This window comes from Stylophora pistillata, chromosome 1 (genome assembly GCF_964205215.1).
Source record: "Stylophora pistillata chromosome 1, jaStyPist1.2, whole genome shotgun sequence".
In the NCBI taxonomy this organism is placed as follows: Eukaryota; Metazoa; Cnidaria; class Anthozoa; order Scleractinia; family Pocilloporidae; genus Stylophora; species Stylophora pistillata.
In genome coordinates, this window is record NC_142519.1 from 2,889,667 (window position 1) to 2,961,755 (window position 72,089).

A 72,089-nucleotide genomic window follows, 5' to 3' on the forward strand; every position below is an offset into this window, starting at 1 on the left:
TTTATTTGAACAGCTCCCAGTTTAGGGCTCTTCCGCCGTCAATGCTAACAACTAATTACATGAATATATCATAATATGCTAAAAATAAAAATTACAGATTTAAAAATAATTATTGACTTTAGCCTTACTTTTTTACGTCAGAGGTTTTCTTAATCTCGTTTGGAAGGTTATTATACAGCTTTGCACCCCGAAAAGCAAATGATCGTTCCCTCTTTTTAATCTACAAATTGGGAGATCTCATTCACCACTGTATCTAGTGTTTCTGTCGTGAATCTTCGAACGCTGAATAAATTTTCCAGTAAGGTAGCTGGGTATCTGGTCATGAATACACTTATGGACCATTAATAAGTCGTTTGTAAGCAGTCTATCGTTCACATTGAGCCAATTTAGAGATTTAAGGCCTTCCGTGACATGGTCGTATTTCATAAGGCCTAAAACAATTCTACATGCGAAATTTTGGATTAATTGAAGTTTTTTGATGTTTTCTTTTGTCGTGTTGCTCCAAACCGTGGAGCAATAATATAACATACTAAATAATATAAAAGTGTTCATCAAGAAAACAAGAGTTTTACTGTCCAGGAGATGTTTTATCCTATTAACGCGGTTTAACATGTATGCACAGGTTGAAGCAGTTTTCGCAATGTGTTTTTTATAGTTAAGGTGACAATCGATGTGTACACCCAAGTCTTGGTAACAGAGGAAGGCTTTACTTCCTTCCCTAGCAACATTACAGGTGGTAAAGTTCATATACTTCTTGTAGGTTGCGGAACGCCAACAAAAATTGATTTTGTCTTGTCGGGGTTGATTAGCAGAGAGTGGGCACAGCACCAACTGGATATATCCCTAAGGTGTTGGTTTACAGCAGCCACAGCTTCCGAAAGCTGACTAGAAGGAAGTGCCATAAAAACTTTGGTGTCATCCACGTAACCCAGTGCTCTACAGTGTTTAGGGACCTGGAGAAGATCGTTCACGTAAAGAGTAAATAGCACGAGGCCTAAGATGGATCCCTGGGGGACCCCTGCCTTCAACGGAAGTGGCTCAAATAGGGAATCCTCTATCTTGACAACTTGTGTTCGCTGCGATAAGTAGATTAGGAACCAAGAACACGTAGCAAATGAAACACCTAATTTATGGAGTTTGTTAATTAACAGATCATGACGGATGCTGAAGCGGTGTTGAAGTCATTTGGCCTCGCTCTTTCGAATTCCGCTGTGTCTTCGATCGCCAATTCCTTCACGATGTTTTTGAAATAGCCCCTTTCATCCCTTCTTCTGATCCGTTGCCTTGTCTTTCCTCTTGGGGGTTTTTATCCTCATCATTCAAAACTTCGGAAGCTGCAAAAACCGCTGATAACGAGCGAACTTTGTTGCAAACATATGCGCGATCCATTGCCGGTTTCATTTCAAAATGGCGCCCTTGCATGTGTCTCAGGCGTGCAAAGAGCTAGGGCCTGAAACTAATTACCAGGCCACTTGCTAAGCTTTTTTGAATGAAATGTTGAAACCGTTTGCCCATCCCACCGTTCAACATCATTCAAGAACCCTTCAACAGCGTTTAACAAAATCGAGTGGATGTTAAAGCCGTTTGCTAGGGCCTTAAGGAAAAGGAGATATTATGATGAGTTTTTTGAAAATAAGATGTGCAATATAAAAAAAAAATCCGGCGAGGAATCACTGAACTTTTACATCGACGGAAAAAAAATTTAAAAGCCATATATGCATTAAAGGATTTCAACAATCGCAACAAAATTGTTAAGGAAGGCTCGTGGATGCCTATTATTATTAATGAACACTTTGCAACAGTCGGAACAGACTTGCTAATAACCTGACCACTCTATGAAAACATCACCTAGTCAGACTATGTTGATAATTGCAAATCTCCAACTTCATCCTTCTTTTCTCAACCTGTTTTACCCGGAGAATTACTGTCAGAAATATTACTTGTACGAGTGATAAATCTTATGGTTTGTAACCCCCCCCCCCCCCCCCACACCACCCAAATTATTCAAATGTTAGAATACCGTCTAGCTCCTATCCTTTCAGAGATACTTAATAAATCAATCAGATTAGGGACTTATCCATCAAAGCTCAAAATTGCTAAAATTACACCAGTATTTAAGAGTGAATAAAGGCTGATAGTTTCTAAAGAAACTGTTTGGCGCTGCGTCGGTGGGGGTAACAAAATAATTTGAATATATCAACAAAGTTGAAATGGTAAATTGGCCACCGTTACGGTTATAAAAGCTGACGTTTCGAGCGTTAGCCCTTCGTCGTAGCGATTGTGTGTGCGTGCTTTTAAAGGCAGAAAGTGGAGCTACGTGATTTACGTATTTAAGAGTGAAGATGATACTGACGCAAACAACTACAGACCTATCTCTTTTACTTTCAAACTTTAACAGAGTATTCGAGAAAATAACTTACAATAGATTGACTAGCTACATAAAGAAACACGAACTTTTGTATCCCTCGCAATACGGCTTTCGTAATGGGCATTCAACCCAACACACAATATTGGACATTGATAATGATGTACAAGCCACCATGAATCAACGATTGCTATCTTGTGGAATATTCATTGATCTCAAAAAGCCTTCGACACCGTCGATCACGACATTTAGCTCGATAAACTCAATCACTATGGCTTTCGTGGATTAATTAATGATTGGTTCTCCTCATATCTTACAAATCGCGCGCAAACAACGCAAATAAGCCATCGTATTTCAGATAAAGCTGTCGTTGGATGTAATGTTCCTCAAGGATCAATTCTTGGACCATTACTTTTTTTGCCATATGTCACTGATATCCAAAAATGCTCGAATAAACTTAAGTTTTGCCTCTTTGCAGACGACACTAACACTTTTTATGCGGACAAAAATCTGAAAGACTTTTGAAACAATAGTCAACAACAAGTTACAAAACCTTTATAACTGGTTGACAGCCAACAAACAAACTCTTGAAACAGAAAAATCCAACTTCGTAATTTTTCATCCTGACCAAAAGAGACTGGCTTACCAACCAAACTCTGCACTTTTGATAACGAAAAGAATAATCATGTTCGTCTCCAGTTTACATAAAATATCTGGGCGTTCTCATTGATCAGAATCTCTCTTGGAAATACCACATTGATTCTATTGCTACAAAAATTATTAGAAATGTTGGGCTACTTGCAAAGCTACGCCACTCTGTACCTTGACAAATGCTATCGAATATCTAGAAGTCATTAATCCACCCTTATTTAACCTATGGTCTTGCTGCCTGGGGTCAGGCATGCAAGACTTGTCTTGAAAAAATCCTTATTCTTCAGAAAAGAGCCCTTCATCTGCTACATTTCGCAGAGAGGAATGACCATGCAATTCCTTTATTTCTTAAAGCAAACGCGCTTCCGATAACTTTTCTTTATCACGAGTACGTATCAACCCTAATGCAAGATATCAATAATGATAAAGCCCCAGCAAACATACTAAATCTATTCCAGAAAGGTCTAATTTTGATTCATACCATACACGATCGTTTACTTGTGGAAAATAGTAGGTCAAAAGTTCGAGACTAGAAATACAAGACAATTCCTTCTCTCTGATCGGAATAAAGCTGTGGAATAACATACCAAGCTGTATAACGGATCTTCCAAAGAAAGCTTTCAAAAAATTCCTTGGCAAATTGCTATTTGACATCTTAGAAAAAGAATATAACTATATTCGAACCCCATGATCATTAAAAAAGCAGGTACATAGGTACACCTTCTAAGTTTCAATGTATCCTTATCCTTTTCTGTGTGACTGTGACCTTGTGACTGTGTAAATAACGACTCCTTGTCCTTAGATACAAGACGATTTATTTTATTCGGCTACTTGTCTTGCCCTGCCACAATTCGCCTTCTACCTACTTGCAGGGCAAACTATCCCACTATTATTTTATGTAGAAACAACAAAGAATAATTTTTTTTGAATAAAAATATATATATATAGAAACACCATTGCTTTATTTGCCGTACGTGATGATCTTTGAGGAGATTAGGATAACTTACTGTTTCCCAAATCCAAATTCCAATGATTTTTAAAGCTATACGCAATTATTTCAAAGGGATGTTGCACTTTCTTGTTAACGCACATTACTACTATCACAGCATAAAAAAGGACATTTACAGAAAATTAAAGTTGCGTAAATCTGCGTGAAGTTCGTTAAGTAACTTTACGCTAGTTTTATAATGCTCGTAAAGACGCGTAAAGGTAGATTAACGTAATCGGACGTAAAGCTTTCTTAAGGGTAACTTAAATCTGAAGAGCCAGATTTACGTTCAATGTAAAGTTTACGTTTAAGTTAAACTTTACTAGACCGAAGTTTGAGTTGTGGTGAAGCTAGCAAAAATGTGTCTAGACATATTAATGCTGATTTACATTTTATCTAAAGGTTGTGATAAGCAACACATTTAGCAAAACACACAAAGCTCACGTTAAATAAGCGCAAATGACGTATGGCTTATGGGATCAATCGCTTTTTACGAGCTATCAGATCAAAGATGTGGGCCGAGGATAAACCCGGAGACATCCAAGGCTCGGAAAAACTGATAAAAATAGTACCGTATCGTAAATATTTCTCTTTCTCAGTAATTCAAATCATTTTTCCATCAAGCCATTGCAGAGTGTGCTCTGTCTTCTATAAGGATACATGTATTTTGCGCTGTAAATTATACGTCAACAGAGCAGATAGAACGGCTATTTTCGATGAAACAAGATTTATTCGGCAAATTTGTAACTACTTTTGCAAATATTCAGGAATTTTCAGGAAGTCATATTGCAATGAGTCTGATAGGAACTTTTACAGTGCATAACAAGACTGAAAGCGATATTATAGAGAACTTTTAATAGTTATATAATTAGATGTTTCAATAAGGATTACGTCAGTAGGAACTGGTTTTCTGTTAAACGATGCAGTAACGTAAACATAAGCAGGCAAGTCGAAAAGAATATGGATAGCCCAATTTTGGGGTCCACGCTGTACAGCCTTCAAATTATTGGTCAATGCTGTTGACTTTATCTCCGAATACGATTTGCTTTTCAAGAGCCTCATCGTCAGAAGAACCAGATGCCCACATTTTTCTACGCGACTCATGATCCTGATCAGCATATGGCTTCGATCCTTTCGCCCTATGTTCTAAACGCCTCGAGTCATTTTTGGTTATCCAGCGTACGCTATGCAAATCGTGATAAGCCTGGTGATGTTTTCAGAAAGCTGCCCTAGATAAATATTCATCACAATGTCCACATAACAGTGCCTTATTTTCGCAAGCGGGACGACAGCTTTGCAGTGTAATAGTTTCTCTTTCTGGCATAGATATATAGATAAATTGAACTCGTTACCAGATTCTCTAATATGTGCCGATTCATTGTCAAAATTTAAAAAGGGCTTAAGAGAACACCTTTTGACTAGTGTGTAATGAATACAAAACTCTTGCGATTGCATATTTAATTAGATGATTACATGATTTTAATAACTCCATTCTGATAGATACGTTTTAGTGATATTTTTTACATTTTTCCTTACAAATACTTTTTATCCGATTTATATTTCCTTTATAGCTTTGTACATATTTTTGGGAGTCATCTTACATGAGGATTCAGTTCCTCTCTGATGGCAGCCTTTTGTATTGATTATTACAATAAAGTTGTTATAAATAAATAAGCGATGTGACAACTTGTTTTAAAGCCTTTGTAATTGATCAAAGCCGCTATTTGCCGCAATCGGCGGTCATCTAGATTTCTTGATTTAGCTGTAGCCCATCACGTACAAGCTCGCAGAAAAAGCCAGTCAGAAACGGCGGTACGCTTTGTCAGTGATTTTTGACGACGTTGGGCGTCTGTTTTCCTATGAACGTTGTATGTGTCGCTGTGTGAAAGTTGGATTTCTGGCTCTGACCTCATCCCTGACCTTTTCTATCAGCAAAATAGACGACCAACATGTTGTTTTGCTTGAAAAGCTGATTACGGAAAATATGCGCTTGAGAGAAGTGATCGAAACGCGAGATAACGAGCAGCGAAAGATGATTTAGGAACTTGCAGCCAAAATGGTGAGTAGGACTTGACAGAGCGAGTAGAAAAAGGACAAGGAGGTTCCCTATCCCCCAGCAGTGCCGGGTATTGTCTTCAGAATGTTTCGTATTCGTCATTTTGAAACAAACGGTTTTTGTACCTGAATCATGATAATATTTGCTTTGCTCCACTAATTTCTTACGGTACATTATATTGTCTTCGTTTTACTTCCACAAGAGCAAAGAAAGGCAAGCAAGAGGCACACAGAAATCTCTGCAGGAAGCATTATTTCAGAAAAATGATTCTTTAACAAAGATATCAAATAATGTCTTAAATGTTATTGCTAAGAAATGATCGAAAGTTAAATTACTCACATGCATGGGAGCATGTTTTCATGACAAATTACAAGATTTTTAACAAAGCAGATTGATTGATTGATTGATTGATTGATTGACTATTCCCATTCTGCACAAACAATTCTTAAATCTAGCCTTAAAAGTGGGCGACTGGTTGATCAGCTTTGCTATTATGTTTCCCTTAATTGATATAAAATAAAGCTCATTTTCTCAAACTGAACAGTCGACATGACTGCTTCTCACAAGAATAAAGTTGACTTTACGTCAAGCGTAAGTTTTGCATAAAGACGTTTATACTCTATATTTACGCGTCTACGTAAACGTGGGTAAATCTCTACTTAACACCACTGAACTTTACGTTTTGTTTTAAGGCCTCTTAAAGAAGTCTCATTACTCTAGCTTTACGACAGTGCGTAAAAACTGCATAAAGCGTATCTTTACGAAATGCAAATGTGACGTAAAGCTTTGTTAAGCTGAACTTTAGAACGCCTTTACGCCAACTTAAATTTGTCTTTTCATGCTGTGTTTATATCTGAATTAAAAGATAAATCACCCAACAGCTCATTGTATCATTTGTAAGGGACTGTGGCTTCTTCTAAATTGGAAAGACCATACATCGGATGGCTCAATGTTCAGTTGAGTTCTTAATAGTCAGTAGTGATACCTAGAGCCAGATGCTTATGTTTCTAAAATATGACTATTCAATTTCCCTTCAAAATGCAGTGTCACGACTTTACACACAACAGTTTTTACCTGACGTCTTCTGAGTGTGGGTATTTTCAAACCAAAAATTCTCTGGCCACTGTTGTTATGGGGGCCGATTCAGTTGTGATAACACACAAGTATCCGCCAAAAAGGCATATCTTTATGATTTTCACAATGAAGGGGAAGTTTACACCACTTACGTTCCCACGATCATTTTACGAGCAAGGTGAAAACTTTATTACAGTAACACTTTTCGACATTCATGTGTTCTTCATTTTCACTGAGATCTTAAATATTCAACCGCACAAAGGAATTTAATAAATCGATTAATATACAGCAGCCTTGTAGAACTTTCCGTTTTTAACTTCCTTCTCCGATTAATTTAAGTGAGATATGATTCTGAAAGAGCGCTTCACTCCTTCACTCCTGAGGTTTCCGTTGCTTATAAAAATCGTGCTATCTCACCACTTATAAACTCCAATTGACTGAACCATTTATATGACGGGAATCCCCCTGGAACTTGAAACTCCTTCCTCGCATCTTTGGGGTCTTACGCCGGAGTCCCAGAGGCAATCTATTGTTTTGCCTCTGTTTTCTTTTCTTCAAGAATTGTATGCATAGTGGAGAATGGGGTTAGACGGAAATCTTGCTGGTGATAAATTTATAAGATACTGGTTTCGTACCGTGAACAGGCTCTATGTCGGCTGTTTTGCGCATCCCATTTGCCAAAGAGTTGCATAGCTATTATCTTCTCTAAAGACCTTGTAAAGACTTCTTCATTATTTAATTCTCAGACTTCCAAGTACACTGCAATAACACGAATTTAACTTAGAAATTATCTGAGAACCTTAGCGAACTTCGCTAAACGCGTACCTCCAAAAAGCCTTATCTTCTGCGCGAACTCCGCGCTCAACAAAACTGTGGCACACAAAAAAAGGGGATAATTAACACGAAGAATTAATATTTCAGGAGAAACGATCATTTTTAATAGTCACGGGCAGCCGAATTTCCCCATAGCACGTGCACCAACGTGGCGCCCTTCAAAATTGAAGTATGCGCAAATAACACAGTAGATGTGATTATCGACGAAAGGGTAATCAAACTTTCTCTACACCCTTAGTTATGGATCCAATACAATTCGACTCGGTTAAAAAAACTGGAGTTGTAACCTTGGCATTGTGAAAAAAAAATTAACACAAAAGCACGTTCAATAACAGAAATAACAGATAAAAATAGAAATGAACCAGTTGTGAAATCATGCAAGTTGCTTAAGACGAGCTCTCGCTATCAAGGTCACATATCCTAATCTTTCATAAAACAGGGATCGCTTCGCTGGCAATTTATTGGTATTAAGTCACTGATTTAATAAATTGAAAATAAAGGGAAATTGGTATGACATCAAGCACTAAGTTCGTACTTTACACCACTGTATTCTTGTTGACTTCCACTTGGTGTGATTTTAGTTTGTCACACTTTTGTTCCATAATACTCAAAACTGATGGATGTGACCTCAACCTTCCGACAATCATCCACAGCTCGTCGTCACTGAATTTCCTGACGTGCATGAATATGGACAAGTAAGGGTAAGGATACTGTCTTTACTTGATGTCCATTTTTCCTTCCGTTACATCTGTTGGTACTTACGTTTGAGACTTAAAACAAAGAGCGCAATGAAAGGGATCATGGATTTTCTTGTTTATCACATTCATTTTCCTCCACCTTCAATTCGGGTCATGCAAATTTTGTCTCACGTACATGTCAAAATAATTTTAGCATTTCCTGGGTCAAGGTCGAACCACGCAGTCTTTGTATATGTTCTCACTGTTCACAAAATTGTGTACGTAGTTAAATCCGTCAGGATCCATTCGTTTGTTTGCTTGGCAGTGACTGGATTGTAAAACGCAATTTGCAATGGCTGGAGTAAAGTTCTGTGGCACACCATAATCGGAAGTATCACTTAGCGAACCTCTTTGACTTCCATCCAAAACGAATGATTCCATTTTATAGCTGATGCAATTGGCTTTTACACCGTCCTTTGCGCATAAACACACTTTTCAAGGAGGAGAAGATGATAGAAGAAATGATATGTTCTATGTGTCTCGGTGGAGCTTGTTGAAGCTAAACGCTACATTTCCGCATCTCATTGATCTTGTCTCATCTGGATCAAATACGCAAGTTGTTAACCGATTTTCAAGGTCAGGCAGGCGTAGTTTGAATAGGGAATGAATCAAAGACGAAGTGATCCGTTACCTATATTTACCGGTGAAATTAAAATTTTTGATCCAAGCTTGTGGAGATATGATTATCAGTGTACTAAACAAATATTAAACAGAGTAAGCCTAGCATTCCCTCGAGGAGTTCAAATTAAATGAATTTTCCAGCAGCTTCACTCTTGCTTTTAGCAATTTAAACTTTACTTTAATTTGAAAGATTAAAAATTAAGCACTTTCATACTAGCCTGAACTTTTAGAAAGGTTGTTCTGGTTCATTTTAAAATATACTTTAATACATCCCAATAGCTTTATACCTGATGTTTGTAACTCTAACTTGGGACCGTAGATAGTTCAGTCTTCCACAGAAATTTAGTCTTTCCTCTTATAGTATAAAAAAAGATACAAAATTTACAATTTGCACATAAAGTAAATGCTTGAATATTGGTATGAAAACAAATCATAACACCTCTGTATGAACCTCCTTACCTCTTTCCTTGACTATCATTGTTTTCATAAAATTTATTCCTACTTAATTTGAAACAAAAGCATTGAAAGCATTTTAATGGTTGTTGTTGCTTTTTTTTAACACTTTAATTTACAATGCGTATATTACTTACAGGCCCTTTAATTACATTTCGTCAGCAAAATACTAAGCAAGACAATTTTAGGTAAAGTTCACAGGTCTGATCTTCATCTCAGTTGTCGTGGGAGCACTGCCATCAGCCCTTTTGGAATGTAGTTTTGCCCAATAGATCTCGCCCCCTCTACCAAGCTGATAGACACCGTTGAGATTTGAGTGCAGAGGTTTTCCACAATTTTTCCGGCTGTACCACCAACCTCCACCTTTTTTTACCACACACCCAGGACCAGCGGGATCTCTATCCCAAGTACCAAATGAGAGGCCTTTGTGATGCCTGAGACCATCACGTTCAACATTGTAATCTGCGGGATAACGAGACGTCGCAAAAAAATTACAAATACATCATTATAAGCCCAGCACCAAGAGAAATCTCTTGCCTGTTACATTATTTAACAATTATTCGCCCAAAGCGAGGTGAATATCGTCGAATAATCCCCGAGACCAACTCTCGGGGATTATTCGACAATATTCACCGAACCTGAGGCGAAAAATTGTTTTAGTATAATTTCAGAGCTGAACAACAGAGAAATTTCTAAAATCATAACATTTTAGTAACATTTATTAACATTTTATATAAACGCGTGGAGCGGTTTATATGGCGTCATATAAGGGATCGCTCGACCAATCAGATTGCTGGAAGCTCTTTGCTCAGCTCTGAAATTATACTAAAATGCATTATAAAGGACCAGATAGAGAGTTTTCGAGAATATTTAACCAATCAGATTGACTTACTTAAAAGATTTCCGAGGCTCAGCGTGTAGTTACTATTCTTATCCCCAATGCCAATCGACGCGTACTCAGCGTAAACAGCTTTCATACTGCTTACCCCTAGATCTACTCGAAGCTTGTTTTCTGTCTCATTCTGCGTCAGACGGTTAATCTTGTTAAGTCCGAGCCAAAATTCAACAGTGAGGAAATTCCCGAAGCCTTTTTTGTAGTCATTCCAGGTGCGGTTGAAATCAACAGAGCCATTCTGTCTCTTTTGGATGACTATCCAGCCTCCACCAGCTGTTGTCTGGTCACAATAGACATTAAAGGCACCTTTACCGTCAGGGTCGATTGTATAAATGCCACTTATGGTTTGATCCCTTGAGTACAGTTCAGCACAGTTCTTAGCTGTTGAGGGATAAAAAATGAAATCGTTACGAGTATCTGGTAAAGAGAATGTACGAGGAAAAGAATTCAAAGAAATAATATAAAATCAAGCAAAGGAAATAATTCGACGAATAAATGATCGATAGCTAATTTTTTGACAGTTCTGAACTCATGGAGAACGCTAGAGTACAAGTAAAATTGTTCTCCGCAAGGAATTGCGGGATTCCAACGCCAACCTAGAGAAATGTATGCCATAAAATTAGCTTCCCAATAGTATAAATAGTAGTTGCTCCGCTATCTATTAAAAACCGTGCTTCCCTGATAAGTTAATACAAAGTTCAGTGGTTAAAATGCATTCACTTTATAACTGCTACAACGCAAGCCATTGCAGATCTCAAGCCAGAGAAAGATGTTCCATCCCATCATGTCTGCTTTACAAAGTTCTACTTCTCTGCTCAGTATGGCACTTTGACTACGATTCAATTTTCGTCTTTCACCTGTACAGCCCCGACAAAGCAGAAAAATAGCATAAAAGGTGTCAAAGACGGATATCATCCTTCAAGGAAACAGAAACTACAAGACAGGAACGATTCTGAGCTTTTATATATTCTGGCAACCTTCAGATTCTAGTTGTTTCTTTCTGAAAGAGGACCCCACTTAAAAAAAAACAAAACGCTTCAACATTATGTTTCCTGAGCTGGAATTGGATTTTTATGATTCATGGGCGAAAGCGAGTTTGCGAGACTCTTCCCCATACATTTGACGTCTTTTCAAGTCATCATTCGTTTCTTACTGATCAACTGATCGGAATTGTTGGTTGAAACATGTAATGCGCTTATCGCTTTTTAAGTCTACCCCATTGATTCTACTTTCCTTAATGTCTTTTTTTCTGTTTTCGTTCTCTTCCTTTGACACTTATGAATGCATGGGGAACATAGAATGATTTAACTCTGCATTAATTCAGTTAAAAAGACAAGAATTTCATGTTTATGTATTCATATCTCTGCCAATTTTCCTCAACAGCTAAGAACTGTGTGCTGAGCTGCAACACAGAGGTCAAACAATCAGTGCTGTTTTTCCGATCGACCCTTATGGCTCAGGTGCATTTGATGTATATTGCGATCAGACAACAGCCCATGGAGGCTGGACAGTATGTCAGGGGAGAATGAATCGATCCGTTAATTTCAACCGCACCTTGGATGACTACAAAAGTTGATTCACCTCATCAGTGAGTTTTGGCCTGGACTTCACAAGATCCTCTGTCTGACACGAAATGAGACAGAAAACAAGCTACGAGGGGACCTAAGAGTGAGAGACATCAAAACTGTTGCGCATACATAGGTTATTTGACCACTCCCCATGGGGCTTTTCAGGGCTATTCTTACAACACTGTGCAGGGGTCTTCACCACACTGCTTGTAACAGTTTACAATGAATAAAAGCAAATCTAATAGATGCCCCCAATTTCCAGCAGGCCAGACCACATCACAGTAATCTCGTGAGTGGGTTCTTTAACGTCCCCTTTCGAACCAAATTAATTCATTAATAGATGCAAGACACGGGACCTACGGTTTATTCGTCCTTATCAGAGAAAACTAGCTAAAATTTCTATCCATTTCTTGATATTGTAGAAAGGTAGCACAATCTCCACAGTTATTTTAATACCTTGAGTGTAGGTCCGGCCGGGGTTCGAACCTTCGACCTCCCGTACAACAGCCCTGCGCTCTAACCAATTGAGCTAACCGGGATGCGTTATGCCTTTACTTTGCATATAGGTGTTGTCCAGACGCCTGTATTGTTTTGCTAGTTCTGTCATTAATGTCGCTGTACCTTGTGCATGAATGTCGCTGTGATGAACTTTACAAATGATCTGATCTGTGTCTTTGTGAGTCCCCGATAGCTAAATAGCAAAGCACCGCCTGGTACACGAGAGTTGGAATCTAAAGCACCCCTGAGCTCTAATATAACTTGATCGAGATCACAAAAGCCTTAGTTCTGCCTGTGGCACAACACTTCGACAGTTTTAATATGAATAAAGAGATAATTGTGATGCAATATCTCTTCTAGTAAGACTGTTGATGGAGACTCTTACGCACCATTATGGCACCAAGTTTGGCACCGCTAATACACGGTGTGGTCTTGTAACTGCAGGAGGCTGGTGGTACAATCGGCAAGTCAAACCTTAAGGGTGCTCATGGGAAAACTGGAAACGGCTAATTCATTGGGGAGGTCTAATGTATTGTAAATAGATTGTTAAATGACCTCAAAGTTGATGAACATTTTACATAGTGACGTGGTGTATCATGTACACATTTGCTTATGTGGTTAAAATTATGAGAAATATTTACTCGATGGTTTTACTATTAATTCTCCATCTCATGGAATTGCTAGTTGTCTCTTTAAAACAGGCTGTTATTTCTTCGAATTTGTTAAATCATTCAATTGGAATAGAAACTTTTAGCTTCTTGTTAATGCTAGCCTTGCTTGTAACAGATTTCAAACAATATTTATCAAGTTTCCTACATGAAATATGTTAGCAGGAAGTTGTTTGTGGGGGGGGGGGGGGAGGGGCATTATATGCTCATGGCGTACAATATATCGTAATTTATAGGAAGCATTCCCCAAGCATGTAAAATTAATAAATTAATTTTGGGCAGTTGTCCAAAATTATATTCGACACAATTGAGTCACGTTCTAACGATTTTAGTCGATACTGAAAAATTGTGTTGCACTGCGTCCATCTCTTCCATCCATTTACGAAGAGGTTTATCAAGAGCTCACATATCCTCGTCTCTCAACTGGAAGTATTTCTGAACTCAAGAAAGTTCTTGAGTTTTGAAAACTAGTTTTAAAATCACGTAAGATGTTTTAGACTCAGGCAATGATCATAAAATGACGAGGTTTGTATGATGCAACGATCTTACAGTCAGTGCTCGAGGACCTTAATCAGGACAAAGAAACCCAGTAGAAGGAAAATGTCCAGAATAAAAGTTCCCTTTAAAATAATTTTATCTTGCTGTTTCTTTAACGTAAATGATCTTGATCACAAGTTTATCCTTTCGTCGATAGCGGAAATATAACGCAGACACGCGAACAGTATCCGTGGTCTTAAGTCATTCGGGATTATCCCTGACGAACTGTAGATGATGATGGATGGACTGAGGTCTTTTGATATATTTTCAAAAGTTGGACTCTAAGTGAGCTATCTATAAGCATTGCTTAATATTACAGCTATTGATATGATTGACAAACTATATCTTCAATAAACCGTAATTTCTATTTTTTTTTTCAATGTGTTTAAAACCTTAAAGATCAACTCTCACTCAAGAAAACATTCCGCACACTACCATTTTATTGACAAGCGTCTTCCAAGAGAGAATAAGCGTCAAATTTACTACTCGACAATTACAAGAATACGCCAGTGAATGGGATCTTACTTACCTATTCCATATTCACGGGTCTTGTATGTGCCTCCTACCATTTGAAACGTTGCTACTAAAGCCACACTGAGCAACAAAGTCGAACTTGATAATACAGACATGATACGAGGAAATTTCTTGCTCCGACCTTAATGCTGCAGTCGTGTGAAATACTGCACTGTCAAAAACTGAAAGTCTTTTATTGGAAACTTAATGCAATTTAGAACATTCTAAAAAAATAATGTTGTAAAAAGGCCGGGGAAATAATTCCACAAGTGTTCATATCAATATTTACGTTCGTAATGACGTTAGTTACTGAGTGTTTTTAAATAACTTCTAGATATCGAGGCAAGCGACTCGATATGTTTTCTCTAGTTCGGAGGTTAAATGGCTACATCAAGGCCATTCGATCATATGAAATTCTTACGCCTCAGTTTTATTTTTCTTGAAACCAGTTTAGAGCTAGGATAAGGTTATTGTTACACTAACATGAAACAGCTGAGAAAGGAGCGTGGGAGGACAAAGAGTTTTCTCCGTCAGCCGCACCTTCAAAGAGATCGTATTCTTGGTCAACCATTAAAAAACAATACAAACTCCTCGACGTCACCTGCACCAGAAAAAAAGGTTTTAAAAACCCAAAATCTTAAAAATATCATTGATATCAATGTAAAAGTTCTTTATTGAAACGAAAACGCAACACGAAAAAAAAAGATAGATATTCTCTCTTTGATATTATTCCCCAGTGTCTGTCAATTAGGTTTTTCTTACCACCGGCGACTAGTACTGAGACAAATTGGGTCTATTGAGCCTCGACTTTCTTTTTCGTCATTTTTCGGTTTTCAACATTGAATACAGGGCACGAATGAACAGGAAAAAAAATTCATTCAGAGCTTTCTGTACCACTCGCGTTCATGTTGGCAAGTAAGACATCAACAAAATACCGTAATTCAATGCAAAAATTCAAAACAGCTAAATATCGGCCGTGTTGGGGTAAAATACAAGAATATAATTTCCTTCAACAAGCCAATGATATTTTTCATCCATAATTTGTATTCTTTGAAGTAACGAGTAGAAATCAATTATTTCTCCAAGCACGTATCCCAAGGCTATACGATCATTTGAAGGTGTGGCTGACGGAAAAAATTCTTTGTCCTCCCACGCTCCTTACTCAGCTCTCTCTTCAAAAAGTACAACTCGAAATATAACCTTATCCTTTCTCTCAACTGGTTTTAAGACAAATAAACCTAAAGCTTTTGCGATTAAGAAATTTACAGTGTCGAATGTCTGATATATCACAACTTAACAATAACGCTAATTACGAGCACATCTGAATTGGACAAAGCAAATCATGCCGCTCGCCTAGAGATTTCGAAGTTATGTACAAAAACTCAATTATCACTTCTGCTATTCTTTTTTGTATAAGCACAACCAAAGTTGAGGTCATTAGAAACCTAGAAATTGATGTTAACAATCGTAAAACTTCTGTAAATAAGAAAGTAGCAATAATAATTTTATTCCGAACGTTGCCTTTTCTAGACTATTCTGAATTGAATAGTGTTTCCAATAAAAATTCCTTCAATTTTGACTGTTGTATTATATATTTAAAGGTATTGCAGCATTCAGGTCTGAGCAGGAAATTTCATCGTATTATGTCTGTATCATTTGGTTCAAGTACTTTGATGCGCTGAATGGCTTTAGTAGTTACGTCACAAATATTATCTGAAACGCAAGCAGCACCAGTGGAGGCTAAATACAACACAGGAACGCGAACTGCACTTACATTTTAAAATTATCATAACAATAGGGGCATGCATCAGGTTTGATTCTCTTGTGTATAGGAGGTTTGCATCCAATCTCTAGACAAACACTACAGGAAACAATGGTGAAAGGAACAAATGCTGGTGGACCAACAAAAGGAGCTAATGAGGTATCTATTGTTTACGTCCACCAACATATCGGCAACGACGTAAAGTGCAAACCGCCTATACCTTAGCTTCTATTTCCTCTGTGATGCTAGAATTATTCAGCTCGTTTCTAGCTTTGAGCATACCTTTCACGAATCATAATTGTGGACATTGCAGCATTTATAAGATTCATATTTAACTAAAGTGTCCTGTTCCAAACCTGAATGAAAATCAAGTGACGTCATTGATACCATTTGGCTCATTAATGTACTTTTACCCAAGTTTGGGGTCAAAATTTGCATTAATCAACGTTAATAGTGACACACAAGAGTGTGATCAGAAAAATTTTCCAGAGGGGCCCCCCACCTCCCTTTTTTTCAAGAAAATACATATTTGTAATCTCTAAATTTATAGTCAGAATTTCGTGAATGTCTGGATGTGTTGGCTGTCTCTTGCGGCGCCACACCCACACCTCTGCCACACCACGTATGAGAACGGGGTTAAGTTCCAAATTTAAGCTTAAATAATTCCTGGACAACGTAAATTTTGGATATTTCACGTTTTTGTTTGGCAGAAGACGGCTGAAAAATCTACAAAGTTTCAAACTGCACGTGCTGAGCACTATTCTGCCAATTAGATCTTTTGTTTCGCCACGTCTTCGTTGCCGTTGCCATCGTGGTTTGCATAAGGTCCCTGTTGTTTTGCAAAGGACGCAAAGAAATTTACAAATATTTCAGCACACTTTCAAAGCTATTGTTCTGCTCATTAAACCTTCAGTTTAGTGATGATCCCGTTTCCGTTGCCGTCTTGCTTCTCTTAAACTCCCTAATGAAAAGAACAAAAACGTTGTCAATAAAGATCATTACATTACATTGGCAATATCAGAGCCATAAACAACATATTGGGAACATCATTTGAGAACTAGAGAGAGCGCATGCTAGTCTGAACACAGTTTATTTCGACTTGCAGTGTTCACGTTGCCGTTCTCACGACAAATTCAGATAATTGACTAAGATGGCATTAAGAACTTTTACGCTTTAGTTTTATGTCTTTAAAGCAGTTGAGAGCTAGGATAAGGTCAGTTTTAAATTACTCTCGTTGAAGTCGGAAAAGATGCAAATCCTAGACGTTACTGTCTCGTAAGGTAAGAAAACCACCGATATGGAGTCATGATCGAACCATTTCCTGAAATCTGTTTCGAGAACGGCAACGTCTTAACCACAAGTCTCCTGCGCGCTATGGGGTTCCCATTAGATGTTACATAACTCTGATATTGCCTATGTATTATATGATGGTTATTAACCAGGCATTTTTATGGATTGAGTGTCATTTTTGTTTATGATTCAAATTTTATCGCCGGTTCAGTTTGAACTCGTGGGACTAGTCGCAAGGACCAAACTTTTAGTCAGTGCAACTAGATTTTTGAGGCAAAAATGGCTTGTTCACACGACGAGGCCTGTTGCATGGACTAGTCCCCTGCCTGTGCCGACCTTAACAAATGTCCTCAACGATGTCTGTTGATCATAACTTCTGCAAATTTCGCGATCATATCTGTGTTTAGCACAGACCATTGAGCGTTTCCGTCTATCCACAGTTGTTCAGGTTTGTTTCCAGCTAAGTCTATGAAAAGCTCACGGACCAACAATAACATTGATTTAAGCAATGGAGGACTTTTTCTGTATTTGCACAACTTCATCTAAACATAGAAAAACCTAACAGAAAACTTGCGCAAATTTCCAATCAAATGGTTGATCCTTCGGGAGAGTGACTTTGGTCACGACCCTTCTCCCTTCCATCTTTCAAAATTAGGCGACGTATCTGTGTATAGCAGAAATACATCTTCATTTGAATTTTAAACCATTATCCACTATTATTCAGTTTTCTTTTCTGCTTAATCCATAAAAGACCTACGATGAATCAAAATTAACAACATTTAAATTGATATTTAAGCAATGGAGGATTTTCTGTGTTTATATAGCCTCATCTGAACACGATAGGGACTTGCAAATTTCAAGAAAGCTTTGCAAACCCGAGAAGTGGTCAGGAGGTTTGCATAACCCTTGGGACTTAACTGATATAGCTAATTTTTACTGAAAACATCATTCATTTTACTGCACATAATTATCTCAACGTTTTCGCATCACATTTACAACTGACCCTAAAATCGATCTAATTTAGTATGAAGTCGACTTAAACTAATTATAATTAATGCCTTTAGAACTTTACTTTTGGATCTAACTGACTGACGGCAGGATCAGGTGTAGTGTATCGGTGCAAATTTTCTACAAACAAAATTTTGCGTTTTCTTTCCATCAAAAGACTTTTCAAATAATTCACGCTCACTGACAAATCCTAGATAACTATACCAAATTTTAAATTTAAGTTTCCCTTCACCACACTATGACAACGATAAGGTTATTGTTGTGCTTACAAGAAAGTGTTGAGAAAGGAGCGTGGGAGGACAAAGAACTTTTTTCCGTCAGCCACACCTTCAAAATGATCGTATTCTTGGTTAAGTCTTACAACACTGCAACGCTTGCCTTAGGAAGTCATTAAAAAGCGATAAAAATAAATCCTTTCTGTATTAAATTGTTTTAGTTCGTCAGCGTGCGGTCATCAAGTTTTTAAACCTTTAAAATTTGAAAATATTATTAATATCAATGTAAAAGTTCTTTATCGAAACGAAAACGCTACTTGCCACCACTGTATCTGGTCGATCAAGGTTTTAATACACTAGGATGTGAAAATGTATCGTTTCGACAGTTTTACATGCGGTTTTCGGTTTTTCGGTTTTGGAGTATTTTTTTGTACGGTTTTGCGGTATATAAAATGTGCGTCGCTACAGAAAGGTACTTATGATTTTGCCACGCCAATTCCGCAAAATATCGGCCGTGTTGTGGTAAAATACAGGAATATAACTTCTATCAACGAGCCAATGATATTTTTCATTCGTAATTTGTATTCTTTGAAGTAACGAGCAGAAATCAATTAGTTTTCCAAGCACGTATCCCAAGGTTATACGATCATTTCAAGGTGTGGCTGACGGAAAAAATTCTTTGTCCTCCCACGCTCCTTACTCAGCCGTTTCTTCAAAGTACAAACTCGAAATATAACCTTATCCTTGCTCTCAGCTGGTTTCAAGACAAATAAACCTGAAGCTTATGAAATAAGAAATTTACAGTGTCGAATGTCTGATATATCACAACTAAACCATAACGCTAATTACAAGCACTTCTGAATTGGACAAAGCAAATCATGCCGCTCGCTTAGAGGTTTCGAAGTTATCTACAAACGCTCAATTATCACTTGTGCTATTTTTTGTATATATTGTACTTGTAGGAAGCACAAGCACAAATAAGGTAATTAAAAACTTAAAAATTGATGTTTACACTCGTAAAACTTCTACAAATAATTCTCAAAAAAGAAACGACAACTTTGAGTTTAAATTCACAAGACATGTTTCGACATTCTCATGTCATCTTCAGTTGCAAATTACCTTTTAACGGTTGTACATTTGAATCTATATCAAGGTACGTTACAAATTTCGTGTCAGGGCTTACTTTACAATTTGAATGTTAAATACTCGAAAAATGTAAATAGCGCGCGCTTGACTAGATCAAAAAAAAAATAATAATAATAATAATAATAATAGTAATAATAATATAAAAGACCAAGGAACAACATAATTAAAAGGAAAGAGACAATTCTAGATGCTTTAATTGCTGATTAAGAATGGGTTTTTCCCACTTAATATGCAATGCCTCTTTGATCTTAATTTGGTATTTTGAAGCGGCAGAATCTAAGATCGTGAAACATTCAGTATCACAAGAGTCAAGACAGGCCCTTGATGATTGCAGATGCTTGTAAATATGATTTGATCTAGTAAAGCGCGCGCTATTTACATTTTTCGCATATTTAACATTCAAATCGTAACGTAAACCCTGACACGAAATTTGTAACGTACCTTAATATAAATTCAAATGTACAACCGTTAAAAGCTCATTTGCAACTGAAGATGGCAGGAGAATGTCGAAACATGTCTTGTAAATTTAAACTCAAAGTTGTCGTTTCTTTTTTGAGAGTTATTGTCACTCCGTTCTCTTTACGTCCTTCGACAAATAACAAATTAATAATTCCATTCCGAACATAACTTTTTCTGGACTGTTCTGAATTGCATAATGTTTCCAATAAAAGTTCCTTCAATTCTTGACTGTGTTGTATTTTAAGGTAATGCAGCATTAAGGTCTGGGCAAGAAATTTCATCGTACTATGTCTATATCATGTATTACAGGCTCTGGAGCGAAAAAGCCGAGTAGACCACCCTTTGCGAGAGGTTTTGCGCTGAGCTTCAGGCAATACCGCACGGCTAATCAAGACAGTAATTAAAATTCATTGCATTACCTCTTGAATGTCAATCGCTAAGGAGTTTAAGAAACGATAACGGCGACGCCTCGGACAACGTCCTTTAAAGAAATGAACTTATTTTTTACCAACAAATCTTGCGATAATCCATAGTCATTTATTTTGTTTCTCACTGTCAAAACTATCTCAAAAATAAGTATGGAACACAGTGTTAAATTGAAATAAACGTATAAATAAAATCGGCCGTTGTCGCTCACGTTCTCAGTCAGGACGGCAACAGCGAAAAAAAAGTCCATTAAGCAAGGAATTTACAGTCTCGTGAGGGTCTGGATGTGTTTGCTGTCTCTTTCGGCGCCACATCACCTCTTCTTCCGCATCAACGTGTGTGAGCGGGGTTAAGATCCAAATTTAAATTTGAATAATATTCAGTTTGCACGATACGTCATTGCCGCCATGTTGGTGAACGTAAGCAATAGACATATAATTAGCTCCTTTTGTTCGTCCACCAGTATTTGTTCCTTTCACCGTTGTTACCTCTGTCTCTGGAGATTGTTGCAAACTACCTATATTTAACAATTATTCGCCGAAGGCGAGGTGAATATCGTCGAATAATCCCCGAGACGAAGTTGAGGGGATTATTCTACAATATTCACCGAACCTGAGGCGAATAACTGTATCAGTAGAATTTCCGAGCTGAACAACAGAGAAATTTCTAAAATCATAACAGTTTTAGTAACCTTTATTAACATTTTATTTTAACATTTTATATAAACAACGTGGAGCGGTTTATATAGCGTCATATAAAGAACCGCTCGACCAATCCGATTGCTGGAAACTTTTTGCTCAGCTCTGAAATTATACTAAATTCTTATATATATTATATATAACTTTTGAGGAGGGGTGTGTGATTTCTGATCATCAAGATTTTTTTTCTAGCAATCTGCTGTGCAGGATATATTTTTTCGTTCTAAATGCTCTTTTTTTTTTCTACTACATTTGGGCTGCATGCAAATTTTTTCTTCCACCAAGCGCTTGCGGGAAATTTTTTTTCAAAATCACCCAACCCCCTCAAGAGTTAAATGGTCGACCCCTAATTTCACGCTGTTTGGCAGAAGACGGCTAAGAAATCTACAAATTTTTAAAATGCACGTGCTGAGCACTATTCTGCCAATTAGATCTTTTGTTTCGCCACATCTTTGTTGCCGTTACCGTCGTGGTTTGCTTAAGGTTCCTTTTTTTTTTGTTGCAAAGGTCGCAAAGAAATTACAAATATTTACAACGCAATTACAAAGCTATTGTTCTGCTTATTAAACCTTTAGTTTAGTGACGAACCTGTTTCCGTTGCCGTCGTGCTTCTCTTAAACTCCCAAATAAAATGAACCGAAAGATCATAACATTACATTGGCAATAGCAGAGTCATAAGCAACATAATGAAAATATCATTTGAGAACTAGAGTGCGTGCATGATAGTCTGGACGCAGTTTACTTCCACTTTACTTCGCCGTTCTCACAACAAATTCAGAAAATTGATCAAGATGGCATTATGAACTTTTACGCTTCAGTTTTATTTGTCTTGAAGGCAGTTGAGAGCTAGGATAAGGTCAGTTTTAAATTACTTTCGTTAAATGTTTTAATCTTTCAAGTGAAAAATATGCAGATCCCAGACGTTGCTATCTCGAAAGGCAAGAAAGCCGCCGATATGGAGTCATGATCGAACCATTTCCTGAAATCTGTATCGAGAACGGCAACGTCTTAACAAAATTTCTACATCATTCTGATATTGCTGCATCATTCTGATGTTGCCTATGTATTATATTGGTTATTTACCAAGCTTGTTCGGTCAAGATGGCTGGATATTGGCCGAGTTCTTTGTTTGAATTTTTATGGCCGAGCTTAAGTTTAAGGTCGGAGAAGAAATTCATTTTTATTTACGATTCAAATGTTATCGCCAACTCAAATTGAACTCGTGGGACTAGTCGCATGGACCACACTTTTAGTCCGTGAGACAAGATTTTTGTGCCAAAAATTGCCAGTTCATACGATGGGACTTATCCAGCGACTTGTTGCAGGGACTAGTCCCCTGCCTGTGCCGACCTTAACAAATGTCCTCAGCGATGTCTGTCGATCACGACATCTCTAATTTTTCAAATTTCGCGATCATATCTGTGTCAGACAGACCATTGAGCTGTCCGTCTATCCACAATTGTTTAGGTTTGTTTCCAGCTGAGTTTATAAAAAGCTCGCGGACTAACAATAAAACTTATTTAAGCAAGAGAGGAATTTTTTCGTGTTTACACAATGTCATTTAAACATGGAAAATCCTAAGAGAAAACTAGTGCAAATTTCCAACTAAATGATTGATCCCTCGGGAGAGTGACTTCGGTCACGACCCTTCTCCCTTTCATCTTTTTTTAAATTAGGCGACGTATCTGCGTAGAGCATAAATACATTTTCCTTTGAATGTTAAACCATTATCTATAGTAAGCTTTGTTTTCTGCTTAATCCATAAAAGACTTACGATGAATCAAAATTAACAACATTTAAATTGATTCTGTATTTACATAGCCTCATCTGAACACGATGGGGACTTGCAAATTTCAAGAAAGCCTTACAAACCCAACAAGTGGTCACGAGGTTTGCATGACTCTTGGGACTTAATTGATATTGCTAATTTTTACCACAAACATCCTTCATAGACATACAGAAGGCTTCTATGATTTCATTTATTTACCGTACATAATCATCTCAACGTTTTCGCATTATGTTTACAATTGACCCTAAAACCGATCTAATTTAGTATGAAGTCCACGGGACCCAATTATAAGTAATGGCTATAGGAATTGTTTTTTGGATCTAACTGACTGACGGCACGGCCAGATGTAATTTATCGGTACAAACTTTCTACAAACAAAATTTTGCGTTTTCTTTCCATCAAAAGACTTCTCAAATAATTCACGCTCCCTGTAAATCCTAGATAACTATACCAAATTTTAAAGTTGACTTTCCCTTTAACCCACTATGATAAGGATAAGGATATTGCTGTACTAACAAACAGCTGAGAAAGGAGCGTGGGAGGACAAAGAGTTTTTTTCCGTCAGCCACACCTTCAAATTGATCGTATTCTTGATCAACCGTCCCACAACACCGCAAGGCTTGCCTCAGGAAGTCATTAACGCACACACAATTTATTAATTTCCAATTATATTTTACAGAAAAGGGCATGCCCGCAACTAGCAAAGACTAATCTAGGCGGGTCATGCCTTAGTAGCCGAATTACAAAAATATATTCAAACAGAAATTAACTAATAGAGTAGAAGGGAAAGAGGCAGTATTGAATAACGACAAGAAAAACCGTTACATTAACCTAATTTCAGATATTAAAGATAAAGCTACAGTTTACATGAATAGTCAGGACAGATCAGGAGAAGTATTACCAGGACTTTATATTTTGTATAATCTCAGATAAATCTACATAACAGTCTTGTGGACCTAACATGTTGAAAATAATTTGTTACAGTTTTCTTTTAAACACATTTTTGGAAAGATTTCTTAATGCTTGAGGTATTGCATTCCACACTTTTATACCTATTCGAGAGAAGGAATTCGCTTGAACAAATAGCCTAGAAGGTTTGATATAGAAGTTATTAGAGGCGGAAGAACGTGAATTGGAAGAATGAACATTAGATATATGTTGAAATAGATCTTGAATATTGGATGGAGCTCTTCTGTTTCGAACGTCAAACATCAAATTAGCTGTAGATTCATAATAAACACATTTTAGCGGTAAGATATGAGCGTCAACAAATAAAGGAATTGCATGCTCATTACGATCAGAAAAGTAGATAAAGCGAAGAGCTCGTTTCTGCAACATTAGGGGCTTGTCAAAGTAAGATTTACAAGCCTATTCCATACTGTCAGACCGTATGTTAAATAAGAAGCTATAAGAGCTTGGTATATATTTAAGAAGTTATGCGTTGGCAGAAAGTGTCGTAATTATGCGATTAATCTTACGAAAAATTTTTATCAATTAAAATCCAGAAATATTTGACATAATCTTTATTCTCCAGAGCCGCCTTCTTGTTCAGTTTGTTATCAATATCACGATTTTAGGTTGATAAGTAAGTTCCTTTGGGCAGGGCAAAATACAACGAAATAACTTTTTTTTTAATACTCAAGGTCAATTTGTTTGCAGTTAACCAATCATATACTTTATTAAATTCTTGATTTACTTAGGGTTCCGACGATTTCAGATGTTTATCAGTAAAAAGGATATTTGTATCATCTGCAAAAAGGTAAAAAACTAAGCTTATCTGATGATTCTTACATCATTGATAAAAAACAAAAGCAACAGTGGGCCTAGAACAGAACCCTAAGGCACTCCATAGGTAGAATCTAACCTATCAGAAGTATGAGGACCAATTTGAGTTGTTTGAGTTCGCCCTTGTAAGTAGGAAGAAAACCAGATGTTTATAATGCCGCGAAAACATAGTGATCTAACTTGCGCAAAATAATTTCGTGATGTACAGCATCAAAAGCCTTTTTCAGATCAATGAAAATCCCGCATGAGAATAAACGGTTGCTCATATTTGTCTGTATTGCAGTCACATTATCTAGGATTGCGTGCTGAGTAGAATGTGCCTTGCGAAAGCCATATTGAGATGGAGGGAGCAGGTTCTTCTGTTCAATAAAAGACTCCATTCTTTTAAACACTATTTTTTCAAAGATCCTGTTGAAATTAGAAAGCAGAGCGATCGGCCTATAATTTTTAACGTCAGTATCATCATCCTGTTTGAAAATCGGAATAATCTTTACCATTTTTAGCTTAGAGGGATAAACTCCAGTTGAAATAGATGCCACCTACAGGATTTGAAGAGCACTTTCATATCTGTTTCGGACACGAGTATAAGCCATCAGATTTATTTCTTGGTATGCAAGAAATTTCTAGTCTAACTTCCTCTGGAGTAACTAGGTTAAAAGCACGGACGAATCAGTTGGTTCAGTTCTCTTAAGAAAGTCAGCCGAATGGCGCTTAGCGGGTGGCAGATTATTTGCTATAGTTGGTCCAGCACGGGCTAAATGTTTGTCGAGAACATTAGCTATACTGATAGGGTCTCTGGTAACTTTGTCAGAATCCGAAGGATCTTTAATGAAAGTGATGGATTTACTTTTCCTTGATTTGCGTGCAAGTATGCTATTAATTCCTTCCCACGTTTTTTTTCATATTATTCAAGATAGAATCAAAGAATTTTAAATAGTATTGTCGTTTACTTATACGTGTTAAGCTACAATTTTTGTTTCTATAAGTTTTGTAGTAGAGACATCACCAGATGCATATAGTTTGTTTTTTAATCTTATTGGAGGTGCGTAAAACCTTGAGTTATCCATGGTTTGGAGAGCTGTTTTTGCTTCACGATTTGAAATTGTCTTCATAGGTGCATGTTTGTTGACAAGCTTATTAAACTTGTTATAAAAAGAAGAGAACAAATCATTCCCATCGCACGATTTCGTTTCAACAATAGTATTCCAGTCCACTAGGGAAAGGTCGACATTGAAACAATCAGCGGAAAACTTCGAAAAGTTTTGCACATTAAATTTGTAAGCCTTTACTTTATCTTTCGTAGACTTTAAGATGCAGAATTGCGAGAAATGATCCCTAATATCAGATATTATATATGTTTCCACAGGTCACAACTTGGTCAGGATTGCTAATAAAGATATCATCGATGAGAGTAGCAGAAGAGCTATGAACTCGGATTTGTCAATTGTGAGGATTAGATAACAGCTTTGAAGAGAAGACATTAAGTTGTGGCTATAAGAGGACGAGTCACATTGAAGAGGATCTATGCGGAAATCACCCATGATTACAACGTGTTTTCCCGAAGGAGCAAATTTTTCAATTGTTTCATCAAGATATTGCTGAAAGCGTTTAGGTGAATTATGCTGCCTATATACGATGCCGAAAATAACGCTTTTCTCTTTGATAAAAGAAATCTCAATCCACAGCGACTGAAAGGCTTCATTCGAGATCTTTTCTAAACACAATAGCTTAATGTCTCGTCAATAAACAACCCAACACCACCTGACATTAGAGGTGTGGGAGCACATTCAAAAACATAGCTAGGAATATTTGCATTGCATGTGTAAAAATTAGAATTGGTAATTTTTGTCTCAGTGACATCAACAACATTAAAGCGAAAGTCAGGCTCATGTAAAAGATGAGTTTGAAGATTTTCAAGGTTCCAAACGAACTACAGAGAAACTTGTCTTAATGCGGGGAAAAAGATCGGCTGTGTATTCGCATATGAGACTGTCCCCCGGGAGAAAGATTATGAACTGTACTGGTGTTGAGCAAACAAATCTAGATCATGAATACTCGACAACTTGTCCAAATCTCTCCTAGTTTTCCAGGGAAACACGTAAGAATTGTTAAATTACCCATGGATCATAGATAAATCTCCTCCGGAGCTAAAATATGGCAGTTCCTTTAATAAATATCGTCTACATTTATCAACGTCTTTACTCCTACCTTCCATATTATAGAAATTACAAAATTACGAGGAATAAATTAAATAAAAGTGTACTTAGCTGCTAAAAATGAGTTCTTTACAGATCAAGCTTCAGCCATCGATGAATTGATGGCCAGATGGAGAAGGTTCACGTGCTCCTAGGTTTGCCAAATCATTTGTTGATCTCAGGCGGAGTGATGCAGATGCGTCTGTCTTGAGAAGATATATATGTCTCTCCCTTCGCCCAGCACCACTTGTCATTGAACGAATTCTCATGAACTTTTGCGGCATAGAACAACTCCTGTAACTTAGGTGTTAAGTGGCTGTAGATCGCGGTATGGTCAACGGTTGCCGTAGTGGGCAGACCCAAATCATCTACAGTTGGAGTACTGGTATTGCTCTTCGCGGATAAAGACTTTTTCACGAGTCATCCTTCTCGTGAATTTGTAGATGATTGGATTAGGTCTTCAGCGGCCATTCAGTTGCTGCTCGTGTTGTTTCGTTGAGGGATCCTGTGTGCTATGTCTATATCAGAGGTTGGTGTTTCGACCCCCAAGGCCGAGAATAACTTGACACAAAGTTCCACGGTCTCTTCGAAAGATTCATTCTCACTAATGTGTGGGACACCGACTATTTTCATATTATATTTGTAACTGTAGAACAGCAATTCGTAGAAGGCTTTGTCGATCCTTGTGACATTCTCCATCAATATATCCAATCGCCACGATTTTTTTAAATCTTCTACCATATTCGTTTTGGACTGCACAAGAGCATCATAACCTTCACTGGGTATTGAACATCATTTTCAGTAGGCAAAGATGTACTCGCGGCGTCATTCTTTTCCGCCATCTTGTTCTTGAAAGTTTTTAAATCTGTCGCTAAATTTACCTCTTGAGGTTATCGTTGGCTTTGCTTAAAAACTTAACCTAGTCTCCCATGTTAAATAACAGATAAATTAGGACTCACACTTTAGAAACTAACGATAAATGTTGTGAAATTTGCAGAGTGCTTCTTTGCGTCCGTTTTACTGCGTCCGCTTGTTCAATCATTAAAAAACAATACAAAATAAATCCCTTCTGTATTATATTGTTTAAATTTGTCAGCGTGCGGTCATCAAGGTTTTAAAACCTAAAAATTTGAAAATATCATTAATACCAATGTAAAAGTTCTTTATCGAAACGAAAACGCTAAACGAAAAAAAATATGATAAATGTTCTCTCTCTGATGTTATTCCCCTAGTGTCTGTCAATCAGGTATTCCTTACCACTGGCAACTGGTAGCGAGACTAATTGGGTATGTTGGGTTATTTTTGCCGCTCGACTTTCTTCTCGTTATTTTTTGGCTTTCGACATTGAGGACAGAACATGAATGAATAGGACATGCACACGAAAAAAATTCATTCAGAGCTCTCTGTGCTACTCACGTTCATGTCGGAAGGTAAGACATCAATAAATACCATAATTCAATGCAAAAATTCAAAACAACTGGATAATTTAACCTATCATAATTTTTTCCACACTGTTAATCAGAATTATAAGGATTTACTGCCCATTGTGTTTATCGTAAATCTTGATTTACAATTGACGAAACAAGTTGCATTGAAAAAGTTACAAAAGATTCGACACTACATTTCAATCTAGGTTCTACGTATGAAAAAAAAAAAAGAGAGAAAGGACGGAAGTTGTTTACAGTATTACATCCTCAAACACTGCAAAATGTGCGTCGCTATAGGAAAGTAATTACGACTTTGCGACCCCAATTCCGCAAAATATCGGCTGTGTTGGGGTAAAACACAGGAATATAATTTCTTCCAACAAGCCCATGATATTTTTCATTCGTAACTTGTTACGGTATTCTCTGAAGTAACGAGCAGAAATCAATTAGTTTTCCAAATCCAACATTATACGATCATTTAAAGGTGTGGCTGACGGAAAAAAAATTCTTTGTTCTCCTACGCTCCTTACTCAGCTGTTTCTTTAAAGTACAACTCGAACTATGACTTTATCCTTGCTGTCAACTGGTTTCAAGGCAAATGAAACTAAGCTCATGAAATTAAGAAATTTACAGTGTCGAATGTCTGATATATAACAACTAAACCATAATGCTAATTACGAGCACTTCTGAATTAGACAAAGCAAATAATGCCGCTCCCCTAGAGATCTTGAAGTTATCTAGAAGAAACTCAATTAGACTTGCGCTATTTTTTTTTTTTTTTTGTATATTTAACTTAAATAATTTGCCGTCGGTGTTTCCTCTCCCGGAGAACGTAGATTTTGGTAATTTCACGTTGTTGTTTAGCAGAAGACGGCTAATAGATGTACAAAGTTTTAAAATGCACGTGCTGAGCACCATTCTGCCAATTAGATCTTTTGTTTCGCCACGTCTTCGTTGCCGTCGCCATCTTGGTTTGCTTAGGTCCCTAGCCTGTTGTTTTTCTATAGGACGCAAGGAAATTTTCAAATATTCACAACGCACGTGCAAAGCCATTGTTCTGCTAATTAAACCTTTAGTTTAGTGACGATCCCGTTCTCGTTGTCGTCGTGCTACTCTTAAACGCCCTAACTGAATGAACAAAAACCTTGTCAACAAAGATCATTACATTATATTGACAATATTACAGTCATACGCAACATAATGGGAACATCATTTGAAAACTAGAGAGCGCGCATGTTAGTCTGGGCATAGTTTATTTCGACTTGCGGTGTTAACGTTGCTGTTCTCACAACAAATTCAGAAAATTTATTCGGATGGCATTATAAATTTCTTACACTTCAGTTTTATTTGTCTTGAAACCAGTTGAGAGCTAGGATAAGGTCGATTTTAAATTACTTTCGTTGAATTTATTTATCTTTCAAGTGGGAAAAGACGCAAATCCTAGACGTTGCTATCTCGAAAGGCGAGGAAAACACTGGTATGGAGTCGTGATCGAACCATTCCCTGAAGTCTATATCGAAAACGGCAACTTTCTAACCACAAGTCGCGCACGTACTTTCGAGTTCTCAAGTGATAATTCCATCAGTTCCTACAGCGCTCTAATACTGCCAGTGTAATATAATGATCTTTATTGGCAACGATTTGTTACTTGCTACTGGAATAAAACCTCCAAGTCGTCTGCCTCAAAACTGTGAACCTCATTTTTACGACCGTAAGTTCTTAAAATTCAAGAGGTGGTGCAATACATTCCATTATAGTTCACCACTAAATTTTCTCCGATTCTTATTGGTTTAAATTGATCGCGTGACGCGATAGTGTGCATCCGTGGAGAGACACTATCAGCCCCTGGTGCCCGTCCGCGGGAAATACCCGGATGGATAGTACTCATCCGTGAAAAATTTTAATGGTTTGACGGCGGCGAAGTTAGGCAGATCGGAAAAACAGTGTCTTTTCAATTCTGACAATTCCGACAGCGATACTACAGTTACGCTGTCGGAGCTTGTATGCAGAAAAGATAAGCTGGACCAGGCAGTGAAAACAGCCAACAAGCATCTAAAGAAGTTCTGCCATCAAAATGGATGGAAATTAATCCATCATGAGAACATATCTCATAGTGGACTCAACAAAGGTGGACTGCACTTAAATTTTAAAGGTAATGAGCAGTTTTATAATAATTTTAAATCGCACCTAGAATGAGATAATGTGCTGTCCGTCAATGCCGTGCGGGATCAATTAAACAACCAAAAGGCCAAAAAATCTGTCTCAATATTGCCTCCTTTGCGCGGTTTTAGAATGGCATCACTCAATATTAATCAATTAATTACTCATATAGACGAATTAAGAATCGTATTAGCAAATAATGATATCGATATTGTTTCCATAAATGAAACGAAACTGAACGAGAGTATTCGAGATCAAGAAGTTCATATTCCGGGATACGAAATAGTTCGCCGCGATAGACTAACAAAATGCGGCGGAGGGGTATGCTTCTATGTAAAAACTTCAATCAACGTTACAGTACGAAATGACCTACACATGGATACACTAGAAAATCTTTGCTTGGAAATCCATAAGCCAAATTCAAAATCTTTTGTGATTGTTACTTGGTACAGACCACCTGACTCTCCTATTGGCATTTTTTCACCTTTTGAATCCCTAATTGGGAGATTGGATAGTGAAAATGTAGAATTTTTTGTACTGGGAGACATGAACTGTGACATGATCACGACTCGATATGACAATAACACATCCAAATTAAGGAGTATTGCTGATGTCTACGGACTCGAGCAGCTTATCTCTGAACCGACGAGGATAACACCCACCTCATCAACTCTAATTGATTTAATCTATACCAACTGCTCGGATAAGATTGCATGTTCGGGAGTTTGTCATATCGGAATAAGTGATCATAGCATGGTGTATGTATATAGAAAACTTTCCCTGAATGGGATGTCTAACGGACATAATTCTATTACATACAGAAATTTCCGAAATTTCGATCGCCAAAAGTTTCGTTATGATATTCTATCTCAATGTTGGGATAATGTATACGAGTCTTCCAACCCAAACGTGATGTGGAAGCAATGGAAATGTACATTTCTGGCTATCGCTGACAAACATGCCCCACTGAAAACGATGCGCGTTCGTTCACGGAGTTCTCCGTGGATTACCTCTGAATTGAAAGACCGTATGCATAATAGAGACATATTAAAAATCAAAGCTGGCAAGACAAATGATCCTAACGACTGGGCATTATTTAAGAAACAAAGAAATATAGTCAATAAGCAAATACGCTCAGCTAAGCAAGCTTATTACCAAAATAGTTTTAATAAGCAAACCAGCGACTCCCGAAAGACCTGGCAGACTATAAACGAGCTAACTTCTCGAAAATCTGGGAAAACGCCAGTGGCGTCGCTAAAAGTGAACGGATTAACGATAACTAATCCGTTGGAGCTATCAAACGAATTCAATAACCACTTTGCTAATATTGGTCCAAAACTTGCCAGTGAGATAAATTGTGATAGTGGTAGCTATCAAAGATATCTTACCGCAACAGATAAACGGTTTAAGCTCCAACCCACCAATCCAACTAAAGTATTTTCACTTTTAAATAAACTAGACAAGTCAAAGGCAACAGGCCTTGACAAAATATCTGCTAGGCTTATCAGGGAATGTGCTAATCTCATTTGTGTGCCGATATGTGATATTTTCAATCAATCTATTAGCCAAGGGACGTTCCCAGACGACTGGAAATATGCAAGGATTACAAAATGCAAAGATATGTGATATTTTCAATCAATCTATTAGCCAAGGGACGTTCCCAGACGACTGGAAATATGCAAGGATTACCCCTCTTTCGGATTGACCCAATATCGGTGATTCTAATAGTGGCGAAGGTGTTTGAAAGGATAGTTTATAATCAGTTATATGTCTATTTGGAAGAGCACGATATTTTATGTCAAAACCAATCAGGGTTTCGTGCTAATCATTCAACTGTAACAGCTTTGTTGGAAGCGACAGATTCTTGGGCATATAATATTGATAACGAGAAAATCAATGGAGTCATTTTTCTAGATTTGAAAAAAGCTTTTGACACTGTTGATCATCAGATCCTTCTATCGAAACTAAACTATTATGGTATACATGGAAAATCTTTCAGATGGTTTCAGTCATATTTGGAAAACCGAACACAAAAATGCTCTGTCAACGGGTCGCTATCCAGTAGCTACTCGTTGACTTGCGGCGTCCCTCAAGGGACCATTCTCGGTCCATTATTGTTCTTATTATATATCAACGATCTTCCAAATTGCTTATCAAATTGTAAACCGAGAATGTATGCCGATGACACGCACCTCACATATGCGGGAAGCAATCTTGAGAACGTTCAGTTTTGTCTAAATGAAGACATAGAAAACGTCTTCAACTGGCTACAAGCGAACAAACTCACGTTGAACATGACTAAAACCGAATTCATGCTAATAGGGTCGAGGCAGAGACTGAATACTCTCACAGCTTCACCAACAATTAGAATGAACAATACTCAAGTGAGCCAGGTTTCAGCTACAAAATCGCTTGGTGTAATAATAGACGATAAACTCGATTGGCATAGTCACATCGAAAAACTAACGAAAAAGATCGCCTCTGGTATCGGGGCCCTAAAGCGAATTAGGCACCTGATCCCAGCATCAACCTTACATCTCATCTACCAAGCTTTAGTAAAACCTCACTTTGATTACTGTGACATTGTTTGGGGTAGCTGTGGGAAAACGCTACGAGACAAACTGCAGAAATTGCAGAATAGAGCAGCCCGTGTGTTGACATTCTCTAACTATGATGCTGATGCAACTGAGCTACTCGAGTTTTTAGGGTGGAAAAATCTTGCACGCCAGCAGGAAATCCATAAAGCCACCATGATGTTTAGATGTCTGCACGGGCTAGCTCCAAGGTATCTATATTCAAAGTTTACGTGGCGTGGCTCTGCTTATGACCTCAGGGACTCTGAAAATAAGCTTAATGTTCCGCTACCGCGCACTAATTATTACAGAAAAAGCTTTAGCTACAATGGCGCCACATTATGGAACAGTTTACCACGCGATATAAGGAACACAGAGTCTCTGGGGTTATTTAAACGTAAGATCAATGACATTTTTTAAGTCTAACGCACGGCATTCACGGAAAACAGCTTAAGTGTTATAGTATGTAGTTTTAATTTTAAATATCTTAGCGTATGTGATATGTATTTCTATAGGCTGATGAATTGATCGTGTCTAAATAAAGATTACAATACAATACAATACAGGTATAGCATATTATTTAGCCTATGTACGGTTGATCTGCATTTAGCGGGTTTTGTCTGTTTTTCAACTGGCGCACGGAAGAAAATTTAGTAGTGAACAATAAAGACAATAGAGTGTTTATGTCTCGGAACTATCGGTCTGATAGTTCCTTTACAGAAACACTCTATTGTTTAAATAGACACCGCGGAAATACGTTTTTTAGGGCACGATACAGCGGACACCTCAACGAAACCATAAAATGCCGATAACTTTTACAATGTTTTCGCCGTGTGTCAAATCCACAGCGTAAAAAGGCAAAACTTAGAAATAATACTGTAAACTTAGCTTTGAAACTTGGCTTAGAAGAAGACAAAACATGGCCGTGTAGCACGGTCACCCTATCCCCACTCGTTAATGTATGTATCATAATAGTTGGCCAAAAAACCTACGACTGTAACATGGATAGGACTGAAGCTTCCAAAAATACAAAAACTAGTGGAAGAATTAATCGAGGTATATTCTAAGAACAAAATAGCCATTACAATAATAATAATGTTTTTACTTCCAACCTTAGTTTGTAATCTTTTTTTTCTGAGCTGTAATTTTTTTTCTGAGCAATAATTTTACTTTCCCAACAGGTATTTGTTTCCCATCACAATTATGAATAATTTGTAGTATGTCTTTTTTTGTTATGCAGTTTTTCCCTCACAAATCATTTTATTTTATTTATTTATTTTTTCTTTTTCTCCTCTTTCTTTATTAACTAACTGCCATCTGCAACATAAAATGTACTGAGCTAACAGAATACTTCTGGTTTACTTAGCTCACTGATTCACAAAGTAACATTACCATCTTGGTACTACTAGAAAAAAAAATTTAAAAAACAAAGTACTGTAAGGTAAAATAATTATTACAATATCATTTAATCGATTTATGTGAATAAAGCACCGTATTGTTTTTTCTCATATTGCAACAGCCTTGAATGAATCAACTATCTTCTAAACTTTATTTGTTATATTCAGAAGCTGCCTGAGTTATAAACGAAGAACTCTTGTTGGGTGTTTATGGAGGTGGAAAGAACATAATGATTATGATGATTAATCTTCCAAATTAGAAATGTCAGGGGGAAATTATCAGAAGTATTTCTGAAGTCAAAGTTGTTCGTTAAAAATGTTCAGGAGAAAATTGATGAGATTAAGTCAGCTGCTAATTCACAGTTGACACTAAGTCATGAGGAGTAACCAAAAGCTTGTAATTAGCTTGTGTACTGCTGTGACCATCCAGTCAAATAAAAATCAAGGATGGAATATTCCCAAACATAAACAATGGTAACACCATACAGATGTCCTTTTCCCAACTTATTACTGGGGAGGGGAGCACTGGTATGGCTACGCTAGTTGTAGTCGATGAGAAATTCTCAACTAGTTTCAGAATATACATATATTTTGCCACCTTGAAAAAAAAAAATGGTTACAAGTCAAATAGGAATGTTTCATAATGATGTTCTGTAGGGATACGATGTAATATTACTGATGGGATCAAAATTTAACCTTACAGTGGTTCAGAGCATGTGATGTGTATAATTCCTTAAGCACATAAAAACTATGTAAAGCAAAGCAAAGCTAATCTAAAAAATATTAATGGAAGAAGAAGAGTAGTTGATTATTTGCATAAATTAATGCAATGCACATGCTAGATAGTGGAATATACTTCAGGAGAACATACATGTGCCTGTAAAAGTTTCAAATGACTGAGTTATAAAAAATAATGATAATAAAAAAAGTGGGTTTCATTGAAAATGCTTTAATGTAAAACAAATAACGCTGTTTGAGCTGTTTGGGAAATTAAAGTAGCAGTTGTAGCAACAGGTACAAGCAAACGTACTAAAGACATGTAATAGAGATCTACAATCACTTGCTATCAATAGACTCAATTCAAGATAAATTTTAAATGAACCGATCATGTTGGACGGTCTCAAATATTACATATTTTCAGCGCCCTCAATCAATCGCCTATATAATCTTTGTCGAGACTTGGCGCAGCAAACAATTCACAATTTCTTCGATTTCCACTTCCCCCATTGTATGAGCTAAAAAAGCGTTATTCTGTTCACTAGAGGTAACTTGTTGATAAAACTGCAAGTATATGAAATGAACAAATGTTTTCACGTTTTGATTACGGACACCCGTTCTTAAAAGCACAGAAAATCAGAAGGGTGGAATGGCGAAAAATCAGTCTGTAAAGGTAAAATTTTCCTCCAAGCGAATGCTTTCCAAAATGAAAAGGCACCGCACGTCGGCGCAAAGTGAGTGTAAATGTTTTCACTACGCAATAATTACTTGTATCGCATCATGCTAATAACTCTTAAAAATCCAACCAGACTTCAGACTCGCTTGAAAAGTATCTTACAGAACTGATCTCCCGCTTTGTCTGGAAAACTATCGCTGTTTTTGACCATTCTAAAGGCGAGGGCGACTGAAGAACCACGATCGCGCTTCGTAATGACGGCCAGCTAAAGTCAGCAAACAGCACACAACTCCAAACAAAATGACTCCCCTGTACCGCTATTTCTTAAGACGTGGTTTTAGTATTAAAAACCCATTCAAAGGATCAAATGTAACAAACAAAGAGAAGTATCATGGATATTTTCCAACTTAAACCCGCAAAAGGCCGCTGTTTTCATCGAACTCAGTCTACAAGCACATCCAAACACATGGAAGCGCTTGGCAGCCTAACTTTGATGACCACTGACCACTGTGACGTCACCAAAACGTATTTCTGCGGTGTCGTTTAAATAAGTTATGTTAAATCGGTGAAGGATTCATTCTTGATCATGTTAACCAGCATTTACGTGACTCAATGGAGAAAGACTGAATCGCCCTTTTAGCCGTGGGTCTCATTCAGCACGTTTCACTTCCTTTTCAGTAAACGGAAGCGTGGTGAAAGAGATTTAGAAAAAAAGATAAAACACTACTAGATAAATTAATTTTAGCGAAGGAATCATGTCTGATTACAAACAAAGATGATGACTTTTATTATTTTTGAACAATTTATTCAATTTATTTAATTCAATTTATTTATTTATCCTTTCAATTACTGATAATCGATTACAATGGGAATAGCAATTTTTACATACTCTTAATTTCTTATATACCTCACACCTGTATTTATCCTAGTTAATGCAATTAGACCTTAATGTTTTAGATAGGCAAGTCCACATCAGCCATTGGCTGACTTTTACCAACCTGCATTAACAAATAAACCATGTATGTATGTATGAATGTAGAACTGTGCAGTTTAACATCCACCTTCAAATTTACCTGAGTTTATCTGAATGATAGAACAAATGTCGTTATATTTTACGTCTTGTTTTGTTTCGTTTTCCTTTGTTTTTTTTTTTTTTCCGCGTGCAACAAAGGACCAGTTATATTTCTTATTTTAATTCGTAAAAGAAAATGATCTGCCAGAACAGTTGCTGCGGAATTTGTTCGAGTTATGGCCACAAAGATGGTTATGGCCACAAAGATGATGACGGCGCACACCTTGTGAGAATGATATTTCAACTTTAGCATTAAGCCGATTCGTGCGATCATTTTATGAATGAAATTTTCAATAAGTCATCATCCTCTCGTTCCTTACAGATTAAGCACACATAATCTTTTAAATAAACAATTCTATAATCTGTTTAATACGATCATAGCCTGACTGTGATGGAACATGCTCGAACACAATCCTAACTAAAAACTTTAAAACGGTTCCTCCTTATGATTGCGTTTGCTCATCCCCTTTTGCTAGGAGCTCATTGCACTGAACTGAGACTTTACTGCAAAGGAGACATCTTCTAACGAAGAAGAGCAAGCCCGCGCTTATGTCGACTCCAAATATTATCCCGACTGTTGTGAACTTCCTATATTGATTGAAGAAAATAACTACGGACACTGTTTCAAATATCCTCCTTTAGGAGTATTGGGAGATTCCCAGAAAATACAGTTGTCTTCGAGAATTTTCTTATTTTGCCTACAATTTTTACGCCTTGATCGGTTAAGTAAGTAGTCTAGGTATAAATGCATGGTTAAGTTAAGCAGACGTAATGTCTCCGGTATACAAATGTGTTACATCACAAAATATTCAACTTTAAGGTCGGAGATGGTCGAGGCCTTATGTGTCTCTTAGTGACACGAAGAGGATTAATAACATAAATATAAGGTCGGAGATGAAATTCCACCGTATCATGTCTGTATCACTGAATTATAATTTGCTGCTCAGAATTTCATTTTTATTTATGATTCAAAATGTTATCACCAACTCCTGCAGCTCCGATAAGTTCCAAAAACAACAGCAGGAGATCTGAGAAATGTAGACAAGAATCTGATCGCCTTTGAATTGTAAATTATGACTAGCAATTCCATGACGAAGACGGCTATGAACAGAGTGCAGGGTTAGCGTTACGATTCAGCGATTACTTAAGGAGAATGAATCTACACTACAGCGTTCTAAAAAAAATATCAAACATGTCACATGGAATCAGATCTTTAAATTAGTTAGTTAAAAAGTCCTGACCATTTATTCTCTGCTTTTCCTTCTTTTGCATGATCTTATATCATTTCTCCTTTCTCTCTTTCATTCTTTTTCCCTGATGTTCATAATCGAGGGCCATATATTAATTTTTTTTTCCTCAAAACCTAGGAACTGTGCTGAGCTTTACAAAGGCGATCAAGGAATCAGCGGTGTTTATACATTCTATCCTGACGATAGATCTTCATTTGATGTATATTGTGAACAGACAACAGCCAGTGGAGGGTAGATTTTGATACAGAAGAGACTGAAGGGATCAGTTGATTTCAATCGCAGCTGGGATGAGTAAAAACATTGATTCGGTAGCTTTCTCATTGGTGAATACTGGCTCGGACTAGAAAAGATCCGCCACTTCACAAGAAATAAGACAAAACAAGGTTTACGTAGATCTGGGAGTAACTAATAACAAAACTGTTTTTATGAACACTGTTTACGCTGAGTGTGCGTGGCTTTCAATTGGAGACGAGAATGCTAAGTACCAGCTGAACCTTGGAAATCTTATACGTGCTGCTTCATTTAGGCAATCACCATCCTTTGCGCTCCAATAAGATCGAAGTTATAGGTAGCTTGCACTATGAGTCTCTATCAACATCTTGATCAATTCTGTCTCTACCAATCCTTTAACGACTATCACGGTTTACAGCGTGTCTAGTTTGAGCCAGAGAAACTAACTGAGTCATGCAAATACCTCTCACACTGATGAAAAAGAAATTTGCACGCCTCTTTGAGAGTCACCGATATCTTAGTGAAACAATGTGCCGGGCACACGAGGGAAGTGTTTTAATACCACTCTGAGAATATTTTACGTCTTGTTTTGTTTCGTTTTGCTTTTTTTTTTTTTTTCTCTCCGCGTGCAACAAAGGAAATAGTATGCATGCAGGCAACTTGCAGTGCTCACAACACAACTGAAATGAAGATCAGACCGGTAGACTTTTCTCAAAACTCTCCCACTCATTACTTCGTTTACGAAATGTAATTTAAGGGCGGCTTAATGGATAGGATTGAGCTTTTTCTATTTTTTCCGGATAAAGATTGGTTCTTAATGTTTAACTCCCAAACCGCATGTCGCGACGAAGCTGAGTGTATTCTGCGTCTTTTCTCTGTAAAGAATGCTAAGGTATCATTTTTAAAATATGATTAATTTGCAATTGATTAATTTCGTATTAAAGACTTCCATAAACAAAAATATCTAATTACAAAACTAAGTGCAGACTAAAAATAAACACAAGAACGGGGTTAATTGATTAGTAAACCAAGCTAACCTTAATTCCTTTGGATGACGCTGTTAATGACGCCGCCCGACTTCTTCCGCCACCCTCCCTTTATGACAATTCTGCTTCTAAACATTCGTAAGCTTGATAATAAGTTCATGGAGCTGTGATGATGCACTATCTTTAAACACAAAAATATTGTACTTATCACTCGTTATTCATTCTCGTTGTCTGGCGATCCTTTGATTCTAGCAATCAACAAAGGAATACAACGTTCTTTCGAACCCGACTTTTTTTAAGTTATATGGTTCATTCCGGGCCATTAAAAGCGAATGTTATCAACGGTCAAACATTTGGTGGCAATAGCTGAAAATTGAATTTCGCCCATATTTCAAAGTGAGGTAGGTCTCAATGGAAAATAAACCACTGCATACTTCGCTTGGCTGAATATCGATTTATTTTCGAGAAAATCGATAACAGCTGAATTCCGCCAAAATGTGGCTTTTGAGGCTCAATAATTTCAGACGCATCTCAGAGCGTCGCGTCACAAAATGAAAGAACCTGGATTGATAAAAAGTATCAAATCTTGAAAACAACATCAAAACATATTAATTATTCAGAATTATTCGAGTCGCGCGAATAAATTAACACGGCAACCAATCTGAACCACTACCAGGTTTTTGTGTAGTGATGTCACCGGACAGCACTAACGCCCAGTGCTCTCAGACGCCTCTATCCCCGAGTGACTTAGCAAGCGGAGGAGGCGGCTGAAATTCAGGCTAACCTAACTCCAACTAGATTAAAAATAGGTCAAAAGTATCCCGTGATTTAACTATGTGCTATACAAAACAATAAATCTGGGTTTCGGAAGGCGGAAAGTAGTTCTTTTGGATCTCCAAAGGATTTTTTAGGGAAATGATTCGAGGCGATTTCATAAAATTTTAAAGTTGGATAAAATGCGCCGATTCGACGGTGTCATTAGTTAGTCGAAAATGTACACATACTCACGCAAACTCAATTTTTTCGCATTTTACGTCCAATCTACTGCTTATTTAAAATAATATGCTCTTACCTTCTATGGATTGCATTCCTGAAATTGTTGCATCTCCCTCACAATAGCGATATTACTTGGAAGGATAGTCAACGCCTCCTAATAACTATTGTTCACAAAGCGTATCTCGGGGTCTTGATTTGAGGTTTCGCTATTCCCATTCCGTTGAAAAAGAGGCTGTAATTACTTTACGTAAGAGATCTTTGCTTAAAGTGCCCCTGAGACGAATATTGACCATTTTATTTTGGCCTAAATTGTTTACACAATGTTGAATTGGATCAAGTTAAGACCTTTTTGCCATTAAAAACTCAAAAAAAAAAACCTTCAATGACCAATTATTACCGCTTCAAAGTCGTCCAGAAATCGTCCGCCATTGCTGGAAACATGTTCCAGCCGAGCCCGTAAAAACGTTATCATGACGTCAAAGGCTCAACAAACGTATGCTTTGCTTTTTCACAACTCTATTTGTTCGCTGCACAGAGAATCACACATATTACTTTTTTGAGAACTGTTTCGTTGTCAGTCGGGAAACGTCGACTTTTTCAGACGATGAATTGTCCCAGAAATCATCTGAAGCTTCTGTGGATAGTTTGAGCCGACAAACGATGAATTTTTGCCATGCGAATGAAGATAAACACAGAACTGCACGGACTCCTCATGTGGCTTTTGTGGTCGCATCGCTTTATTGCCTTCGAACTGTATTTTCGCTTATCCAATCATTCTAAGCAACATATGGCAATCTACGGTCTTTCCTTAAACTTAGGTAGCTCGGAAAGCAGTAAAACTCTTCAACAAAAGCTCATCTTTCAAACCGGCAGTCTAAATCCCACAGGGATCAACGAACGCTTTTCATTCCACTAATTTACTCGCGTTTTTCTCGTTGCCATGTTCCCAGCAATAACGTAGCTCCATTTTCTGCATTTAAAAGCACACACAACCCACAATTCCTCTATTCGCTCCGACGAAGGGCTAACGCTCGAAACGTCAGCTTTTGTAATTGTTACGGTGGCCAATTTACCACTCAACTTTGTTGATATATCTAAGGGCGTAGCCAGGGGGGTCCTGGGGTGCCCGTGATCCCCCCCCCCCCCTTGGTAGGCCTTCTTCTGAGCAAACCTAAAATATTCAGGTGGTGAAAACGCCATGACAATATCTTGGCCTGCCCAGTATACTCTCGCTGCTCATCCCAAAACTGTAACATGAAGTAAAACATGCACGGCGGGGAGGTCGACATGACAATCTGGTGAGCAGCCTCTGTGACCCCCATCCCCCGCCTTTGAAAAATCCTGGCAACGCCCCTGTATATCCAAATTATTTCGTTTCCCCCACTAACGCAGCCCCAAACAGTCTCTTTAGAAACTATCAGCCTTTATTCATTTCTATTTTTGCTTGTCGTAAGGGATTTTCCTTTTTTGTAAGAAATGATCGGGTGATTAGTAAAAATAGTTTTCGGCAATGGCTAATTGTGTATCCGAAGGCTGATCTTGGGAGTTTTTGAAAGCCATTTAATTTTCTAAGCCATCAATGTGTTTTCCCTGATGCATTTGGTCAATATATCATTAACCCTTTCCTACGTGTTTTTTACTATCGGTGCTTTGAGAGGTTTGAAGTGAACTCTGTTGTTGAGTTGCACTTTGGTCTCTTTTGTTTTTTCTGTCTTATTCATGATGACTATTGTTGTGTTGCTTCGGTGAGGTTCAAAGTAGAGTTTGTTTCAACTCTTTTAGAGCCGTGACCTCATTGCGTTACAAAGTATTTTTTTGCCTTAGATGCAGTCTGCAAGTAGCGTTATGACAATTTTCTAAGTAGCTCTGAAGGGCGATAGAAGACTGAACTGGTGGCATTCAGTTTGATATGAAACAGAAGTGGCTCTTTGTTTTGTCCGTGAAAGGTGTAACGGAGGCGCATTCGTCTTCCGAATAAATCTCGCAAAAGTTGGCCTGAATTTAAATTCGTTTGTCACGGGCGTTGGGATAAATTTGAAAGCCTTTGATAGCACGCTGACTTGGCTGTCAGATGGTTGATAGTTTGACAGGTTTTTAAAGAAATTTTCATTTTCTCGGTTTTTTGGCTGCGAGCCTACATTTTAAAGTGCTTTTACGCTCTGTGTCTTAAGCTGCTTGTTCTACTTTCGCTGATATTAAAGCCAGCTTTTTTTAGAATCAGAGCACACAATTATATTTTTCATCTCTTTTGTGTAAAAGTGAGCTCTTTGAGGTCAGAAATCTCAATCCTCAATTCGGCTATTTTATCATTCTTATTTACAGTGTTCACCGAGTACTTTCCTTTGTGTAAGGTATTCTGCCAGAGAGTTGTTAAAGGTGGATACTGATCAGCTCATATATAAAGGTGATAAAATCCGTGGAGTTTCGTAGACCTCGCTTTTCGGCATCGAGATCGCACTGAGGACAGTTTTTCTTGTCCCTTTTCTTCTTGAACGGTAGGCACTGAACCCGACAGAATTCTTCGCCTAGATTCTTCAAAGTACACAGATCTCTCGAAACAGTCCTCCGAAAAGTGTTCAGAGTAGATCACAAATATTTCTGTAGGATTGAAGTTTACTCGGCGAGGTCGCACAAGTCGCATCCGTTTTTCCCGCTCTGATCTATTTCCAAGGCTCCGATGCAGAGAAATACCTGCAGCATGGTCTGCACGATTACTTAAGCTTTGAATTACGCATCGATGCCCAGTCATTTTTGTTCAGTTTTTGTAAGAATAGAGTAAAGCACTCTGTTATGTTTGCTTGACATTTTGCCATGCGAGATTTTCGCGTTGAGCCTTTGACGTCACTTCCTCTGAGTCTTGCGATCAACTTCCGGAATATGATCAAATAATGGCGGACGCGAAATCGTGAATTTAACGGCCCGAAAAAAGATATTTTTGGTGCTCAGTCTAAACTGAAATTTGGCAGAGTAGGTAAGGGAGACACACTGAACACGAAAATGGAAAAAAAATGATGTACGAAAATTTTGATCTCAGGGGCACTTTAAATGTGAACCTTTAACCGAACCACGAAACAAGCTGTAAGCGGAATTTTGCTGGTTCAGAAACGCGTTTCTTGTGGGCGGAACAACACTGATCAATTCAAAGCGCCGAGATCTACTGAAATCGACAAGTTCGCAAAAAGAGAACATTGTACTGTGAAACGCGTGGCTTCAGGAACTTAGGTCTTGTTTTAATTCATTTCGTGATTAAATGTATCATAATTAAATGTAGTATGGTATTTTTTTAAAACATTGTTTTAGGTGGATCAAGCTCATATTAGGTCAAAAAGAGCGAAAGATGAACCTAGTTCTCTTTCTTACTATTTTTACAGTTATTGATTGCTTGATTGATTGATTGATCGAGTGATGTTCCGGAATTCCCAAGAATGGTCCGTGTTCCTCGTTTTATCGACGCAGTCTATTTTAATCACAGAAATTCTCTTGAAACTGGCATTCTAGTTTACTAATAAAACGAGTAGAAGAGAAAAGATGTAATTATTGCGACTGCATTGCGTGTCGTGTTCTAGATCTCTTAATATGGATATCTGCTGCTCGTTCAAAACTATACCAGGAGGATTGTGTGGCTTCGACAAACGATCCAGAAAACAGGAAACGGAAGTTATACCTCTTCTAGCCTGTTCAAAGCGGATTGATAGCCATTCTGCTAGTTTCGGTTTTTCCGGGCCTAGAGACGAAGTTGACTTAATTCTTAGCCGAGCAGCTATATTCGCTTCTCCTGTTAACATACATTCCGGATCCATGACAATATGTCCCTTGCACTGTGCAAAGCTTAGTTTGGGGTAGATGAGAGATGCCAGGTCGAGGTGCAGAGTTCCATCTGATCTATCAAACCATGGTAAAAGTGACAGAACCCGGCCAAAGTGTGACAGAGGAATAGGGAAACGTGATGCTCCGCAAATAATATTAAAGAAGACAGGAATGTTTCTTCAAGTTGGCTCAAGTGAATTACCTTTTAGCTTACCTTTTCTTTTCAAGACACCTGAAATATATATTTTTTTCAAATTGCGTAATTACTACTAATGGCTCTTGATTTTTTCAAGGCATTTGTGCAAGATGTCAAAAAGCATTGAGAGCCCTCGCTACAGACGAGAAAGTGGCAGCCACTGCGGCCTAACCATCGGTTGCCTCTGTAGCCGTCAATGTTGTTGAACAGTTGGAAAAACTTAGTCCTGGTAAGCTTCGACCGCATATATGTACCTGCAGTCAATACAAATGCCAATGGCATTCACGGACAGACTCAGCGAATCCAAACGTATAACTAGTAACCACTGTTAAAGAAGATTTTCGGCTAACCATTTCTACCACCCTCACAGTTACACCTTATACTCTATAAACCATCAAATTCTGTTGACCATCATAGCCATTCTTCCGCAGTCTGCAAGAAATTATGATGGTAAAGGAAGCCTTAAAACATAAGTCTTTTGTTTCCGTAACAATTTTTTGCAGATGTACTTCATCCATGATTAAAAATGTTAACATAACCCTTTGGTCTCATAGGGGAAAGGAGTAGTCTGTACCCCTGGAAAATGGATTCACCACCATGACATTTTAGTGACATCGCAAGGGGAAAGACTATTCTCTCAAGCTTGTCCCAGAAACAAGTCTCCTTTTGCGTATGTTTATGCGAGGAGAATGATAAAAGGACCTTTTTGCAAAACAAAATATTGATGTCCCTTTCTACACTCGTGTTATCTACATCTGAAACCTCAATTCAGTGTTTTTATGTATTGTAAAGCGCTTTTAATCCAAGAAATATCTTAGGAAATTTGGAGTTTACACTCGCTTTGTCGTTGTTTTTTCCATTTAGAAAAAAATTAGAAGAGATAGAGGAGCCTCGTGAAGTCTCTTTTACTTAAAATTTAAGACCTTCACTAGAAGCAAGTCTTTACGAACCATCTTTCGCCGAGGAAAAAAGTGGATCACCAAAAGTAAAGCTGAACGAGTTTCTCACTTCAAGGGATATTAATCCAATCCGCCATTCTTTGGAAAAACCGTGGGCAGAAGCATCCAAACGGCCCAAACGGCATTACATCCGAGAGGCGCAACAAACTGTTGATGCATGTTTGACTGAAATTGCCCCAGAGGACTCTGAAATGTTACTCTTCTCAATAGTAAAATCAAAACTTGGGGCAGCTACTATCGAATTCTCCATGATGGAATGTCTCACTGATTTTTATAACAATACAACTCACTGGAGCACTCGAAGACAGATTTTATCCATCGTGGTAAACGAACTGACTTTCAAGGATTTGCAGAGATGAATGCCTTACTCGTCCAGGTACCACTTTAACATAGCTAGACATCATTTATTGCTCCATGGTCCAAAGTTCCTTCTGTGAAAAGCACGAGGATGTACAGTGCACCACAGAAGCTCGATCATTTCTGGTTCTGTCCTGGTGTACCGGTTCACAAGGGAATCACCATTGTTCTTTCTTTGTTTAGGAATTATTGGTTAGCTATTGTGTATTGTTTGGTCTTTTGTATTGGCTCTTGTGAACCGGTACACGAGGACAGAACCTCATTTCTTGTCATTTATCACCAGAACTCAAATACCGGTTATACAAGATCTACCTTTTGGCGAAAAAACATTAAAACTTTCATCAAATGTCGAAGTAAAGATCCCCAATGTTGTGAGAAGTCTCATGCCTGAGCAAATTGTGCTGCAGTATCTTGGCTATTGTAAAGACGTGGGTTTCACGCCAATGAGTCGAAGTGCGTTATGCAAACTTCTCAGTGTATGTTCCGTGTATGACTAATCTGATTGTCCAAGAATAAAAAATTAAGATTTTTCGCATGCTCAGAAAATCGAGTCCAACCAGAGGTCGCTATTATTGACGCTCGCTAAAAGGATCGTGGCCCCTTGAGACAAAAAGGATTTTGTTTTCGCGCCTTCACGTGGTCTAACAAATTGGAACAACGGCAGAAATTGTAAACTCGTGACAGCATGTCGTATCAGATGTTTTCTAGTATCATTATTTGAATGTCTGTCACTTGCTTGAAGGTCCACGTCTCGCGGTGGCCTCATGGTTGGTGCGCTCGACTCCGGATCGAGTGGTCCGGGTTCGAGCCCCGGCCGGGGACGTTGTGTTGTGTTCTTTGGCAAGACACTTTACTCTCATAGTGCCTCTCTTCACCCAGGTGTTTAAATGGGTATCGGCAAATTTAATGCTGGTGGGGCCTGCGATGGACTAGCATCCCATCTAGGGGAGACTAGAAATACTCCTAGTCGTTTCATGCTACAGAAACCGGAGTTAAACGCCGGCCTGAGGGGCCACTAGCTCGTAAGCAGACCTTACCTTTTACCTTACGTCTCAAATGAGTCAATGATCCCTGATCATTGTCGTGCTTACGCTCTGAGCTATCCTGAAGACGGTGATTACGTCAAGACACTTGATGACGAGCACAATGCAAAATGTAACAACTACAAAATACTCCCGAATGTAATCCATGAAATCCAGGACACCCTTGGATGTGTTCACTGCGACGAAGAACGAGACGAGTTGGAGTACAAAATATCACAAGCACGAAAGAATATTCCAGCTTGGAAGGCCCACCTTCTTTGGGCGATAAACCAGAATACGGCAAGGCTCTAAATTCTTGAAAATCTTGATGCACAGTCCGTCCTCCTTACAATAGATTGGGCGATGAAGTTCTTGCTAAGAAGATTCCTTAAAAGTCAAAGCGACTGGTTTGGAAAGCATGGTATTCCTTAGCACATCAATGTAGTAATGAGAAAAAAAGCAAATAATAAAACTGAAATGTTAACCTTCGTGCATTCTTTTGAAAGCTGTACCCAGGACAGTTCAACTTTTCTTGTCATTATTGACGACGATTTCACTAGACTGAAGGAAATCATGCCAGAAATTAACTCTGTTCACCTCAGGCAGGATAACGCCGGTTGTTATCATTATGCATCAACACTACTATCGGTCCACCAAGTGGCAACAAAGCATGGAATCAACCTAAAGCGCCTTGACTTTTCAGACCCCCAAGGTGAAAAAGGCGCATATGACCGTAAAGCATCTACAATAAAAAGTCACATGAAAATCTACCTCAATGCTGGCCATGACATCGAGACAGCATCGCAGATGATGACGGCCATTGAGTCATCTGGCGGAATGGCTGGAGTCAGTGTGGTAGTGAGCGGTCCGTAACCCACTACAAAGTCAACACCAGTGAAGTGATAAGGAGTAAGTTTTACTAATAACATTCATCGAATCGAAATATGGCGTCCAATTTGAATTACCATTGTTTTGGACTTACTAGCCTCGTCTTGACATGGAAACACAAAATGATTATCACATGTGTGAGAGGCTAGTCAGTCCAGAACAATGGCAATTCAAATTAGACGCCATATTTTGATTCGGGGTATTGCATACACCAACGAAGGTGTGCGAGTGTGGAGAGCGTATGGAGTTGGTTGCAGTAAACTTTTACCTTGGAGTAGTTTCTGTCAACAAAGCAGTAGCTCTCTTCCTCAGTTAAACGAGCATACAGAAAATACGCACTCCAACGTTTCTTTACAAACCGTAAAAGCTAGACGAAGCGCAAAACAAACAACATAATTGACAAAGGTTTTAGCGAGAGAGAGTGACAGTGACGAATTAACCTGTGAAAAAGGAAGTGGGCTCTTTTATTGTCCAGAGGAGAGGTGTATCAAGTCCTTCCAGCATTTCTTTTCCTTAGAAAAACATCTGGATTGTGGCAAACACAGGTATGCCCTAAGACAAAAAACGTTTTACGACAAGGCAATGGCATTGTACGCAGCTAAACTGGAGCATGGGGCTGGTATCGTTCCCTAAACTTTACATGAAGATGTATCTATCGTGAGAGGATAATGATCGTTTACTACCAATGGTCCTGTACTACCAATGGTCCTGTACTACCAATGGTCCTGTACTACCAATGCATGCATTAAATATTCATCTCACCTTATTTTTGCTCCTTTGGCAGATATCATCAATATGTCTTTACTAAAAGGCATTTTCCCGAAAAAACTTAAAATCGCTAAAATCATTCTCATCTTCAAGGCAGAGGATCCTAGCTTTTTTGCAAACTACAGACCTATTTCTTTGTTGTCTAATTTTTCCAAATTTTTCGAAACAGTTATATACAATCGCTTAGTAGAATTTGCCGAAAACCACGATATACCTTACCGCTGTCAGTTCGGATTTCGGAAAAATCACTCAACATCGTACGCGTTAATTCATTTGGTAAATAAAATTGCATCTGCAGTCGACCAACACCAAAGGTGGGTGTTTTCCTAGATCTTTCCAAAGCATTCGACACTCTCGACCACCAAACCTTGTTTGCCAAATTGGAGCACTATGGTGTCCGTGACGTGGCTCTGCAATGGTTTAAAAGCTACTTTTCTTTCCGCCAGCAATTTGTCCAATTCAATCAAGCTTGCTCTCCGATGCAAACCATCCAGTGTGGAGTCCCTCAAGGTTCGATTTTAGGCCCACTATTGTTTATTCTACACATTAATGACCTTCCTAATGCCTCTGAATTATCAGACCCTCTACTTTTCGCTGATGACATTAGCATCTTTTATTCTTACTCAAATCTAAATTGCTTAGAATCCATACTTAATGATGAACTCCAAAACATTGACGTTTGGCTAAAATGTAATAAGCTTTCAGTTAATATAAAGAGAACCAACAACATCATTTTTAAACCCAGATAGAAGAAATTTAACTCCAGCATTTCTCTCTCCTTTGGAGGTAAACCCCTACAACAAGCTAATGTAACTAAATTCTTTGGGGTCTATATTGACAATCATCTCACCTGGAAATACCATATCAGCTATGTATGTAAGCAAATCGCTAAATCAATAGGTATTATATTTAGGTCTCGCTGTTCGCTATCCTCCGCAACCAAACTCACTTTGTATTACACCTTAGTTTATCTTTATATCGCCTATTGTAACTCCGTCTGGTCGTCCACATACGTATCTAACTTAAATAGAATTTATTATTTGCAAAAGCGAGCTGTACGGGCTATCACCAACTCAGACTATCGAGACCACTCTGCCCCTTTAATCTCCAAACAAGGAATTTTAGATATTTCCAAGTCAATACGTTTGAAATCGCCAAATTTATGTTTTATTTCAAAAATAACTTATTGCCCCCATTTCTTCTCGATCTTTTTGTAAGGAATAACCAAATTCACAACTATGGTACAAGAACAGCCAGTAATTATCGAACGCATTTGTGCAGTACACATGTCAAGCAATTTACAATTCTCTACCAAGGTCCTAAAATTTGGAACTCTCTCCTTATTTCAGTCACTCGTTCGTCGAACTTTCTCAGCTTTAAAACGAAATTGCAAGAGTTTTTACTTAAATAATCACTGAATTGATCAAGCCGCACATTCGCAGCACTTTTTCTTTACTTAATTTATTATTGTAAGTGAGGTGGCTCTCCCATAAGCCTGGTGGCTTCTTGGGTCTCCTCGCCTTCCAACTGTTATCGCTTTAATTAAATATTTTTTATTGTTAAAATAAGGCAAATAAAGATGATGATGATGGCGTGTGCTCCTAATTCCGCGAGAATAACAAAAAAGAACCTCACCCGGATGCTCAGAAAAACTATCTTCCTCAAGTATTTCAAGAGGGAGAACGCACTGGGCAAAAGGCTGACCCTACGAACATTTCCAAGGCAATGCGAAGAGCTAAGCACAGCGATGGCTCCAGTATCTCTGAAAAGGATGACTCCCTTACACCTCAGCAGATAGCAGGATTTTTTTCCCGCTTGACAGCGAAAAAAACTTTCAGCACTCGCGATGATGATTATGGAAGACATTAGGCAAACACAGAGAAAGACATCCAAGAGCTGACTGAGGAAGTAATAAAGACTTTCGACCTTCAGTACCCAATCATGTATGACAAATACAACATTTGTGAAATCGCGTGCCAGTCCCAGTTGTCAAAGTTTTCCGTTGGGATCCTACGGAAGATCTGCACTGCGCTTGAACTAGACGTTTCTTCAATAACCAGCAAGCGGAAGCAGCCCTTTATAGATATTTTGCAAGAATTAGTTGAAAATTGTGTTTGTAAAAGTATGGAATAAATAACTAATCCAAACCTTGAACTCCCTGCCTGCGAAAAGACCCGCGCCCTGTCGGCAAATCTAACGGGTTACTAATTTACCTTGCTGATTCACTATAGCTAAACAGAGATGCGTTTTTTTAGACCGTCTATAAAAAGTCATTTACTTCTTAAACTTAATTCACTTGGAAGGACAGATTAACCCCAGCATGGGTTTGTTTACTCTTTTTTTTGCTAGAAAAATATAGATGTTAGCTTTTACGCAGTGGGGGTGAAAACTCTGTTCTGATCAGACAACAGGCCTATAATGTGTCTTTACGCATCATCTAGACTTTACAATATATTGCCATGCAATTCATTGATGGCTTTGAACCCGATCGTATTTACGGGGGAAAAATTACTTCTTACTTGGCTAGCTTCTTCGATAAGAGCACCAAATAACTTACTAGTTGGGTTGATTCTTTCAAAGCCACTGTTTCAAATATACAATACTAGTACAATTAACGCTCAGCGAACATGTATTTTACTTTAAGTCCTTAGGCATACAGCTGGTGTAGTGATTAGAATGAAAGGTTTTAGTACCAGACGTGAGCTTTTTGACCGCTGCCAGTAATAGATGAAAGTGAATATGAGAACGCACTACTTGGATCGTAGTCTTGCTAGCGAAACGAGTAACTTAACAAGGCATGGTAGGCTCTGGGAAAGAAGTAGTGTTAATATAACTCTGTTGAACGTTGGCTAGTACAACATTTTCAGTAAAGGTCGTGGTTATCCAGTTTTAACTCTAATACAGCTTCTTTGAAATATACAAGTATTCCAACAATGTATTTTTCTCTAACGGCACATCTGAAGGATGGGCTATGCCATTTGCAAATCTTTCGCTCTTTTTGACCCAATATGAGCTTTATCAATAATTAACAATAATTTTAAAAATAAGTGATACAATTAATTATGATACATTTTTAAAATCACTAACGAGGTTAGATTACTGTTTACTCCTGTTTCCTATATTTAAAACAAGACCTAAGTTCCGGAAGCCACGTGTTTCACAGTACAATGTTCTATTTCAATGTTCTCAACAATAACATTTCTGCCTATGGAAAGGGACAATCGACTACTACTGTACTTCAAGCCATACGAGACGACGTAGTAAAAGCCATGAAACGTTTGGAGGTAACTATGATGATCTTAGCCGACTTCTCCAAAGCCTTCGATACGATTTATTTCAGAAATCTTATCACCAAGATGAGTATACTAGGTTTTCCTAGAGACTTCCTGATATGGACACTCAATTATATTACACATCGTAAACAATTCGATGACACGTGCTCAGAGGTTAAAAACTTGAATTTGGGGGTTCCGCAAGTGTCGCGTTCCCGAAGCCGCAGACACATGGTGTTGTGCACCGGAGTTCGCCAGTATAACCACAGTGTTGAACTTTAGACAAGCAGCAGCATCAAACTCTTTATTCACTTAAGCTGGCAGTCTTTGTACAGCACAGGCGGTAAAAACTATAGAACGGATACATGAAGGTTCGATATGAGGAAAACCGAAAGACTACGAAACTATAAATGATAAAAATGAGGAATATTACAAGCGTGACTTACATCGGATCTTGACTCCGGGGTAGAGAACTTCTAAACTTCGTTCGGCTCCGAAATGCTTTCGCTACAATGACTCCTCGCAACCGAACTACTTGCTAATAGAAGGCGAATTTAGTTTTTACACTTTGACGTAGGGGAAATAGAAATGAATAGTGCTTTATGCAGCTAACTTCGAGCGGATATTCGCTAGTCACGGAACAGAAATCAAACAAAGCGCGCTAACAAATCAAATAGAAAGTCATTGTAAGTTTCTTAGTGTCTTTGTGCTAAAAACGGAAGAGTTTCATAATTGAAAAAGATTAGAGTTCGTATCCGTAAACGTGACAGCAAGGCTCCATCTTGGGTCCGGTGCTATTCAATATCTATGTTGCTGATCTTCAGGAGAAGGTAAATGTCAAATGCTTCCAGTATGCGGACGACACAACAATGTACGATCATGCTAAAATATCTGACCTAAATAACAGTAGAAACACTATCTCCCAATCAATTAATAAACCTAAGTGCCTTGTCTAAGTAGAGTACCCTCACCTTTAACAACGAAAAAACCAAGGTTATGATCCTATCCACCCCGCAAATGTTCAGAGTACATCACCGTGACGAGTATGATCTAATATCGTAGTCAGTGGTTATAAACTAGAATGTATTAAGTCTTGCAAACTGCTTGGAGTTCACATCAATGAAGATCTTAAGTGGGACGACCACATCAAGCGCACGGTATCTGGATGCTACGCCACTCTATCGATACCAAGAAAATTAAAATACCTTGCCAAATATGAGCTTAGAAAGCAACTGGTAGAAACATTGATTTTGTCAAAACTAGATTATGCAGATCTGGCTTTTTACCCTTTACCACAATTCTTACTTCGCCGTTTGCAACGAGTTCAATTTGCCGTTGCAGGTTTTGTACTCGGTCACTATTTAATGGATAATTATTGAGGCATATGGCATTATGAGAAATATTGCAGCCAGCTGAGGCCTTTTCTAATAATTTCCCTGCTAACAAAAAGGACCGCCTCAGTTTTCCTCAAACAGTTGTTTTGTCATCTTAAAGACTACAATCGTTGATTTAATGCAGAGAGAGAACAATAGAATTTCATGGGGATCAGTAATTATGTTAAGAACTTTCGGGATGTACTTAAAATCGGATAGCTTCCAATCAAAGAGAGAAGAGATTTGAACCTCCTGAAATCATGCTTTAAAGCTTTGCCTAACACTGAGACTTGGCCAGATTATCTTAAAATGATAAAACAGGAATGCTGCAAGGAACTGCGCTCAAGCAATTCAATTAGATTAGTGGTCCCGACCGAAAACAGCACTTTCCAAGACAATGCGTCGAAGCTATTCAACAATTTACCAGAATCTATTAGAAACTGTAAAGATTACAGAACCTTTTTAAGACTTTCAAGGAATTTTTTAGGTAATAGAGTACAGAGCGATTAGCTAGTTTTACTGTAGTTTTTAGTCTGTCAATCTTACTTCTACTTTTAATTGTATATTGCGTAATTTGTGAATAACTTAATTTGATTTATTTTAATTGTAATTTATGTACTTTTAACAGAGAAGAGCCACCTAGTGGACCTGACAATGAAACATTATTATTATTATTATTATTATTATTATTATTTGTGCGAAGTTGTCGATCTCAGTAGATCTCACTTTGAATTAGTTAGCGTCGTTCCGCCCACGAGGAACACGTTTCTGAACCAGCAAAATTCCGCTTACATTTGGTTCGTGGTTCGGTTAAAGACTAGCATTTAAGCAAATATTTCTTATGTGAGGGAGATGCAACAGTTTTAGGACTGCAATCCTCAGAAACATAGAAGGTAAGAGCATATTATGTTAAATAAGCAGTAGATTGGACGTAAAATGCGAAAAAATCGAGTTTGCGCGAATGAGTGTACATTTTCGACTAATTGACGACACCGTCGAATCGGCGCATTTTAGCCAACTTCAAAATTGATTAAATCCCCGAATAATTTCCCCAAAAAATCCTTTGGAGATCCAAAAGAACTACCCTCCGCCTTCCGAAACCTAGATTTCCGGTTAATTATTTTGTTGCTCAAATTGCAATCGACATATGTCTTGATGTGGTTTTTCAAGATTTGGTTCTTTTATCAATCCAGGTTTTTTTTCATTTTGTGACGCGACGCTCCGGGATGCGTCTGAAACTTAAAGCCTCAAAAGCCACATTTTGGCGTAATTCAGTTGTTATCGATATTCTCGAAAATAAATCGATATTCAGCCAAACGAAGTATGCAGTGGTTTGTTTCACTCTTAGACCAACCTAACTTGAGAATATGAGCCCAATAGAATTTTTGGCTCTTGCCACCATATTTTGAAAATGTTCGATTTTTGGGCACATTTGCTCTCAATACTTTGAAAGTTTGCGTTCAGAATAATATAGTTCAACACTTATAAAACCAGCGTTTTGATTTAGTCATTTGATCAGATTTATATAGGTAAAAGTGTAGGCCTATTCTGTGTACCTCTGGTTAATGACAAATGAATCGCTGTTTCAAAACGGGATGGAATACCCTAAAATTTGGCCTTTAGTCTGTGGTTTTCAGTAACCAGTTCTTGTTCTCTTTTTAACAGCCCCTCGATCGCCTCATCTGGTTCTTGGAGGATCTCGTCCCGATGTGGCGAAAGGCAAGACCCGCACTTCGATCTAACGGCCCGGCGAATGGTGCCATTCGAGGCCTGGTTCACCCTCTTGACGGTATATTCCACTCTGCTGTGAACAGCTTATCGACACGAGCGCGGCAACACCAGGACAACGTATCGCCGATTTTATTCAATAAAGCTGAAGAGCATTAAACTCTTTTTTAGTTTCCGCCACTCCCAAAGAACTTTTCCGTTAACTCGAAGACAGAACAGCGGGTTTATACTACCTGTCAACGGCTGAGACACGTTTAAAAAACCAGGGTTGACCGGAGATTCTATGAGCTCTGCAAAGAGCTTATTATAGCAGAATTCTAATTTTTTTTATAAGATTTTATTGTTTCTGCCGATTAATCTGCTGTGATAAACTTCGCCAATGGTTGCGTTTCCAGATTCGCTAAATAAGAACAGATAACTTAATGCTTGCAAAGTCGGTATTGTTTGTACAGTATCTCAATTCCAATGCTTAATTGCAGTGGCGTGTGCACTATTTGTTTTAAAAATTGAATCGGTCAACCTTATTTCTCGACGTAAATGTTCAGGGTGGCCAGATGTTGCTTTAAAAAAATTCGGTTTCGATAATACTCTATTTAAGCCTCCTACAGCAGAGAAAATTTTCCTAGGCAGTACAGAAACATGGAAGTAACTTATCCATATGCTGACTGTGAAGTTTTGCGAATACTTCATCGTATTATTTAACCTGAAGATCAGCATATTTAGTGACGGCATCTAAACTAGCCACAGCATATTCCATGGTATAATTTTTTTTTATTAAAAACTGGATCATTGGATAATGCAATTCAAGACTTTTTATTGGCTTAGCCATTATGGTATATGAGCCAATATACCATAATCTAATATCTGTACATTGTAACATCCGGATTCTTCTAACAAAATAAAGTCGAGAAGATTTGTCTAATATCTTGGGGGCGCTTTTTTTTAATAAAACAATTACTCCACTCGCGCTTGTTGGATATGAGATGATTATAGCCAACTCGGCGCTACGCGCCTCGTTGGCTATCTATCATCTCATATCCAACGCGCGCTTGTGGAATAATTGTTAATTATCTACATAATCCGTATGCTACTGAGGAAATTCTCTATATAGGCACATATGGCTTTGAAATTCTCTTTCCATCCACTTCAGTTTGTTGCTAAAGTTCTAATAATCGTCCATGATTGCCACCCAGCTATTCGTCTTTCGTCTTCAAGGTCTCCTTCTCCCTTCTGGCCTCCATTCTTATGCTGTAACGCAGTGTTCCTCTCTGTTCTTCCTTCTCCCTTCTGGCCTCCATTCTTATGCTGTAACGCAGTGTTCCTCTCTGTTCTTCCTTCTCCCTTCTGGCCTCCATTCTTATGCTGTAACGCAGTGTTCCTCTGTGTTCTTCCTTCTCCCTTCTGGCCTCCATTCTTATGCTGTAACGCAGTGTTCCTCTGTGTTCCTCCTTCTCCCTTCTGGCCTCCATTCTTATGCTGTAACGCAGTGTTCCTCTGTGTTCTTCCTTCTCCCCTCTGGCCTCCATTCTTATGCTGTAACGCAGTGTTCCTCTCTGTCCCTCCTTCTCCCTTCTGGCCTCCATTCTTATGTTGTAACGCAGTGTTCCTCTGTGTTCTTCCTTCTCCCCTCTGGCCTCCATTCTTATGCTGTAACGTAGTGTTCCTCTCTGTTCCTCCTCATTATATGTCCGATCAAATTCCAATGAGCAATAGCTGCGGCAAATAGTATGCGGGTAAAAAAGTAAACTGTAGGCGCAAGTAAGCGATTTATAGCCTTTTCTTTATCGCTACTCCCTATTTTCCCGGAAGACCGTTCAAATTTATCGCTGGCGGACTTACAAAACTACCTGATTGTGTCGTAACATTCTGCGCGATGGCGTTCGACGTATGACTGTGGATTACATTTGGTTTTCTTCTTTACTGGGTACAAGTACGTGTTTATTACAGTGGTCGCAAAACACAGCTTCCAAATTTACTGAGGCGTTTTGTTTCGAGAAATTGTTCCAGGATTACGAAAGGCACCTGCCTTAGACTTTGTCCGCTTCGACCGGTTAAAAAAAAGCACTTTCGGATGGATGTACGAGTTGCTAAAACATTTCTGAATGATACAACTTGTAAATGAACTCGTAACGTTGACGACCAAGCTATGCACGCTTTTGCATTGAAAATGGCGGAAATACTTCCTCTTTTGTCTTTTGGCAGATTGACTTTCATTGTTTCGTCGATTCAGGTTATCAGGTCATCTGTGAACATTACGGTTCATGCATGTGTTTTAGAAAAGACGTACTTAGGCACTCATGCATGAGGGACAATGACTTAAAATATTTTGTCCACCCCAAGGCGGTATGCATTCGTGGTTTGACGAATAAAATACAGCTGGAGCGACGCTCTTTCTGATGTCTCAAGGCAATAGCCACCTCGATGTTTCTAGAATGGCTCCATCCGAAGAAACTCGGAGGAGATTCACCGTGCAAAGGAAAGATTCTGCTGAATCAGTCGTGAGTGTGAACCTTGAGAGAGGTCAATTTTTCAACGTCTTCATATGCATCTTGAAATGGATATCTGCAGTTCTAATTTTCTTGGTTGTATTAATCTGTATCGTGACCAGCAAGATTTGTTTGCTGGTTCTTGGGCATCAGTTTAAAAGTGTACAAGAAACTAGAACGAACACTACAACAGATTATTCAGCAGAGACAAACAAACAGGCGTTAGTGATGATGCTCGTGCTTACCCAAATGATACCTCTCGCGGCATCTTTGCTTTACGCCATTTGGACAAGTCTGAGGAGAAAAAGCCGACCATGGCCAACAAAACAAGGATTTATTATCGTGAGTATACTTATAAATTCTAAACTGGAGCCGTTCCCCATAAATAAAATCCTTCTTTTTAGAGCTACATGCGATAGTAACATAACCGTAGTTGATGCAGTCATTACAGCTTGGCCACGCGAGTTCAATTTTTATCGAAATCAAGAAGACATTTCAAAGTATTTGCGTCCTTCAAAGTCCTTGCAAAAGGTGAAATTTCGCTTACTAGATATTTAAAAGAAAGTTTCTGACACGGCAATTCCAACCACTGTTTCAGAACAAATTCATAACTGAAAAACTATAAAAACAATTTGATTATATATCTTGAATGTAAAAAATTTCGATTGGTCGAAGGAAACCTTCTAATCTCATGATGCGCACTAACTGGCCATTAAACTGCCATTGCCGTTTTATCTTTGCCTGCGATTTCACGACATTTTTAGATTTTTAGATGTAACTATTTGGCATAGGCAAGGCACGTAATGATTGGCTTAAATGTAAATGATCCTTGTCTTCCACTTCCGTTATTTTATAAATTTATGAAAAAAAATTAGCAGAATTCATCTACAAGGATAGAGGCAATAATCTTCAAGATAAGCTTTTCCATCGCTCAGTTTAAATGAGATGTCAGAATAGAGAACACGAACGCTCTTATAATTGAACGACAATTATCTCGGTCATCTTGCATAAACATGATAAGCATCACGTTCTTCCAGAATTCAAAGTGAATTATTCATGCATTACAAGGTAATTTGGTTTAATCAACCGAGCTGATGTCACATTGACGAAAGGCTAGCTCTTGAAAGGTCAGCTTTACAAACTCTTTATGGTAGCCAAGTTACACCAGCAACTTAGGTTGATACAACCAAATTATCTTGTTATACCCCCACCGATGTATTACCGCAGTTTCTTTAGAAACGAACCCCATCATTTTTTGATGCATTAGCTTCACAAAAGTGGTTTAATTTGGTTTCATCCAACATTGAATTCAACGGTATACGTTCTACTCAGTTTCCCAATCTATTCTAGTGCAGCTAACCATTCGACAGTTCTACAATACTACATGTATCCAGGGACCTAATTTAACGGCCCAGTCTACCACAAGTCTCCTAAAGTTCAGTGATAGAGCATTCGAAGTACAAATCGGAAGTTCTTAAGTTCGACTCCTACCGGGAACACTCAGAGTTCTTTTTCTCCGACTACGCCTGTGTCATTCACTGAAAATGTCATCTTTATTAATTCTTATTTGGAGATGACTTGGGGGTTAGGTGTCAGTTGGAACGAAAGTTCTGTTCCTTTTACCTGCCATTCCTGTGGCGAACAAATTAAACTTAATCGTAAACTTAAACTTTTTAGCGCATCCGAAGTAATTCTTGGGGCTAAAAGGGTCGACTTGAAACCAAGCGGAAAATTACATAAGTCTTAACAAAAACGTCAATCAAAGTGTCCTATATGGGGCTCATTTGACATGTTACTATGTTGGGCATTGTTATCTCTTTGAGTTGTTTTCACTGAGTTGTCATAATATACCACGCCAGTCATTGAATACACCTAAGATCCCTTTGTTTCGCAAAAGGTCGAATATAAGAAAGTATGTCATTGGCTTAATAACAGTTAAAATACAAAGTAAATACAACTTTCAGTTAGTACAAATGAATTACTAAGGAGAAGCAGCGTTATCAGACACTTCACAAAATAACGATAGAGATTCGCACGGGCACACTGCTTGATCACCATTATATTAGATACGACGAATATATGAAGTTCATATATTTTGAGCTGCGGTTATAGATACATACGATGCATGATCCTCGCAGTAGAGAGCGCTATTTACGCAATAGCGAAAATCAGACATGAAATAAATCAGGCCTGTACGGGATACGTACATCATACATATCTGTAACCGCAGTTCAAAATATACGAACTTCATATATTCATCGTGTCTGATTTATCATCACTACGAATCAACTTAATGGCCTGCTCCCAGTTGGCTTGTTAACTCAATTGGTAGAGCGCTGCACTAGTATCTCAGAGGTCAGTGGTTTGAATCCCGTATAGGCCTGACTTTTTTTCAGGTCTGACTTTCGCTATTGCATAAATAGCGCTCTCAACTGCGAGGATCGTGCATCATACGCACCATTATATTGTTAAGGAGAGCTCAACATGGCGAAAATAAATCGCATTTTAACATGCTACATAAGCTTGTGATAGGAATTGTTTCGGGTTTTGTCGTATTGATTTTTACGACTTTGAAATAACTCAAAAAAACCATTTTGCACAATGACGGTTGCACAAAACGAATAAGTATATTAGGTAAAAACTGATATGTAAATTCCAACGGAAAAAAGTTTTTAAATAAAAGAAGAAAAACTAATTAACAATTCCTGTTCCATTCAATAGGCAAACGTCGAAAAAAAGCATTACAACACGTCGTGCAATGAATGAAACGAAGCCTGTCGCAGCTAAGCATTCGTATTCGTGTTCAGAAGTCACTATTGATCCCCTACCAAGGCAATGTGTGGAATGGCTCATACATGAAAGCCATTTTCCCTTAAAAATGTCGTAATATGGAAGGAACGGGATTTCTAATATCTTACGCAGAATCATCAGTGGAAGCTGTATGGATCTAAAGGAATCAATTAGTGCCGATGGGATATCGGACCCTTATTACCCGTCATGCACTTAAAAGCGTGAAATACTCTTTACCGATCAGTTTCCTATTCGTTTAATTTTGAAACTCCATGCAAGCAGAAGCAAACAAGAAAGAGCCTGTGTACAACCGCCCCTTACCCTCCCCCCCCCTTCCTTTCTCGATTTTCTTTTTGGGGGTAGAGGGGCGGCCAACAAGAAAATTTCAACCGATCCTCTGTTTTTGGTTTAATTTGTGACTCTGTGACAGACAATGATAAAGTAGAGAAGTATTTTGTTGACAGTTTTATGATTAGCACCCAGTGGCGGATCCAGACCTTGAGGTGAGGGGGGGCTCTTTGTTTGTGTGTGTTCACTTGTTGGCTTTTCTCTCCTCTGCTCTTATCGTTTTACCCAAAATAATGAGGGAGGGGAGAACCAGGACCCCCCAGTTCTCCTTCCTTAGATCCGCCACTGGCACCTCATTGCCTGTATTTAGTTCGTGAGATTATGTGCTTTTGTCGGGATGGGTCATATCTTTTTATATATCATTCCTGAGTCGCTCCATAGCTTTCTTTACGTAAAAAATTCACTTTATTACAGATTTTGGTTTCCGGAGTCTTAGAAGCAATTTCTCTAAATTATATCACCGTGGTAATGTTGACTGTGCTACCAGTAAACCCCGACGTAGTTGTGCTGTTGACGTGCAGTTTAAGTGTGGCACCGGCGATATGGCAAGCGTTCAAATCGCGATCAAAGTGGCAAACTCATGAAGGGAAGTTGGATGTTATCAAGTTTACTGCAGCTGCTGTCTCAGCCATAACTGGCATTGTCATGCTCTCTATAAAGGTATCTATTGGTACAATATCGTGTAGTTTGCACGGGATAAAAACGAGGATATGATAGCTCAATTAATGCAGATTAAAATAGGAAAATTTTTCTTCGTATTATGCCTATCTATGAGTTCTGACCGCTAAGAATGTATTCGCTGAATATCTCAGAAGGAAGTAGGTTTTATACTTCGTACCAGCTCTCTTTATCATTTATTTTTCGATTTTAGGTACCTGACTTATCTGGACAGATTGGCATTCCTACTTCCTTTGTTCTCCTTTCCATTGCTTGGTCACCGAAGCTTAGAAAACTCCAAATACAAAGCAAACAACACGGTCATTCCACCTTAAGATCTGGAGGACGCTCTGTTTCAGGTGTTTCTTTTTGTGACAATGATAGAGAGCGAGGTGCTGATAGGGGTCCTCCTGTTAAGATAAAAACAGCTCGAGGGAAAGCGGCTATTATATCTTCGCTGTGGAAACTTTTTCTTACACCTTTAACTGCAATGATGTTCGCAAAAAGTTATGATATTGTTCAGCTCGACAGCATCCATGACGCTTTTAACGCTATGACAACATCGAATCCAGCATTCACCTACTTCATGCTTCATATTTTTGCAAGCTTCTTTGGTTATCATTTTGGTTGGCTTAGCTGCTCTCTTTGCATACAACGTATTGGATACGCTCTTCCTTTAACGCTGGCAACACCGATTGCCCTCCTCATGACGCAAGTCGATGGGATATGCAATACAGACACGCTACCATTACCTTGTGCATCAGTAGACCGAGGCTACATTCTCGGGGCAGGACTCCTTCTGTGGTTATCACAGTTCATTGCAACCACTTATTACATATGGAAGAGTCATGGACAGATTATGGCAAAGGCATCTGACCTTCTATGGATTCCCTCGTACAATGGTACCTTATTTACATCCATTTTCATATATCATTGCAAACTGTAGCAGTGGAATTGAGAAAGCAATATCGATTTTTAATGCGTAGCTTTTATTTTCCTTTTTCCATTTGCTTACTCAAAACTCTCTCAAATAGTTTTGGATTCCATTCCTTACGCCATATGTAAGGGTCCTAGAGGTCCCTGATGGATTCGTAATATTTCCCTATCCTAGTTTCCAGTGTTTTGGCTCTGAATACGAATACCATGTTAGCCTCGCGTTGTCGAAAATTGAGCAGCTTGAGATGAACCAGCTGTGATTTGCTTTGATCTTTTGCAATTTACACCGGTTTTCTTTGCTTTTTTCCCAAATGAGTAGGTATATATCTATTTTAACAAGTGTTAGCTTGAACTCGCTAAACTCACAGTCTCTCAGATGTGGTAAGTTCATTTGTCACATCATCACTTCAAACGCCTTAGGTGTCCTCTCTTGGAAACTTCTATCCGTTTGAGATACATTAATCCATTGTTTAATCGGAATATGCCTAAAATTTATGGCCGGACCACAAAATTGGGATTCGTTTCTAATTCATTTGGTGGTAAATATGATTATATCGACAAAGGAATGATTCTAGTTTATTCGAATCAGTGAAAGCCGAATACCATTTAGGACTTGAATTTTTTTACCAGGTGTCTGCCTTGAACAGTACTTATTGTTGAACAGACGAAATCAGTCGAGCGACGAAGAGCACGACGAACACAACCAGCTTTCAAACAATATCCACGTGTTCATATGCACGACAATGTACCACGAGGCTGACTTCGAAATGGAGCAACTCCTCCGGTCTATTCACGATGTCGACATGAAGAAAGCCAAATCAGGACAGCATTTTGAATCACACGTGTTTTTTGATGGATGTATTAGGGAAGACGTGCTTAACAGCTATATTTTGCAGCTGGTGTCATTGGTGGAAAAGACATTGGATGTGCGTATTACGGATTGTATCAAAATGAAAACTCCATATGGCATGCAGCTAAGGTGGAAACTTCCGGGTGGAATGGATTTCACTATCCACTTAAAGGATAATGCTAAGGTTTGATCACAGTTTCGCACTTTTCAGATTCGTTTCAAATCCAAAAGTAGAAAATTCCTGAAGTAATTAAATTACTGGAATGAAAATTACTGGAAATTGTTAGGAAATCAAGTTAGGAAATGAAAAAAGTTTTAAGAGGAAAAATTACAGTGTTACCTCTAAAAATAACATTTTCGTAGGCTGGCGATTGCTGCCAAGTTTTTTTCTTTTTTTCTTTGGTTGCCTGATGTTGCTGATTTTTTACCCAGTCGTTCATAAACTTACCTGGCCATCTGACCTTCCAAAAACCATTTTTTCCCTGTCCAGCTAACTTTAATTTATAAAGTCTCAACTTTTAATTTTACCCGTAAACCGTTCAGATGGTTTTCAATTGTGAGGTTTTCATTCCTGAGATTCCCTGAAGTGCGTGAGGCAGCCACCCTCTTAGATATCAACTAGCGTCTAATTGCTGAGTGGGCTGCCGCGAACGCCATACTACAGATAGACTCTCCTTCAATTTTACACAGGTGAAGAACAAGAAAAGATGGAGCCAAGTAATGTATATGTCCTACGTCCTCGACTTTAGACAAGAACTTCTTAAAGGTAACTATTTAACATATGCATTAAAAACTTCCAGTTCAGGATAGGAAAATACGTATTAGTTTGTGACAATATATACCGCATTTTATGTTATAGTGAAAGATGACCAGTGCTTCATCCTAACAACAGACGCTGATGTTAAGTTTACCCATCGGTCTGTTGAAGCGTTAATTGACCAGATCATCGAGGATCCCAAAACGGGTGCAGTGTGTGCTCGTACCCATCCAATGGGAGATGGGCCTGTCGTTTGGTATCAAATATTTGACTATGCCATCGGACACTGGTTTCAAAAGGTATGTATCTGTTAAAGGACCTAGACTGACTTCAGTTCCAATGGTTTTGCCATGAAATTGACTTAAATTTTTTTAAAAGATAGTAATAACAATGAAAAGGTCTCAAATGCATATCAAAAGGCATAATTTAAGAGAGGATATGAAAAAAAATTAAGAATATAAATAAAAGGCTCCTCAGTAACCCATTGATGAACTTCGTCGATGTGCAAGTCAGATCTGGCGATAAAACACCTCCCGAACCAAAATAAAGACACCCAAACCTCGATCAAGTAAGAACCGAGTTGGGTTGACTAAGTTCACAACAGTTATCTTAAGATCATGGAAGGCAAGGTCCACAGACTTATTATGATTAAGAATGGAAATTCATTTGATTAGTATCATATATGCATCATTTTAAATGTTTATGATCTTGGTTTAGGTGGCCAATCATATGCTTGGATCAGTATTGTGTAGTCCCGGATGTTTCAGTCTGTACAGGTGCCAGGCTGTGCGAGATGTCCTTCCTACCTATTCTAGCGGCGTGGACCACGCCTTTGAGTTTCTTACGAAAGATATGGGTGAGTTTCTGTTTACATACACAGCAATGAGAAAAAAATCAAACGTATCAACTTCATATGCTTAATCGATGCAGATAATTCACACCCGCTAAGAATTCACGCGTTCCTTTATCCATTAGGTGAAGACCGCTGGATGTGTACACTCATGATTCAAAAAGGATGGCGTCTGACATACTGCGCTGCAGCAGAAGACAGTACTTACTGCCCAGAGAGCTTTGACGAGTTTTACAAACAACGACGACGATGGACACCATCCACTTTAGCCAATCTTGTTCTGCTTGTCAGCGAGTGGAAGCGGATACTGAGAAACAACGAGCATATTTCTTTTCTATTTATTCTTTACCAAACTTTCCTCGTCTGCTCCACAGTTATTGGGTAGGCTAAAGTAAAATAATTCTACTCTAAGCAATTTTGGATTCTTGATTATGGGAAATGAGACCAATCAAAGTTCTTGCACGGCCCTTAGCCTCAAGAGATGGAATTTTTTGTCCTCAAGCCCCTCAACAGTTAGTGTGACGTAACGTAAATTTATATCGAGACAGTAACGGTAAGATTTTTTCCCGGCAGACCATCTACAGTCATTCTGGTCATAGTTGGTGGAATGATGTTCTCAGGACTTGCCGTCGATGAGATTACTACCGTCATTCTCCTGAGCCTTTTGGTTCTTGTCTACATCTTAGCCTGCTTATTTACGTCCCAAAGCGTTCAACTCAAAGCGTCTAAGATACTAACCTTTGTTTTTGCCGTGATCATGTGCATTGTCATCATTGGTGTGACTGTTCAAATTACAAATGAGCTAAAAGAAAGAAGGGCTGAGCCCACAGCAGGACCAACATTAGAGCCAAACACAACGTCGTCACCAACACCAAAACCTTTAGAACACCATCTACCAGCTGGAGTGAGTAGCCTGTACTTGGCTGGGTTGTCTAGCATCTTTTTTGCCTCTGCTCTCTTGCATCCGAAGGAATTCACGTGTTTGTTCCATGGAATTTGGTATATCCTCTGCCTACCTTCAGGTTATCTTTTGTTAACGATATACTCGCTTTGCAATTTAACGGACAGGTCCTGGGGTAAGTGAATAAAAAGAGATCAGTATTATTCTCATAACTTTGTTCCTCAAAGAAAAGAAGAAAAACAATAAACGGACAACAAAGTAAATAATTGACAAATCTCTTTCCCCTCTTAAGTCAATTCGAGATAAATGCCTCACTCTGAGACTCGTGTTAAATTGATCATTACTAAGAAATAATATGGAAAAGACTCCACTTCTCCACGAATGTCTATTTTTTTTAAGCACTCGTTATCATCGGGCTGAGTAAGAAAAAGAAAATATTAAAACCTGCCTATCTCAAGTTGTTAGTGAATTACTTTTTTCGAAATTGAGACAGAAGGAGGTTAGTGCGTTTAATTGGTTCTAACCTTTATTATCATTACGAAGAACAAAAGTAACCTACTCTGTATGTTTAGGAACACGAGAAGGAAAATCCACATCTTCAGGTGGAGACGACTGGTACAAGCCATTTTGGAATTGTTTAAAGAGAGTTTGTAAATGCTACCAAAGCCAAGAAGAGTCAGAGAAACCCCAACCAAAACATTATGGTAACAAGAGAGCAAGTATCATAGAAGGAAGAACCAATATCACAGTTGAACTTTCAAATTCCTCCAGCAAGGTACTCTCTGTATTCAGATTTATTTTGTGAATATGTTGCCTGTCTTTTATGTTTCTATTTATTATATGGCTGCTCTCACAAGGACTGGGAACTACCGAATTCACGAATTTGATTGGCTGAAATCAATATTGAAAGCGGTCTATATTTTCCTATCTAGACCGTTCTAGAAAAGAAAGGTACAAAGAGTATAGAAAATTGGCATATAAGACACAGCCATATACTGTACTGGTGACCTCGGTCAAGATTCTCGCATAGAGACCTCCGGCTCGGTTAATGAGAACTAAATATTACCTACACCATTTTTGCTATGCAGTATGCATGTACCCTTTACGGTCTGGCAAAAGATCAATCAGTTTTTTAGTTATTTGCATCTTTTTTTTTAATCACGAGTCTCCCCTGAAACAACAACTAACCTGACACATACAGAGACAGACTTCTTTGAGACAAAGTAGTGGTTGCTACTCAGGAAACCCAAGAGATTTATTTTTATATGTGTCTTTGCTAGGGCGCATAATGTAACCATACTAATCGATATTATCAACAGAATAACCCAATGATTTATTCAGACACAAAAATGGAAACAGATTATGAAATGAGCTCCAAACATTAGCCGCAGCACCTTTGTTTTACTAACTATGACCACAATAACATTGAAGCAGTAAATTTCTGCATTTACCTGCCTCAATTTTTATGTTAACCTCAGAACGAGGTGAATAAAACACGACTCAGCATTCTATTCGCTATTCTTTAATGCACACGTGAAGAAGGAGAGGTAAATTCCAAATGCTGAGGGAATTTAAGAGACACGAAAAATCGACGGAAGGAAGGTTTAGTTTATATAACGAATAAAACAATACACTACTAAAAAAAGGGGCATGAAACATGATATATACAGTGCGGCGTACATTTCTATGAAATGCGAAAACGATGGTATAGGAATGATAGGCGTAAAATAAAAAGAAAAAGCGTCAATTAAGAGGTGCAGAAATATAAAGCCTATCTGTAATGAAGACAAACTAAATATTCGGCAGAACACAAAGTTACAAAATTAACTTTTGATTCAATGCCTAACCGCAAGTAGAGTGAAATTAATAAAGGCTGAAAGTTTCTAAAGAAACCTTGGTGCTGCGTCAGTGGGAGTAAGAAGGTAATTAGGTAATATCAACTAGGTTGAAATTGTATATTGTCCAACGTTACGAATAAAGAAGCTGACGTTTCATCGCGCACGATGCAAAACTTGTCCTTTCATTCGCAACGCCGAGAAAAAATCGGGACTCAAGCGATCCATTACGATCACCGATCACTTCACGTGCAACTCCGCCAATGTAATCTATTGCATAACTTGCACTTATTGCAAAAAGTTATACATCGGGGAAACAGGAAGACGATTAGGTGGCCGATTTCGAGAACACCTTCGCGACGTAGAAAGAAACGATAAGGACGCATCAAAACCAGTCGCTAGACACTTTAATTTACCTAATCATTCTAAACAACATATGGCAATCAGCGGTCTTTCCTTACATTTAGGCAACACAGAAAGCCGCAAAACTCTTGAACAAAAGTTTATCTTTCAAATCGGCACTCTCAATCCCACAGGTATCAACGAACGCTTTTCATTCCACTTATTTATTCGTGTTTTTCTCGTCGCCATGTTCCCACCAATGGCTTAGCTCCGCTTTCTGAATATACTCCCACATACAACCCACAATTCCTCCATTCGCTCTGACGAATTCGAAGGGCTAACGCTCGAAACGTCAGCTTTTTTATTCGTTACGGTGGCCAATTTACAATTTCAACTTAGTTGATATAACCAAATTACTCAAGTAAAGTGATTTTGCTGATTTATTCAGTTGGAGAAAATTTTGCGAAAGAAACTTCTAAGGCTAGGGCGTTTCTTTACGGGAAATACGGTATGACAAAAATAGTAAAAAAGGGGGTTCGTCTGTTTTAAATAATTTAAGCTAGATTTCTTTTCGTTTCACTAGATATATTAAGTATTTTTATTGATTTCAGTTAAGAGGGCAATCAGATCCAAATGCGAACACAGGGGCAGCTCTTGAGACACAGGAATGCGTGTCTAAGAAAGACAAAACAAGCGTTTCTCGGCTTTCAGTCCCTGCAAAAAGCAAGAAGACATCGACAGACAGCTCGCAGTTTGAGAGCCACGAACATAAATCAGGTTTTGAAGATGAATGTGCTCAAAGCGTAAGAGAGATCTCTAAAGATGTTCTATATTCTGCCGCCGAGATCCCAAGAAAAAAACTAGTTAGAACATCAAAAAGTTCGACGTCAAAAGGTGATGCAATGAATCCTGATGGAAATTCTGCGTTCAACCAAAAGCAACCCGGCCAATATTCCGAGCCAACTACTAGTTTAACTAAAGATATCAAAGATGAAGTTTTAGCATCAACTTCTAATTCGCAGACAGGAATTGAAGAAAATATCAGAAACGAAAATGAAATCTCTGTCCAAGAAGCCTGGGGTGATGATCGTGATGGAAGGAGGGCATCTATAAATGAGGAAGAGGATTTTAAAAGAAAGTCTCAGGGGCACAATGAGTTCAATCGTTTCTCTGAGGATTTTCCAACTTGCTTGACTAAAACACCGCCGTCTCGAGCTAATCTCACGGGCATATCAGTCTCAAGAAATCCATCCAAACGTGTCCCCCCTGCTATCCCAAGGGAAATACTTCCAAAACCCACCGCAAATTCACAGATCAATCAAACATGCATACCTCAGAATAGCCAAAACGACTCCCCTTTTATGTTTTCCACACAAATTGAGTCGACGCAATCAGTTACTGCAGACAGCTCAGAATATCAGTTGGAGATAAATTCACAATCTCATGCATTTCAAGCACAACTTCCAGCTCCAACAAAAGGTATGTAGATATTGTAAGAGTAAAAAGTGCTAGGGCAGTTCCATTTTTGCAAGGTAATGCAGTGTTTTTGTTTTTGTTTTTGTTTTTGTTTTTACCTTTAATAATGTTGCACCGCCAAACGGCTCGATGCGACGATTTATATGGAGAATTTGAATTTGCGAGATGTCTGACGGGCTCAAGGACTCACTGTGTAAGCTAAAGCTCTTAGTTAGTAGAGCAAACTAACGAAATTAATGGGAAAGAATACGACTACCATTTTCTCGCCATTTGTGTGTTAGTGCGGTATATGATTTCTACCATGTTTCTTCTCCTTTCTTTCTCTCTCAGACGAAAGTAGTCGCCCTGGGTCAGCGCTTGAGAACGTTTCTGACTCTGATCCAAATTCTCCAGTAGAGGATTGGATACCTGACGATTTGAAGGTAAAAGTCATTTCTTTATTAATTTTCCTTGTATAGTTCTTTTATCATAGTGAATTGTCATTCCAGATCTTTTTTGTTTTCCTCCACATAGCTGGAGTCATGTATATCATCATCAAATTCCTGATCGTTCAGCTGAAGTTGTTCCGAGTAAAACTCAGTCCATCCTTATCAAAACAGGAAACATTTGCGTCTTAGTCTCTCAAACTTTGTGTTTTTATGAATCACTTAGTGTTATTTAATAAGATGAGACAAAAACATGGACAACCTGTTGAGATAACAAAGGTAATGCGGAATAAGAAAAGGTGCGATTACTTCATTCAATAACCCAAGAGTCGCCATATCAGCTACCTTATTCTGATGATACCTCACAACTGCTGCCCAACTTCAAAATTACTAGTGTACTGTGCTGTGTAGACATTGTTGTATTTTCCTCCATACGATTACAGGATTATGCAACGAACTTTCGCGAAAATGGATATGAGAAAGCAAAGTTTATTGCTGGAATGAACGACAAGGTAAGTTGCAAGATCTCAAAAAAACAAACAAACAAACAAACAAACAAATAAAAGAAAAAAACAACAAACAAATAATGATATGCTCTTTCTGTTTTCCTTGGTTCCTTCAGATTAATATGCTGACAGTTAAGGTCGTGATTATAGAATCAAACAGATTTCTCGTCATTTGGTGTTGGTACTGAGTTTCTATCTCGTTTGGGCCAATAAAGCAGAAAATGACAGTATTTCCGAGATCAGCAGTTGGTAGTTTTAATCATTTGTTAAAATCAGTGGCTACAACTCACGATTACTGTGCTCGCTGTTTATTACATAAAGTGCTCCATATTTTCCTATGTATTGCATGCAACGGTATTTCTTTCGTTTCTGTGGCGCATTTTTCGTTTTATTCGAATATAATTATCCCAAGGACCACAGGTTTTCCTGCCAGACGTTTCTACAGCCCTTTTGCTTCATGTGCAACAATGATTAAGTTGTGTTATTTATTAATCTTTCTAGGACCTTGAAAGCATTGGTATACAAAATATAGGACATCGACAGAAACTGTTGAGAAAAATCAAGAAAATTCCACGTATTGACATCGAAGAAAACATACCAGTAAGTTTCTCATCTTTTTAAAGGTAAGTAATGCCTTTAAACCCTCCTTTATTGATAAATCGTGCTTTTGCTCTGCAAAACTTGTTCAGGCCATGGCCTAACCACCAAGCCCGCATTTCTGTCCCCCAATCTTTGATTGATTTGATTTTTCAAACTCACGTTTCTTAACAGGAAAACGTAGAGAGTTGGTTGCAAGAACACGGTCTCGAAGAATACTGGCCCTCGTTCAAGGACAACTGTTATGCAGAACCGAGCGACTTGGTGGATTTAAAGAACATGAGCAAAGACAGGCTTAAGGAAGTATTGCTCATCCAAAAACCGGGCCATTTAAACCGACTGAAATCTCTTATTAACAAATTGCAGTATCCTAATCGAGGTACGTAAACCACCGAAGGATGAATTATGATCTAGAAGAGGTCGTTGAACTTTTATACGGTACACAAGGCTATTTTTTTCTGTACGGTATCATATTCCCGGAATAAAGACACACTCTAGCCCACGAGTTCTGATGTTCTCTTGAATACAATGATCTTTTCACTTCTCATCATTTCCGCTGACTGGACATGGAACTCTCTGCCATTTTAGTCTTGGTCTCTTCTGAATAGTTCACATTTCAGTGAGATTGCTTTACAAACCATAGATTATTCCACCCGTCATGAATAGTTATACATAAAAATTTAAACCTTCCATTCAAAAAGCTAGTAACCTAACGTGTAAATGGGCTAAAATTCAAGATTGGATACTTTTATTCTCGTTTGGTATTGTTTAGCATCCTGGCTTCTTGCCTGTGTCATGACAAAAAAAAAAAGGTGCTCCTAAACCGCAATTCTGGACTCAAATAATTATTCACAATATCAGGTGAAAAAATTCTGAAATCGTCAAACGGGTAGTAATGAGATTCTATAAGGTTTCGCTAAGATACTTCTTATTCAAATCGTCTCTCAGTGTTGCCACTGACTGATAATTATTGCAAAGGGTTTAAGATGATTAATTTATCTATGACATCCATTTTGAAATCACTGGTGATCCTTGCAATCTGATTAGCTCTCATCAGTGCGATTTACACCCGAATTGCATCATCTTTTGTTCTAAATCGTATCCTTTTTCCAGCCAATGAAGAAGCCTTGTTAAAACAAGACAACTACTTCACTGTTTTATCGTGCATATTCCTGAACTGCACTTGTAAAGACAAGAGCGCATAAAACTATTGTCTGTAGGTATGACGTCACTTCTACATTTATAAC

At 38.2% G+C, this 72,089-nt stretch overlaps 2 protein-coding genes and 1 pseudogene across 2 annotated transcripts in view; 2 read left to right on the forward strand and 1 right to left on the reverse strand.

Annotated features, from left to right (window-relative positions):
- Window positions 1-8,026: 8,026 nt before the first annotated feature.
- Window positions 8,027-19,807, reverse strand: LOC148740823 (ficolin-1-A-like). Its single transcript, XM_088736517.1, has 3 exons — window positions 14,475-19,807; window positions 10,672-11,055; window positions 8,027-10,241 (listed from the first exon to the last, which is right to left on the reverse strand). The coding sequence occupies exons 1-3, from the start codon at window positions 14,572-14,574 to the stop codon at window positions 9,964-9,966; spliced, it is 762 nt and encodes a 253-aa protein (XP_088592643.1). The 5' UTR covers window positions 14,575-19,807; the 3' UTR covers window positions 8,027-9,963.
- A 26,062-nt stretch (window positions 19,808-45,869) lies between these two features.
- On the forward strand, window positions 45,870-47,930 carry LOC148740824 (uncharacterized; annotated as a pseudogene).
- Window positions 47,931-57,448: 9,518 nt separating this feature from the next.
- The window catches only part of LOC148740825 (uncharacterized), a 15,719-nt gene continuing 1,078 nt past the window's right edge, over window positions 57,449-72,089 (forward strand). Inside the window, exons 1-15 of the mRNA XM_088731293.1 lie at window positions 57,449-57,914; window positions 61,125-61,370; window positions 61,582-62,269; window positions 62,934-63,337; window positions 63,844-63,919; window positions 64,013-64,209; window positions 64,628-64,766; window positions 64,886-65,141; window positions 65,334-65,836; window positions 66,234-66,436; window positions 68,450-69,317; window positions 69,645-69,736; window positions 70,183-70,251; window positions 70,747-70,845; window positions 71,017-71,221. Coding sequence (XP_088587419.1) covers window positions 57,483-57,914; window positions 61,125-61,370; window positions 61,582-62,269; window positions 62,934-63,337; window positions 63,844-63,919; window positions 64,013-64,209; window positions 64,628-64,766; window positions 64,886-65,141; window positions 65,334-65,836; window positions 66,234-66,436; window positions 68,450-69,317; window positions 69,645-69,736; window positions 70,183-70,251; window positions 70,747-70,845; window positions 71,017-71,221 — 4,477 coding nt within the window. The 5' untranslated portion in view covers window positions 57,449-57,482. The remainder of the gene's footprint in view (window positions 57,915-61,124; window positions 61,371-61,581; window positions 62,270-62,933; window positions 63,338-63,843; window positions 63,920-64,012; window positions 64,210-64,627; window positions 64,767-64,885; window positions 65,142-65,333; window positions 65,837-66,233; window positions 66,437-68,449; window positions 69,318-69,644; window positions 69,737-70,182; window positions 70,252-70,746; window positions 70,846-71,016; window positions 71,222-72,089) is intronic.

Bases quoted from the DNA above. Each gene is read 5' to 3' on its own strand.
- LOC148740823 (XM_088736517.1), bottom strand. From the start codon at position 14,574: ATGTCTGTATTATCAAGTTCGACTTTGTTGCTCAGTGTGGCTTTAGTA. The intron at 11,056-14,474 runs GTAAGTAAGATC...ATCCCTCAACAG, and splicing joins GACCCGTGAATATGGAATAG to CTAAGAACTGTGCTGAACTG. The intron at 10,242-10,671 runs GTAAGTCAATCT...GTTATCCCGCAG, and splicing joins GAGCCTCGGAAATCTTTTAA to ATTACAATGTTGAACGTGAT.